The 72089-nt window shown below is 50.1% G+C and overlaps 1 protein-coding gene across 1 annotated transcript; it reads right to left on the bottom strand.

Annotated features, from left to right (window-relative positions):
* Positions 1 to 24442: 24442 nt before the first annotated feature.
* Positions 24443 to 68560, bottom strand: igdcc3 (immunoglobulin superfamily, DCC subclass, member 3). The gene is made up of 14 exons (XM_086144495.1): positions 68494 to 68560; positions 64617 to 64922; positions 45083 to 45227; positions 44873 to 45003; positions 44550 to 44687; positions 42872 to 43030; positions 40959 to 41124; positions 34217 to 34464; positions 31729 to 31893; positions 31409 to 31597; positions 30825 to 30929; positions 30593 to 30728; positions 30269 to 30479; positions 24443 to 29646 (listed from the first exon to the last, which is right to left on the bottom strand). The coding sequence occupies exons 1-14, from the start codon at positions 68558 to 68560 to the stop codon at positions 29503 to 29505; spliced, it is 2310 nt and encodes a 769-aa protein (XP_086000621.1). The 3' UTR covers positions 24443 to 29502.
* Positions 68561 to 72089: the final 3529 nt, after the last annotated feature.

Genomic DNA, 72089 nt, shown 5'->3' with positions numbered 1-72089 from the left:
TTCTCACCACACTGACGCAGGCAGAGAGGAAACCTGTTTGAGCGGCAATGTGTTTCGTAACCACTTTGGGAATTGTTGCTGATGCGGGGGATCAGTGTGTCGTAGTATTGGCTTTTATTGTCTGTTTCTGCGCCTCTGTCCTTCGAGGGTCTTCCTGAATCACTCACTCCTGGCTCATGACTTAAAGTTTTCTCCGGTATTGTGCAACATTTCAAGCATCCCCTGTCCTCTGGTTTCACTTGACTCTAAATGTAACTGACACATGTTTAGTCAGAATACATTTTGTGTCGTCTTAGAGGGGCAGAGATACATAGTGACAAAGAACAAATGATTCTCTGTACCTTGAAAACTCCCCTAAAATCATGAACTGGGAAATAAAACTAGCCTTCAGTTTAACAAAAGCAAATGTAACGGAAAACCAAGGAAATCAGTAAGCATGACCCGAATAAGAAAAAAAAATCTGTAGGAAAGGAAGAAGAAAAATCAGTGATGTGAGAAAAAAAAACATGAGAACATTCAAGGATCATTTGATATCCGATGAAGCTCCTTGTGTTTCCTCCGCTGGCTACAGCTGAAATTGCGCACCGTCAGACCCTTTTTATGTTCTGAATGTGATTTGCAGGGAAATGAAAGCAATCAAACACTTGCACTGTTTTTTCATTCAAAAGTATTCTTCAGATTCATCCGGTAATCCCAGGCTGCACTGAACGTTCAAGTCGTCTATTTAACCAGCAGATGTCACTGTCTGATGGTCCGTCAGCTGAGGCGCTCATCCCAACACTAAAGAGGAAACTATTGCGAGGTGGACAGGACTTCACATGAGATCCATCCATCAAGCAACAATAGCTCATCAAAGAATTAATAAATGTTGAAAAAATGAAAATCCGTCCTCCTCCGCAGAGATCGAATGTGGAGCAAAGATGAAAGCGGGAGACGGAGAAAACAAGCTCTGCTGCTGAAAGGCCAGATTCTCATTAAACCATGATGGCTTTTAAAGGTTAGCGAGCCTGACTGTAAAGGTCAACATTGGCATAACATATGAGAGGAAATGTTTTTTAGGGGAATAAATGTCTTTGCTTCTTTAAACATTAAACTAAATGGTTCTCTCCCCTCACCTTTTGGGATGGATATGCCTGCTGTTAAATGTCTGCGCTGATTAGTCAGTGCAGCTCAGGGAAAGAAGAAACAGCAAGCTCCGTATGTGAAAACATGTCGGCTGATCCGTGCTTGTCTGTGATTGGAAAGTGTGTGTATTGTTTGGTACGTTGGTGTCTTTTCTGAGTAATGGCTATAATTAACCGGTCAGTGGAGCACAGCGGCTTTGCATACCATAAGTAACAGTCGTGCTTGAGAAAATCACTAGGTAATGGACGGCGCTCTTCCCAGGGGGAGCACTGCATGTCTTGTCAGGATATTCCTAATTACCTCATTAAGGTTTGTGCAACAGCTTTGTTTTCCCACATTATCCTCCCTTTTCTCTCAGCAGCTCCAACCCTTACGGCACAGTGTCATTTTGGATTCCATCTCAATGCCACCCTCTTCATGTAAACAGAAGTACTGCCGATCGAAGCTGTGCGTCTACATAGTTCCAGTTTGAAATACACAAAACGACCACCACGGGTCAACATAGGAAAATCAGTTGTGCCGAACTAAAGCTGGTTGTATCACCTTTCAGGGTCACCAGTGTAGCAGTTGAGGAAAGAACCCTAGACGAAGGCAAGTTAAAACCTCATTCCTCAATACCTTAACCAAACTCACAAAGAAACACCTTGAACCAGAAACCCTGCCCCCAGCTCTCAGGCACCACCCCTTGTGTGCACCAAAGGGCACAATTTAATCACTGTGTGCAAAAATTTATATATACGTATAATCCGGCTGCGCAGTATGGAGGGCAAACTGTCATGAAAACATTCATGCAAAACTGTAAATGTCTGTTTGTTTATTTTGGTTTTTGGCCGGATAGCTGGGGATGGTGGTGTTGGTGATGTTTGTCAGTTTGATAGGAGATCCCATATGTTGCTTCCATCTTGTTACCAGTTGCGTGGTGAAGCGTGGCGCCTGCTGTCAGGGATAATGGATGAATGGGGACTGACTGCAGGGCAGGGCCGGTCTGCGTGAAGCCGGAGATGTTCGGGGGTCGGAGGGCGTGGATGGCTGTAGTTGTGGAGTGTGTAAAGAGGGGAGCAGCTGGCAGACACCAGCTCATGGTCTGCTGGTCAAAGCTATAATGATGAAGCCCTCTGTGTAGGGTTTGACACGTCCAACCTGACAAGATGTGTGTGGACTCCTGTCAAACATTTGGCAATAGACCCAGACGGTTCAAAGGCTCGACGCGTTTTCAGTCAGTAAACACATGAAACGTTCAAGTCGGGCCGGTTTTCATTTACAGCCTGAAATCTCAGCCTGATGGTTAAGCGTCTGCACAAGAGGCATCGCTCCCAGTGTAAAACCCACTTTTACTAAATAGTGGTTAATGGTGGGTTAGACCCTCACTTATTCATTCATTCACTGTCCAAATACTTACCAGTGCCCGGTCATGGTGTCTGATTGACCCTTTGATAAGTTTATTGTCTCGCACACAGATGGGAAATGTGCTTCACAGCACAATGCCATTGTGACCAAGCTGTCCACAAGGAAGTAGATAGTCTGACAGATGTGGGTAAATTAGTAAGGACATAAAACAATAAAAAAAGGAGCACAATATGATGGGCAGAGTGAGAATTGAACCCAGATAATGGAGGAACGGATGGAATCCCATGTTGGACATGCTGAGGACAACCTGACCACATGTCTGAGGCGGGAATGCTTGAACAGGATCGGCACTTGGTCATTTGGCATTCCATTGGTCCAACTAATAAGAGGATGTTAGATTTAAATGTAAGAGTCAAATGGGTGAACAAATCCCCTCAAATTGATCCCCTGAAACCCAAGAAGTTGGCACACTGAAGAGTTTGGGATCTCATAGGAGAAATGGGGTTGTTTCATTGGTCAACCATCAGGGATTCTCCCGTCTGAATTGCCTCATTCAGGCAGGAGAAGGGAGGCAGCAAAACACCAAATAATCTGGATTATTTGCATCATAATATCCTGGATAACAGCTATGGCATTATGGAGGAATATCAAGATATAGATGAACATACGGGAGTAGGGCGGGGCTGTAGTTGCGGATCAAACCGTCCACAGGTTGGACTGAGATTGTTGTTATTGTTGAGAAAAATCTGCAATTTGATTTGAACGTTCAGAAATTGCTGTCCAAACTTCTAAAATGTGTCAGGCAACATCCATCTGCAAGCCATGCTTGTCAGTCCTAGGTGTACTGATGAAGGCAGCAGATATTATCGATTGGGTTACTTCATGGGCCAGTGAAGGTTTGTCACTGGGCTCTCCAGTCCGCCATCATCTTCAAATGTTGATTTGAGAGCCGGCCCTCTGGTCTTTCCAGTTGCTCGTACGGATGTGCTAAACCCCCCCGCCATGGTTCAATCCTCCTTCAGGTCCGTTAGAAACACAGAGGAGATGAAGAAGAGGCCATCTGGACCAGGTCACACTGATGCAGAAACCACACGGGACCAGCAGGACCTCCTCCTCCGACCAGAATAACCGTCCGGGTGAGAAGAAACACAGGCGATGGGAATATTTCCTCTCAAGTTACGGTGAAGCGCTTTCTTTCAATTCACCCCTTCACCTCGCGGCATCTCGCTCTTTTTTCACTCCTCTTGAGATAGCTCTGCTTACATGAGTTGATAAATCCTTTTTGTTTTGGCTATTTATTCTTTGCTGTACAGGCTTTGCTTCATTCAAGAGGAAAACAGAGTATCTGCAAAAAAGGAACATTTTGGAATGAGCCTTTTGTTGCTGATTTGAAAGAGCAGCTTCCAGTTTGACAATTGGCAGCACACAGAAAGAGGACAAACAGTCGTCTGCATTCACTGCCTTGCTTTCCAGAAGAAGCACTGGTTGTAATACACACCTCTCTCTCTCTCTCACACACACACACACACACACACACAGACACACACAAAACACATCTTTGCTTCTGCTAAGTTTAAGTGTGCGTCTGGAGGGAACAACAAAGCTCCACCGAGGCAACACAAAACCGACGGTTGACCGTTTTTAAACCACCATTTCCATAACACTGGGACCGTTGCTGCTAAGTAAAACACACTTGTCCTTCCAATTGTGGAAATCTCCGCCTGCATTGAATGTCTTCTTGTTTTTTTCATCTGACACTCATGACATCAATGTCTTGGACCGCCATCCCTCCTGTTTCTCGCTGTTTCTCCTCATCGGTCCTGAGGATCCTTCTACATTGTTCTTCCTGCCTCCTGTAAGATGATGAACTCTGGATGGAGCGGTGACCCTCTTCAGACACTTTCTGTCCATTCTTTGAAGAGCAGAGAGCCAGAGCTGAAGCAGAGAGCAATTGCTGAAGAAGAATAAAGAAGACGAAGAAGAAGAAATGCCCAGGCAGATAGTACTATCATCAAACTGAGGCCTGTGGAGAAACTGCCCTCTGCTGGTTTTGATAATGGATGACCGAGTGGCTCCAGTGGCTCTGACAGGGAGGTGAAGAATGAGGACGTCTCTCGAGGTGTCCTGTTTGAGCAGACGTTGATCCACCTCTGGAAGAAGCCATTACCAAGTCCATTACCTATGAGATTACATTCAAAGTTCTCCATCTTTTCTTCCCGTCCATGGATAGTCCGGCCGCTAGAACTGAATGGGTAACTCGATAGCCTCGTGGCCGCAAATCTATCCAGACCATCGCGTGAACATCTGTCTCCGCCAACCACAGCTACCTTGATCTCTGACCTCCATTCCCTGCTCATTGTTTTTGCTTCAAAGCAGCTTGTTCACCACTTTGCAATGCCATTTTTCTTTGACCTCAGAGCCTTTTTTCCTTTTGAACATGCTTTTCCCTTCGTGGCGCTCAGAGACCGACAGGAACCGTCCGTGCGTGTGGATCCTGAAGAAGGTGCGTGAAGCACTGCTCACTGCGAAGCGTGCGTCACACACGTCTATGACACAGTACAGTGTGAAGCAACAAGGACCAAAGATCGACTCGATCTTTTTACGGAAATACTATCTGCCTTGGGGACTAGGGCCTGCGGCGACTCCGCCGCCAACCTCAGCCCTAATTGAGCTCGCTTTTTGGGAAGCAGCCCATTTATTTCATATTAACCATTTCTGTGGCTGTACGTTAACTGACCTCTATTTTTCCATTTTATATTCGTCTGAATTTTAAGCCTTGCATGAATTAACATTTCATAGCTTGTTATTTCTCATCTTGTTCCTGAGAAGGTCACCACCTGTCACAGTCAATGGAAACAATCCTTTCCCTTGGTTGTCCTGCACTATTACAAGGAGTAAAGCCATCACGGTGTATCTTTGGTTTCATCTCTGTGGAACATCATGTATCCATGTTATTGACCTCCAGACACTCAGTGCACTTCCTTCCTTCACATTTATTGAAGACTCTACAAAAACAGCCCAGTGGGCCTTAAACAGGAACCCGATAGACAAAACCAAACTGACCGTAGGTCCCAAACACCGGGGATGGACGCAGGAGTGAAAGGAGTCATGTCGCCAACTTGTGGCTGGTCAAAGCGGTTCTTCTAAAGGGAGCAAAACAGGTGAAATGAATGCGCAAAATACCCCATCGGTGTGAGCAGTATAACAGCGAGTCCTATTGAGCCGGAGACCGGAAGCTGGGCTGTGGCCAGCCTGCCGGAGCCTGACGAGGCCGTGACCATTCAGAACCGGAGAAAGAGCACCAAACCTCGGTCCCTTTCACTCTGCAGCCAAAACCATCTGACGGCTGATGAGCAGCAATTTGTTTCTTTACCGCTTAATTCAGTCGCACTTTTCTTTCAATATCTTTTCATCAATTTCACATCATTTCTCCTCCCATTAGTTTGTTTTAAGAAAAGATAAACTTTACTGATCCCCTTAGGGGAAGTTCTTTTGTCAGAGCAGCGTAACAGTTAAAAGTGTCAATAAATATGAATATTAATATGAATATGATTACGAATAGACAACTAGAAGACAATTAGAAAACAGCAAAAGAGAAAATTGAAAAAAAAGTCCACAAATAAGTAGATGTCAGAGAGAACGACAATGGCAACAAAACATCAAGGATAAACAAGAGCAGCAACAACATCAAGGATAAACAACAACAGCAAGAACATCAGGGATAAGCAACAACATCAACAACATCGAGGATAAGGGTTTCAGGCCATCTGCGCATCCATCAGCAGAACACCGCTGACAAATCACCTCTCTGGGAGAACACGGAGCGCCTCTACCTTCTGGCTGTTTGGAAGGACAGACCCATCCGTTGATGGAGGTTCATGCGTCTTATAGACCAGAGCTACGATCCCTTTCAGCCATCTGCCTTGTAGAATGAGAGAATGTAATTAATGTCTGCACTTCATTTCCTCCCATTTCATTCTTCCAAATTGATTTTAACAAGGTTCTGAAACCCAGCTGCTGAACTGCCAAAAATCCCTCGACTCAATTCCCGTCACTCTCGGGTCGGCTCAATTGATCCCCTGACAAAGTTATATTCCCTGGACTGTACCAATCAATTAATCATGATGGATTTCAAATTGTCAGAAGCTACAGTTTGTAAGATCCTCCTATATTACCCCAGAGACCAATAAGAATGACCTTCACTGGCTTTGAAAACCAAGCTGTGAAAAAAAGAATTATTTTCTATGAAGTCCTTGCAGGGTGACAGCATACAGTAACACAATATCCGTAATAAAGCTCAGAGATTCCTAAAGATACAATTAGAAAAGGACTGACGCCGGCAGTGTTTATTGATACGCTTTCATGTCACGGGAGAAATGAGCGAACGTTGGGTTGTGACGCTGACAGTTTTATAGGTCCCATGTGGACCATCTAGGGTACAGAGACGGGAAAATATCCACAACGCCTCATTTCAAGTGCAGGCTATCTTTGAGTTTCATATTCTAAGAGGTGAAATGAGTTCTGCATTTGGAATCCTCCGTCTGAGGGGACGGGTTCCTCACCAGATCAATCTCGTGCTGCTCAGGTCTGAGGAGGGGCTCCGCCTCTTCTTTGATTGGTGTCTGAGTGGTTCAGATGAAGGGCAGAAGGTGAATTGATCCACATGGTGTCCTGTTCATAAGCAGCAGGCTGGTGGTGTTTTTGGAGGGTGTGTGTGTGTGTGTGTGTGGGGGGGGGGGGGGGGGGGGGGGATGAAGGGGGATGGAAAACTGAGGGTGAATCTATTCCTCTGACCAACTGTGACCTTCAGAAGACGTGAGAGGGAGAAGCATAAGAGCAAATGTTCATAAAGAAAGCCGACGGTTTCTGATTTATCTCATTCTTATGAACGAGCCGTTGCTGGTTTTTCATCGAGGTTTAATCATGGTCACAAGATGTCTGCGTGTGTGTTTTAATGTCTGCCTGTCGTGCCAAAACCTGCAACTTGAAAACTCTAACCCCAACCCTAACTTTTCAAGAAGCTGTGATTTGAGTGAGTTTTCGAAGCATTTCAAAATACTGACACCCTTCTGCAGACAAAGTTGTTGCTCTACTTAACATCATGGTTTAGAAAACTGGAGATGCCTTCAAACCGTAGGCAACCATAGAGGAAACTGTAAGTGTGTGATCCAGAGCCAGATCAGGATGACCTCAGCTAGTGCTGGTGTGATGGCTTAACAGCCATCATCGCTTACCAAACTGCATGCGGCGCCTCAGCAATGGAAATGCAAATCAGGAAAACATTGCCGGGGTGGCAAACATCAGCATGTTTCCCATATTCAAGGACGGGAGCAGCATATTATTGTCAGTTCTCGTCTGCGCTTGTTGCACCGCCCTGGTTTTCACCAAATTCACATCTTCTGAATTTCAGTGTTTGAATTGAATTCACGGGCTGTGAAGCGAGACGTCTAAATGTGTGGATATAATATACGTAAGGATGTAAAAATGAAGAAGCTGTAAAACGCAGAACAAACATTCAGGCTACAAAGAAGGAGACAGGGAGTGGTTAATAGCTGGGTTCTCCAGAAACAATCCTTTCTTTTTATGTTTTCTCATTTTCAATGTGTGATTGCAAAACACTTTGAAGGATAAATAAAGAAACAATGAGTGCCGGTTAGTTTTCTTTTTCCTCTCAAATTATTTTTATCCATTTATCCGACACAAAAGGAACTCGAAGCAGGCTTTTCTTGCAGAAGAACGTGCAATTAATATGTGCACAGAATGAACCAGCAAAACCAGATGAAAAGGCTTTGACTTTCTATTTCCATTTCCATATGAATAGTGCTGCAAATGTTACGGCAAATGAATTATTCAGGCTATTTATTTGTGCATGTAAATGATGGGAGATTGATAGGACAAGGGAGTCAAAGTGGACTTCCAGTGTGACTGTAACTGATGTGAGGGGAAGGATCGTTGCTGTTTTCGTGCAAAAGTCATATTCTTATGCTCATTACTACTCAGCCCCCCCCCCCACACACACACACACACACACACACACATCATGAGCCCTCACACACCCATGCATACACACATGAACAACCAACTGACATTCAGTGAAAGAACATTCAAAGACATATTCCCCACGATGTCAAACAGGTGAAATATTGAAAGCCGCGTCCAGCTTCTCTTTCCTGGACACAAACACTACAAACCCTAGGAGATACCCCTGGGGTAAATGGACAGACCTAGAACCACTGCAGTGTCTGGAGGTATTTGAATGGCTGGCACGATGTGCAAATTGTCGTGAAAATCCGCTCCTGAGAACCAAGTCCTGACGTGCCGCTTCATTTCCTTGAAGCCCAGAATTCTGATGCACTTTGTGCACTCTGGAGTGTTTTTCTGTTTCCAGCGCCCTGGCAGGAGCAGACCCTGATACGTATTTGTAGCTCAAACTCAGCAAACATAACAGCCATGTCAGATAGTCAGATAAGTCAGGTAAGTGAACACAGCCTTAGCAGAAACAAGCGTCTGCAGTATTTCGCCCGCAAAGTGCTCCCTGCTCTGCAAACAGACCCCCTTCAGCAGCCTCTCAGTGACGAGACCCACTGGAGTCACAAAAACACTGATCTCTGTGAGTCCGACACTCCATTTTCTTCAGAGGTCTTCAGGTGCCAGCCACGTGTGCGGCCCTGGAATGGATATCACTACTGTTTCGCAAAAATGTTAAATTTTCAGAGTAAGTATTGTCAGAAAGTCTTTCAGCTCAATCAGAGGAGCCGCCCAGAGATTGAAATTGATGACAAGAAGTGGAAAACATCTCCTCTCCTGGAGAAAGCAAATAAATGACCCTACTTGCGAATGTTCAGATGGAAACTACAGTTCTTTTGTGAGGACTCAAACAGACCATGGAGAGGACGTGACATCACTGTTTGATTTACGGATTTTAGGAATTTTAGGAATCAATTTATTTATCGATTTTAGGAATTTCACTGTAAGGGGAAACTTGTTTCTACACTGTACATATGACAATAAACGCTTTGAATCTTGATGTCACCTTCATACAAAGTGACAAAGGACAATCAACCAAGGTCACGTTGAACCCTTGAAGTAAACAAACACATGTTCAACAAAACCTATAACATTATTTCAGGTTTCAGACACTCACCACTGACAGATGAGGTTAGACAGGAATCCCCATGGACCATGATGTTTGCAGATGACATTGTGATCTGTAGTGAGAGCAGACAACAGGTAGAGGAAAATCTAGAGAGGTGGAGGTATGCTCTGGAAAGGAGAGGAATGAAAGTTAGTCGCAGCAAGACAGAATATATGTGTGTGAACGAGAGGAACTCGGGTGGAACGGTGAGGCTACAGGGAGTGGAGATCAAGAAGCTGGAGGATTTCAGGTACTTGGGGTCAACAGTCCAGAGCAACGGAGAGTGTGGAAAAGAGGTGAAGAGACGGGTCCAAGCAGGTTGGAATGGGTGGAGAAAAGTGTCAGGGTACTATGTGATAGAAGACTATCAGCCAGAATGAAAGGAAAGGTGTACAAGACAGTGGTGAGACCAGCGATGATGTATGGACTAGAAACTGTTACAATGACCAAAAGACAGCAGGCAGAACTAGAGGTTGCAGAGATGATGATGTTGAGGTTCTCTTTGGGAGTGACCAGGATGGATAGGATCAGGAATGAGTCTATCAGAGGGACGGCACATGTTCGATGTTTTAGAGAGAAGGTCAGAGAAGCCAGACTGAGATGGTTCAGTCATGTACAGAGAAGAGATAGTGAATATATTGGTAGACGGATGCTGGAATTGGAGCTGCCAGGCAAGAGGTCTCGAGGAAGACCAAAGAGAAGATTTATGGACGTAGTGAGAGAGGATATGAAGGTAGCTGGTGTGAGAGAGGACGATACAGAGAATAGGGTTAGATGGAGAAAGTTGACTCACTGTGGCAACCCCTAACGAGAAAAGCCGAAAGAAGAAGAAGAAGAAGACACTCACCACTGTAGTGACGGTTGTCATGAACCATATTCACTCGTCAAGGAATGAGACAGATGTACGACCGCCGCGCCGTCCAAACAACAAACTCTGCCATTTGGCAAAAGAGTATCAGCTTCAATGTTCCTCCGCAGGAGGAGAGGAGGAGGCGCGTGGTTCCACCTGCCTGAATCTGGAGACTCGACCAGTGGATTGAAACACAATCCATCTATCAATGCGGTTCCCTTTCAAGGTGCATGTCATGAGAACGTAGTGAAATAATCAAACATTCAACCACATTTCTTAGGAGGAATCAATCTCCTTGACCAGAGAACCATGGAAACAGTGCTCCGGCTCTTTTCCTCGTCCACATTCTGGCTCCGACTTAATCAGACTTGTTCATTCTGCCTTGCCTTCACGCTTTCTTATAACAAAGTGATTCAAAGTTCAGGAGTTATGAACTTATTCAAGTAGAACGTCTCATGTACTTTCAGGCCTGAATTAGCAGCTGATTTGTAGCAATGTTTGGATCCAGCAATGTCAGCGGGGTGATTTCTTCAGTGTTTCGGGTGAATATTCCAAAGAACATGAAGCATGCGTGTGTCGAAGGAACACTAGTCACCGATGCTGACAATTTTAGAACATCGTTTTTCTGGGAACGCTCCACTTTCAATCAAGAGGAACTCCCTTTATGGAGAGTTAAGGGGGGCCGGTGTGGCGCAGGAGGTCGAGCAATTGTCTCTCGAACCGAACATTTCTGGTTGGATTCCTGGCTCCTCCTAGTGTGTCCAAGTGTTGTTGAGCAAAACACCGAACCAATCACTGCTCCCCTGGCGCTCGTGGACGGCACGGTACGGCTCCTGGTTCAGGCATGACAGGTGTCATATGTAGCTCAGTGGTGGAGCGCATGCTTGAGGTCCTGGGTTCAATACCTAGTATCTCTACTGTTAGTCGCTTTGAATAAAAGCGTCTGCCAAATGACTGTCATGGTTCATTACAGTGAACAAAGTTTAAGTAAAAGGAGCTTGGAGGGTGCATCTGAATTTGAAGTCATGTGGATTGAAATCTGAAAAATGTTTTAAGGAACTTCCCTCCTCCTCGAGGTCTCAGAATACTCACTGCACAGAAAGAAAGAAGGAAAGGAAAGAAAGAAAGAAAGACGTTTGCCTCTAAGTCTGCACAGCTCCACAGCCAGGGCGGTCAGATTGTACAGCAGATTGTTCAAAACCACATTACCGACCAAATCTCTCGGGTGATCTCCGGCAGAAGTTCCGTTCATCATGTGGGACTGAAGGCCACCCACGGGTTCCAGGTGGGGTTCGGTCGGATGCCGAGCGGCGGGGGCGGGGCGAGGGGGGCACTGGCCGGCTCCTCGGGGACATGTTGACAAATCCTCGGATATTGATCGGATGCAGTTGTTGCTGGACACGTGTGTCCACACTGATCCCTTCAAAGCTGGGAGGAGATGCTGCAAAGAGCGAGCCGAAGATGGAGGCTCGGGGGATTAAACGGTGTGACATAGACAGATGCTCTTCGCAGGGAAAGCGCGTGTCTCCCTGACAGCCTTATTGCTCTTCGGTTTACTGTACGCAGCAATATGCAGCACCCGATGACTGATTGCTGCAGGGGCTTTTATGGTGGTTTGTGTGTTTGTGTGTGTGTGTGTGTGTGTGTTCCTCCTATAGCCTGTGAGATACAGGTTTGTTTGTATTGGCATAGTAAAGAAACTGCACTCACGTCAGCAGTGCCTGCTTAGACAGTCAATCACTGCCAGGCAACCTGGACTTTCCCTACTTCAGGAGTTCAATATTACACACCCACACACACACCCATACACACACACACACACACACACACACACACACACACACACATACATTTATAGACCTCCAGAATTACATTTGTTGGCTGGGTGGAGTAATAGGGTTGAGTCTTGCAGTGAGTGCATCTGACCGTCAGGGGGCAGTGATTTTCTTTCCTGAGCCATTGTATGTGTGGGTGTGTGAGTTTGTGAGTGTGTGAGTGTGTGAGTGTGTGGGTGTGTGGGTGAGTGTGTTTGCCTGTTTCGTCATCCATACATTAGGGTGCATGTAGACCAATAGCACTGTGCCCATAGGTTGAGACAACAAAGGAGAGCCAATGGCAGGAAGTCCCAGAAATGGCTGCAATGACAGAATAAAGAGCAATGATTTACCAGGAGATTTAGACAAAAACAACGTTGTGAACCATCACTGATAGTTTTGGACAGGCTCAGTTATAGGATATGAGGTACTAATACCAGCAACACTGTTGAGGCACCACCTCAGTGTTAGGAGTTGAAGAATCCTTTGAGATCCTGGGGTGTATTTTCTGATCCTTCATTGATCATGTGATTAGCAGCCCGGCAGGGTCCACCCAGCTCCTGTCCAGGGGAGAAATGGCTATTGAGTGTGCTGTCAATGGTAAAAATAGACATTGACCGGAAGAACGGGCTGTGGGTGATCGGAGAAGTGACCTTCAGCTCACCTCCACGCCGGCTCCCCTGCCGTCCACTCATGACTTCAGCCTGAGCTCAATCTACGGCTGGAAGTGGGTCGTGTGTTTCAGGAAGGAGGGTCCAGACATCAGGACGGTCCTGAGTGCCACTTGGGGGAATGAAATCTTTCCGCGTGATCCGATCTGGGGTGGATGACCGTAAGATTTAAGTGGAGCCTCAGTCCTCGTTTCGATGGTGCTGCCGTCGGTCAAATCACCTCAACGGCTTCACGCTGAAATGCTTGGATCTGATATTTCCAGGTAAAGAGGTCAGAAAAAAAACAGGAGAAAAAAATAACAAAGGTACTGTTCGTGAAGAAATGTCTTGAAGCTATGCGAACAGGAGGTTCTCTTTTCATTAATTTCCAGATGTTCTGCTGTGTGTTGGACCTCAGGATGCTTGATACCCAACGGCGTCAAAGACTCCTGTTGTCTAATCCTCCATGGGTCTGATCTAGGACCCGTTGTCATGACGTCCAATGCAGAAGAAGAGGCACCTGATCTGCGGTTTAACTGCAAGTTTGCATTGACTCTACATCTTTGTGCTTATGAGGTACCGACTCACGCCTTCGCTGACCTACCTCCATCTCCTCCATGTACGAACACCTGGTCCACAATCTGTCTCCACTGCAGCAGCAAAGTAAGAATTTGCATTTCATCTCCTTCCTGACAACCATATGATTGTCCCCACCTCACTGCCATGTTTTTTTTTACAAATGAGTATTTTACAAATTATTAAATACAAATGGTTTCAATAAGCTTCATGGGTCTTTCAGGACCGAGCTGCTAAACTCCAGAATTAGTTGGGAATTTCTGCTAACTGTTTACAGGAAATGTGACTCAGAATTTTGAGAGGTAGTTTCCAAGATGGTGGATCAGAGATGTTTGTTCTCCAGGTTCTGTGTGTGTGTGTGTGTGTGTGTGTGTGTGTGTGTGTGTGTGTGTGTGTGTGTGTGTGCTGCTCCATGTGCGGATCGGTAGATGAACTCACAGTTTCTGTCCCTCGGGTGGGGCTTTTAATTCAAGACCTTTTTTTTACCTGTGAAATGAATCAAAAGTGAATCATGGGGGAGAAATATGTCGTCTTCAGCAGCTCCACGTGAAACAAAACACGTGTCCTTGAACCTGCAGCCACTGATTCCTTGCCCGCTGATAAAGAAGGTGAAGATTGCTGACCCAGAGAAGCAGAGCATTAACCGTTGGTATGCACTCAGAATCAGAATGTCTGGGGTTAGGGTTAGGGTTAGGGTTAGGGTAAATGTACAATGTACACAGCAATTTGACAATTTGGTCTGAAAGCGCCTTATAGCACGACACTTAAGATCAGAGTTCTCAGCTCTTTATAGGTTTTTCATTTCATGAAATAAATGACCATAAAAGTAACTTTAACTTAGCAACAAAAATCACAGTTTGGGCTTGGGAGATATATACAATTTAACCCTCATATTATGTTAAAGGTCAATTTGACCCTTTGGTTCAATGGGTAAAATGGGTCAAATTGACCCTTAACATAATATGAGGGTTAAGTGAGATACATACACAGTGAGAAAGGTCAGGTTTCTTTGTGAATGGTGGAGGACAACGAAGATATGCTGAGGAAAAAAAATGTTCAAATGTCTGGTGGTTCTGGTCCTGATGGATCTGAACCTCGGCCTGACGGGATGGTTGTGAGCGGTTGTGTGTGGATGCATGACCCCTGTGGGAAGAGATGTTCTGGCTAACTAGTTAAATTTTCACAAACCCATTTTTATTAGCAGAGGGAATAAAAAACATTTCTTGAAACTGCAAACATTATCTCTCCGTGCCTTCCTTTCTTGCTGCCATGCAGACAGCTGGATAAACAATGAGCCCTATCTGCCCCTCCTCCCACGACCCCTCGAGCTGACCTCGCCACCAAAGACCCCTTATTCTGGTCTCCGACTCTTAGTTGGCCCCCAGTTCAGACGGTCCCCCTCGCAAGCCGAGTTACTGGTCCCGATGCCCACCCAGCTCTTGGCTCCCTCAGAGGGAGCAGCCTGGGAAGGGAGGAATAAAACTCTGAGACCCTCATGCACACACCTGGGTCCTGCACCTGGACCCAGCGACTGGACCTTGGACCTCACGGAGAGCTGCTGCAGACCAGCCTCTTCTCCCTATTGTTCCAGCTGTAGGGACCAAGTTTGGGGTTTATCCTGCTCCCTGCAGGAGCCTGAGGAGAAACACACACACACACACACGTTTCCATGCATCAGCGGGCATAAGACTAAAGTTATTAGAGTCACTGCAACCCCCTGCTTCACCTTTACCCTCCTCTTTTTTAACATAGTAACATGCAGGCACTGCTTTTCCAGAAATGTACTGACTGCACTTTCAGAAACAAGCATACCTACACCCCCCCACACCAGCCAAATCAGGTTTGTAAACTTGGATACTACAAAACAAGCTTCCACTGACAACAACAACAACAACAACAACAAGAGCAGGGTATTTTTGTGTGTCTGTTTGACTACTCTTTTTTTAGAGAAACCAATGAATGGACTTGGACCCTGGATGAAAGTTCAGCGGCACTGAAGGAGCTCATCTCTGGTAAAAACTCCAAGAGGAGCATGAAGCAGCTTGAAGGGACTCCGGCCTGCGAAGGAGTCGTGTGTAGAATTTCAACCTTTTTGAAAACATCCCAACCTGATGTATGATTTTGGAATTGAAATCAACATCCACTAAATTGCTTGCATTTGCAATGATGTCAGGGATAAAAATTCCAGTCAGAGACAGCAGCCATCAGATTTCTGTTTCCATGATGACAAACAGCAGATGTACATTTCTCTCACTCCTTGCTGATAGAGTAAGAATTAAGAAACGTGCCCTCTTTTGGGATTTAAATTCAAGGTCTTTTCTTGTGACTCTGGGCCTGGATTCCTGGGTTTGGAGCCTCTGGAACAAGACAAGAAGGACCTGACTTTTCTGAAGTGCGTGGATAAAAGGCATAACCAGTTATGTGGAATCAGTTTGATAAGATAAGTTTTATACAAACTAAAACATGAGCGTCGCTACACCTGCAGCAGAAACCCAAAAGAAAACAGGAATACTGAAGCGTGATTCTGATTTCACTCGTCAGGACACGATCGTCACACGCCTGAGCTGAGCCGAACAGATGGATACCTGAACCTCTTACCCGGAGCCTCGGGCCGCAGACGTTCCCTGTAAGATTCACCTTCAGGGTGTCTGCCGTGGCCCCGCCATCTCAGCACTGGGGGGCGTTTCCTGTCCCACCAGACAAGGCTCCGCCCAGGGGTCTAATTAATGTGACACACTGCGCTTCCATATGTCCCCGTGTGATTACAGAGACACAGCCAACACAGATCAGCAGACAGGAAGCCAGGGGGGTGGGGGGTCATGCTCCCTTCACTGATGAGAAAGAGTGCATTTCCACATGGGCCGATTCTTCTGCCTGATTGTCTTAGGGGCAGTTAAGCAGGAAGCCGAGCTCGCGGGATCAAACTCTGAGAAAATCAATGGCTGAAATGTTTGCAGAGATCGGAGTCTGGCCTGGGATTCACCGAGTTGACCTCTCTCCTCACCTGTGGTCCGTTGATGTTCCTGCAGAACTGAGGTTCCAGCAGAGAGCCACTGAAGCGCTAAGTCATTGTGTTTGTCGGGCCCGATGTAAATTAACATTTATACCAGGCAATGGCCATCACCATGGCAGCAGCGGCAAGGCGGGGGGGATAAATCCACCCTGAGCAGAATCTTCTGCGGAGTTTGCTAATTGTCGGCCATTTTAGAAGAAGTACAGCTCGTCGGTCCGCCGTCGGCAGGTCTGCACAAGGCGACAGTTGTCAGGGAACTCCGGGTCACCAAAGTGTGGTAGTTTCCAGAACTGTCGTGTTGAATCCAAACTCAGGATTTCCTTTTTGCAAGTGTGTGATGCGTGCCCCGATGAGCGGCCCTGCACCGGACGGAAAAATGTCTTAGTTCTTTGGAGGCCGGATAGGACGTTCCCAAAGGTTGTCGGTTCTACACCTGCAGCGTTCCAACGCCTCCCCCTTCTTTCCTCGCTGCCTTTGTCCCTCCCTTCCTTCTTTGTCCTGCTCCTCACATCACTGCCGGCGTGCACACAGGGGACGTGATATCTCTGCTTCCCCTCCCCCACGCTCTCCCGTCCTTCCCCCTTCTCTCCTTCTCGATGGCACTTGTTCGCGCTGTGCGTGTTAACCAGTGAATAGTCATGATATGTGTGTGTAAGATAATCGAAAAGAAATATGCGGGAAGGGGAGGCTGTGTCGCAGATGATGACTGGATATCTCTGCTTCGCCTCAACCCGGCTTCCGTTGAGAGGGTCGACCAATTTATCTCTAAAATCCATATGAAGGTGTTATGAGGGCATCTCCACGACTGCACGGTGGTTCTCCTGCAGAACGACTCCCCCGACACGCAACGCAATCACATCAGCCCTCCTTTTCTCAGAAACAGTCACTCCATTAATGCTTTCAGTGCCACGTCTCCGGTGGCCTCGGCATGTTAATGCTCACATTCTCCATCAGTCATCCTCCGCTGTACGCCACTCCATCAGAGACGGAGCCACGGGCAGCAGCTCGGGGAGGAAGGAGGGGAAGGGGGAGGCTGAGAAATGTACTCGCTTTCAAGTGAACGAGCTGAGAGTGAAGACAAGGGGAGAGAAAAGCAGAAAGACCTGGCCGGTTATGAGTCCTAGAGGTTGGACAACAACCTCCTCAAATGCTAGTTCGAAAACAAAGCGGCGGAAATGCTGACGGAGGGAACATTCACTTGATACTCAACGAACCAGAAAAAGTTAAACTAACGGGTTCAGTTGCTATGGCGACCTGACGATTATTAGCGATTCAAATGGAGAGCCGACTGGGTGGCCGCAGTCGGGACTCGGATTCGGGCTTCTACTGGTCAAACGGCTCAAGACCAAGGCGGTTTGGACAAAGAAAATCAGAGCCTTTGGCAGGGCAACAGGTTCTCCTTCCCGACCTGAGCGGGACGGCAGGCTCCGCGCCTTCGCCGACCGTCTTACAGACTCTGGACGGGTGGCATTTTAAACTACACTTTGAGGCTGGATGTGGTGGAGGCCCCATTACTCACCGGGAGATGTATCAGTGACGACAATCATTACAGACCTCAGGTCTCTCCTGACTTGGGAAAATTTTACAATACAAAGAAAACAGCATTTTTATTCAACTGGGGAAAAAAAAGAACTTTCATCAGCAAATGAAAAATCCAGAGCGCATGAAAACACACACACACACACACACACACACACACACACAGCAAACAGAAGCTGACAGTGGTTGTGATTACTTGCAGCATAGCAGGAGGGACGTCACCTGGGAAGTCTATTATAGAAAGACAATCTCAAACCTGTGAAGAATGAGGAGAACATCAGAGGCAGGCGCAAACTTTGACCCCCCGCTCCCTTTAAGCCACCAAGAGGCGGCGTGTGGTGTGAGAAGACAGGAGACCAGGAGACAGCTGCATCCCCCCTCTGCTTCGCCGGCCCAGCGCTGAGGGGTCGGGGCCCAGGGGCCCCTGAGAAGGTGGTCCACCCGGGGATTGGGTTTCACTGGGTTACATCGCCAGACTACTCTGTGGCGTGTGTGTGTGTGTCTGTGAGTGTGTGCGTGCACGTGTGTGTGTGTGTGTGTGCCTTTGTGTGGGTTTTTGGTGTGCATGTGTGTGTATGGGTGTGTGTATGTGATGAAACACAAAAAGAAGAGCTGCAGTCTCCAGTCAAACCATCTCTCCACAGAGAGAGAACATTGTGCTGAAGGCCTCACTCAGAGAAGCCGTCTCTGCCGTGAACATCTTGACACACCAGGAAAACCTCAAATCTACAGCAGCTTCAAACACAAGAACAAACCACCTCAGGAAGGTCATCAGGTTCCAAACCTCTGGTCGGTCAGAAGACCTGCAAACCCAGCAGGACTCGGAGGAAAGGTATCTCCTGCAGGAAGACCTGGCTGCACCAGGTGATGGTCCAGCTTGGATGGTCCAGCTTGGATGGTCCAGCGCGTAAATCGTCAGGTCGAGAGGTGAGCAGAGTTCCTCCGATCACAACGAGAAGGAGAACCATCATCCTGAAGGGAACACGGAGGAGCACCGGTGAAGTGTGTCCTCCTCGGGGATGCAGAGACCCTTCAAGCCCAACCCTCGTCCAGGCCCTTCAGTGAGCACGTTTCTTGTCACTCATGGTTTCATGCATTTTTAATGATTCAAATGGAATCTTCTTTTCATTATCTTATCATTTGCATGAACCATTAAACAACACTGTAAATATCTTCCATTTAACCTGAGCCTTGAAGACCCAAATCACTTATCGTCAAAGATGTGTAAAATATGAATGAGCTGTAAATAGTTTGCGTTAATGTTAATGACCTGTTACACTCTTGATCATCTTGCTGCCGACACACAAACACACACACACACACACACACACACACACACACACACACACACACACACACACACACACACACACACACACACACACTTTCAGCTGTTTGGTTTCATGGAACTTTCTAGGATCTTGCTGAGCGTCAGAAGATGTTTGCTCCATTGCCTCCTCTCTGCGGATTGGTTGAGCAGATCTGAATCCATTCAGGTGTTAAATGTGACAGAAGATGTGAGAAAACAGGTGTCGTTTTCAGGGTGCGGTCGGGAGGAGGAGGATTCGAGTGTGTACTTGTCGGTGGAACATCGATTTTAAGCGAGATTGAGGATAAGCCGTCTCCTGAGGACACATGTGTGACAATCAAAGGCCTCTGTGGAGATCGATGGATGATGAAGTTCTTACTCGTGGAGATTCACTTCACTAGAAGATATTGTATTTATGACAATCCGTAAAGGCCGAAAGTCAAGCCAGGCTTGAAATGTATAACCAGGATTGTGCTTTTAACTCTTCTCCAGAACTGTAAGAAAACAGCCTCCAGGCGGAACTGGTCGGTCTCCTGCATGGAGCAGTGTCTCCCTGAGCCGGTCCCGAGCCTGGATAAATGCAGAGGGTCGCGTCAGGAAGAGCATCTGGAATAAAACTATTGCCAAACCCAAACATGCGATTCAACCATAATAACCAGATCATACCGGCTTGATCGAGGCCCGGGTTAACAACGACCGCCATTGGTGCAGATGACCTACAGGGAACGGGTTCAGTTGCTATGGCGACCTGACGATTATTAGCGATTCAAATGGAGAGCCGACTGGGTGGCCGCAGTCGGGACTCGGATTCGGGCTTCTACTGGTCAAACGGCTCAAGACCAAGGCGGTTTGGACAAAGAAAATCAGAGCCTTTGGCAGGGCAACAGGTTCTCCTTCCCGACCTGAGCGGGACGGCAGGCTCCGCGCCTTCGCCGACCGTCTTACAGATTCTAGACGGGTGGCATTTGAAACTACAGTTTGAGGCTGGACGTGGTGAAGGCCCCTTTGCTCACCCAGAGATGTATCAGTGACGACAATCATTACAGAGCTCAGGTCTCTCCTGACTTGGGAAAATTTTATGGAAACTGGGCTGCCGTAGGTCAAAGAAGGAGAGGAAGAAGGCGCATTCAGAAGCAGAGAGAGCAGAGGAAAGGAAAGAGTCTGGGACTGAGAGGAAGGACTTTGAATATTGGGACTATGACAGGAGAAGGTAGAGAGTTGGTTGACGTGATGCAGAGAAGGAAGGTGGATATACTGTGTGTCCAGGAGACCAGGTGGAAAGGTAGTAAGGCTAGAAGCTTAGGAGCACCTTTAAGTTGTACTTTTATGGTACTGACAAGAAGAGAAATGGAGTAGGAGTTATCTTGAAGGAGGAGTTTGTTAGGAAAGTTCTGGAGGGGAAAAGAATGTCAGATAGACTTATGAGTCTGAAATTGGAAATTGAAGGTGTGATGCTCAGTGTTGTTAGTTGCTGTGAACCACAGGTGGGCAGTGAATTTGAAGAGAAGGAGAAGTTCTGGAATGAGTTGGATGAAGTGATGCAGAATATTCCCAGAAATGAGAGAGTGGTGATTGGTGCAGACTTCAATGGACATGTTGGTGAAGGCAACAAAGGGGATGAAGAAATGATGGGTCGATCTGGTCACAGGATAGGAACCCAGAGGGACAGATGGTGGTAGATTTTGCGAAAAGGATGGAAATGGCTGCAGTGAAAACTTTGTTCCAGAAAAAACAGGAACATAGGGTAACTTATAAGAGCGGAGGTAGGAGCACGCAGGTAGACTACATCTTGTATAGACGAGGTAACCTGAAAGAGATCAGTGACTGCAAAGTAGTTGTAGGTGAGAGTGTAGCCAGACAGCATAGGATGCTGGTTTGTAGGATGACTCTTGTGACAAGGAAGATGAAGAGGACAAAGGCAGAACAGAGGACAAAGTGGTGGAAGCTGAAAAGGGAGGAGTGTTGCATGGTTTTCAGGGAGGAGATGAGAAAGGGTCTGGGTGGTCAGGGTGAGCTTCCAGATGATTGGACAACAACAGCTAGTGTTATCAGGGAGACAGGTAGAAGAGTACTTGGCGTGTCATCTGGAAGGATAGTAGATAAGGAGACTTGGTGGTGGAATGAGGAAGTGCAGGAGTATATACAGAGAAAGAGGTTAGCAAAGAAGAAGTGGGATACTGAGAGGACTGAAGAGAACAGACAGGAGTAAAAGAAAATACATCGTAAGGTAAAGATTGAGGTAGCAAAGGCAAAACAAAGGACGTACGATGATCAGTATGTTTGTTTGGACAGTAAGGAGGGAGAGAATGCTCTATACAGGCTGGCAAAACAGAGAGATAAACATGGAAAGGATGTACAACAGGTGCAGGACAGAGCGAAATGTATTGACAGATGCTAGAAGAGTGATGGGAAGACTACTTTGAAGAGAATAGAAGAATACAGTCATTTGGCACACGCTTTTATCCTAAGCAACTTAAAGTGGAGATGCCAGGGATTGAACACAGGACCTTGACATGCAAAGCCTGCGCTCCACCACTGAGTCACACATTCACAGAGCTGACAAATCAAGAGCTGATCAATGTGGAAAATGAAGAGGCAAGGGCAGAAGCGGTGACTATTGTAGACAACAAATGAAATGAGGAAGGCATTAGAGAGGATGAAGAATGGAAAGGCAGTGGGTTCTGATGATATACCTGTGGAGTTGTGGAAGTGTCAAGGAGAGGCTGCGGTAGAGTTTCAGACTGTATTATTGAACAGGATCGAAGAGAGTGAGAAGTCGCCTGAAGAATGGAGACGTAATGGAATGTTTCTTGTTTGTTTTTTTTTTAGAATAAGGGGGATGTGCAGAGTTGCGGCAACTATAGAGGGATGAAGTTGATGAGCCAGACAATGAAGTTATGGGAAAGAGTAGTGGGAACTAGACTGAGAGCAGAAGTCAGCATTTGTGAACAGCAGTATGGCTTCATGCCTAGGAAGAGTACTACGGATGCAGTATTTGCAGTACAAAGAAGGCCAGAAGGAGCTGCATTTTGTAGACCTAGAAAAAGCAAATGACAGAGTGCTAAGAGAGGCACTCTGGTATTGTATAAGGAAGACTGGATTGGCAGAGAAGTATGTTAAACCGGTGCAGGACATGTATGCTAGCTGTAAGACAGTGGTGCGGTGTGCTGTAGGGGTACAGAGAAGTTCAAGGTGGAGGTAGGACTCCATCAGGGATCAGCTCTGAGCCCCTTCTTGTTCGCAATGCTGATGGACAGGCTGACAGATGACGTTAGACAGGAATCTCCATGGATCATGATGTTTGCAGATGACATTGTGATCTTTAATGAGACCAGAAAACAAGTAGGGGAATATCTAGAGAGGTGGAGGTATGCTCTAGGAAGGAGAGGAATGAAAGTTAGTCGCAGCAAGACAGAATATATAAGTGTGAATGAGAGGAACTCGGGTGGAGCGGTGAGGCTACAGGGAGTGGAGATCAAGAAGCTGGAGGATTTCAGGTACTTGGGATTAACAGTCCAGAGCAACAGAGAGTGCGGAAAAGAGGTCAAGAGATGGGTCCAAGCAGGTTGGAATGGGTGGAGAAAAGTGTCAGGGGTACTATGTGATAGAAGACTTTCAGCCAGAATGAAAGGAAAGCTGTACAAGACAGTGGTGAGACCAGCAATGATGTATGGACTAGAAACTGTTACAATGACCAAAAGACAGAAGGCAGAGCTAGAGGCCGCAGAGATGAAGATGTTGAGGTTCTCTTTGGGTTAGGGTTAGAATGGAGAGGATCAGGAATGAGTCTATCAGAGGAACAGCACATGTTAGATGTTTTGGAGAGAAGGTCAGAGAAGCCAGACTGAGATGGTTGGGTCATGGACAGAGGAGGGATTAGTGAATATATTGGTAGACGGATGCTGGAATTGGAGCTGCCAGGCAAGAGGTCTGGAGGAAGACCAAAGAGAAGGTTTATGGACGTAGTGAGAGAGGATATGAAGGTAGTTGGGGTGAGAGAGGAGGACACAGAGAATAGGGTTAGATGGAGAAAGTTGATTTGCTGTGGCGACCCCTGAAGGGAAAAGCCGAAAGGAGAAGAAGAAGAAGAAGAAGAGAAAACAGCCTCCGATTCTTATCGGAGCCTCACTTTGTCTTGAAGCTCAATCCCACATAGGGATTCACGGCGACCGGAGGCCTGGCATTGACCTTCATCGACCAGCAGCTCAATAGTCTTTGTGGCCCGGCAATGCGCTGATATGCCGAGCAAGAGAACGACGGGGAGGCGGGAGGAAGCGGTGACGCCACCATCACATTGATCTGCTGCATTTCAGCCCGAACAAGGAGGCAAACACACATCGCAGCTGTAAATTACTGTTCATTCTCCCACGGGCCGGCTCTGTCCGAGCACACACACACACACACGCACACACACACACACACAGCCAGTTCATTATCGCTGGTCTGGGATTTCTTCCTTCAGAGACACAGTGAACTCTAAAAACAATAGACACAACTAGAAGGATACGTGTTGCCATTGACACACACACACACAAACACACACATCTGCTGTGTGTGTGTGTGTGTGTGTGTGTGTGTGTGTGTGTGTGTACACCCACCTATCCATGTCTGATCTTGCTCCGTATTGGAATGAAGCTGCCACTAATGGAAGTGAAGCTGGAAGAGGACTGAGGCACCGAAGGAGGCCGGTCAAAGCAGACCAAGGAAACCAGGCGGGCCGGAGAGGAGGGGCTGCCGGCCGCTCGCTTCGATCTCTCGGTTCCGTCAGAACACTCAATCGACCCGGATGGAGATTCTTCTGTGACTTTGAACGATGACTGGCCGTGAACGGGTATGTGGAAATGTGTGTTTTCTGGTTTGGAAGAAGAGCGGGAGCCGTCCTGACCTCCGTTCACCCGTTCCTCCGTTCATCTGCCTCGTGCTGCCGTCTGAGTATGAAGTCCTCTGAAAGGAAAAAACAGGAAACCCGTCTGGAGTTTCCGACGGATGAAATGAGCCCCCTCTGAGGCCGGGGGCCCAGCCTTCTCGCCGCAGGTCTCCGAGGGTCAGAATGAACAGGGTGAAGCTTCTGAAGTCAGGTTTATTTTCCCAAACTGCGTTTGAACATCATCTAATACAAATGAAAAGAACTTGAGTTTTTTTTTACAGCAAACCTCTTTCACCTCGGTCCTGCTTGGAGGCGGTTTAACAGCTCCTTAATCCAGATCTAATGTTGCTCATTTATACCGTCACTTTAAAACACACATGCTTTCAATCAAGCAGAGTTGAAAACGACACGTTGAGCTCCTCCGTCTCTACAAAGTGATGCATTAAACATCGCTAATAGCATTCCTTGGTTTACAGAGGACAGTCACACCCGCTGCTGAAGGAACCGACTGCTCGTCGTTTGCTCCGATGCACCAGAAGAAGCCGGGACACAAACCGACACTCCGGGCAAGTGTCCGAGGGTTGTTCTGACACCGGGGCTGGACCTCCAGACTCATGAGGACTTGAAGAAGGAACTCTGTGGCCTTTGGGTCTGGATGGAAGTCCACACAGAGCCCCACCAGGGCTAAATAAGAGCAGGCGGCCCCCTGGAAGCAGGAGCTGCCAGGAGCTGCCAGGGCTTTGCTCCGAGAACAGGAACGAAGACAACGTGTCACTTTAAAGGTACGGGAGCTCGCACTGAGCTATGCTGAGGAAACGGGGGGTTGAGATGCGCCGACCTACTTCCTTTAACACACACCACCTAAACAGCTGGACTGACAAAGGCAGACGGGACCATCAATAGCACCATATTGAGATCACAACATTATTTTGCCATGGAGTGGCTGGAGATCACAGTGTTACCACCACAAGTCCAATAATGATCTACTAACACCTTCAATTCTGCTAAAATAACACATTAGCTTCTCATTATCATGCAGATCTACAGTCCGCTGGCCTCAAATACACCGATTCAATCTGCTTTCTTTACAGGAGTATATAAAATATAATAGTGATCTGAAACATTGAAGAACAATTACATGAAATCACCATTTGACAGGAGGAGAAGATATTTGGAAATCTTTAAACTCAGCATTATTGGAGTTTCAGGCAGGAATTATGGAGATAATGCATCAGACATTTAGTCGATCGGAAAATCGTATCGATCGGCGCCACCATGATCGATTACGCGCGATGGAAAGCTCTCTAAGCAGAGGACTTCTTTAGAGAAATTCATGTCCGGTCAAGTCCAGCTTGTCAGGTCTCCCTGCTTGACTGGAACCGGCCCTGGTCTTCTGCATAAGACGAGGACGTTGTATCGTCTTTATCTCGCGGACGTTTCTTGGCGACTGTTAAATAAACCCTGTTTGCTTCGCGACACCTGAGCGTTTTGGAGGTATGACTGAGATGAAGACCACAAGTCCTTTAGAGGGCCAGGTGTTCCACTTGGACCTGTGCGCTGTAAGAATCACTGCGGCCCCACAGATCATAGTGGGGCCACGCTTGGCAGACTGGGCGTTTCCGATTGATGGGCGATCAGAACCATTCAGGACTTAATCTCTGCCGAGCGGTCATCAATGAATTCACGATTGAAGGTAAACATAGACTGACCGCACAACACGACATGGAACCAAACAGTATTATTTGTTATCCTGAGGAACCACGAATGCCATTGAAGGTTCACCATCCAGCACGCGTTTCAGGAAATGACCAGAGCAAAAAGAATTTCAAAACATCAACAGCAAGACAGGGCAGAATATAAAGATGAGAATCATCTCGAGTACAGACAGTTTCATAATAGGGTAAGAGAGTCCCTGAGAAAATACTCTCTGTGTCCAAAGTCCAGGATCCTTCTACAAAGAAAAACTGAGGCTGAAGACATGTCGAGTTATAACGCACTTCCGAGAGCTGCGGAGACGAAGCCACTCGTTCCTCCGACCGCTGCGAAAGCCTCGTCTGCTGACGGAGCTTCTGATCAACAGCACTGGAGCAACCTGACTGGTCAACGTCTTCTCACGTAAACATGATCGGCTCTGCGCCACCTTCCAGCTGAAGAAGATCTGTCACTTCCCCAGCTGGGGGGGCAATTTCCTGCAAGAGATTATCCCTAAATTACATGACGGGACAGAGGGAGGAGGGGAGGATGGAGGATGGAGGAGGGGAGGAGGGCTCGTCTTCCATGTGAACTCACTCAAACAGAAGTAGAAGGCTCTCTGACGCCGAAGCCTCCAGGATGAAATAAATAAGAGTAGACGTTCGGGTCGGACATTAGTTCTGCTCCTTGACACGGAGCACACGTGGACGCACAAGGAACCTGCACACTCACAAAGCATGACTATAAAGAAACTACAAAATGAGGTTTGGATAAACTGTCGGTGAGGGGGGGACTGTACGATCACCACAGTAACAGATTACTTTTGGCCGCTTGCAGGCAGCAGACACTGGAGTGGCAGCAGTGGAGGTCTAGCACAGATCAGGAGAAACCCTTCCGGGTGAGCTGGTGTGCCTGCATCCATCAGGAGGGCGATTCCTGATGAACCCAGTCTTCTATTTCCATTTCTGAAGAGAAACATCTAAGTCAGCAGTTCACTGTGCCACTCCGTTCAGTTAAATTCCACCGATAACCTCTCTTTGACATGACATCCTCCAACCTTCTCCGTCAGGGTTGTTCTCTGCAGCAGAAAGCTGACAGAGAATCGGGAGCAAAGCTGTGAGGCTTCGGGTTCTCTGTCGCTTCCCCTCCACAAACCCCTGACTTTAGGTTAGATAATGTAACTCAGAGTTACACCTGAACATGTTCCCCACAAAGTGGCAAACAGGTTTCAAAGGCAGGCTGAGGATCTGGAGGAGGTGCTTGGTTCACCGAGAAGATCGCACAAAGAAATACGGAACGTCAGTCTAATAAACGTGAACTCAAAAGTTCCTGGTCTGAGACCAAAACATGGCAACAAACGTTCCATTCTGACCCCCCGACTCAGTTCAATGCTCTAACCCATATTGCGCGAGGTCCTGCAAAGTTCTCCGGTTTGTTTGCATATCATAGACACCCTCTCCGTCTCTGTCTTTCTCTGGTGTTCAGCAAACGCTGAGGATTTGAGAGTTCTAGATCTAGATTTGTGTGCATATTTGTCTGATCACAACTCCTGAGACGTGTTTTACTTGAGAATGAGATGAATGGAAGGCCTTTATCATCTTGAGGTAGTTGACCGCGACGGATCGGGAAAGTCTCGTGCGGAAAGCGACTCTACGGCAAGCCAACCGACAACCCGCTCTGTCTTCGGCAGCCGGCATCCAGCCTCGTATAGAGCCTGGTCCTACCGAAGCTCTCTGACTGGTTAGCGTGGACAAGAGGGAGACGAACTTAGCAGCGACTGAAGGGCGCTACAATGGAGGTCATCTCTCCCGCTGTGAGCATCTAGTGGTTTGTTTACGGGTTAGTGCTATGCTAACCCCTTAGCATAGCACAAACGATGGCTCTGCAGACTTACCCCGTTAGCATAGCGCTGATAGTGGTTCTGTGTGAATTCGCTGAAACGGTTTTCGCGGTTTACGGTCAAGGTTACCGCTAACTTAAAAGGAAAGTCTGCAAATTTCTTAAATATATTGTGAAGTCATTGAACTGCACTCTGGTCGGGTAACAACTACCAGGCGGGTTTTACGAAAGCCAAAGGAGCTGCGTGAACGAGGAGGCGGCCGTGCGGTGTATCGGATGGCCGGGAAAATGTAGATGGGCCTTTTATGTATGTCAGAGCTTTCCAAATCAAGTTCGAGCTCCCATCGATCACACCGGTATCAGCTAGTGGGACAGAGAAGGTGAACATGCATAAGATTTGGGAGACGCTAGCAGCTGGGTGTGTTTTGGCAAAGACAAGTCCGCCTGTTTCTTGTGTTCCTGCCGAGCAAAGGTAGAAATGTCAAACTACATTGACAATACTGCAGTGACGTTTCCACGGCAGCTTAATTCCACTTGTGCTTTGTTTCTTTTCATCGGTCACATTTTTATAAAGACAGCTGTTCAAAAACGGAGGAAAAAACAAACGGCTAAAAGCGTTCACACCTGCACGCTCGCGTGCGCTTCAGATCAATAAACTGCTGACGTGCTTACATCGTGTCATTTTTCTTTTGTCCGACTGAACATTGGCTATAATGTTGCATTTAGGGGAGGTTAGAAGAGAAACACTGCGGTGTTCCTCTCATGGGCTTTTGCCAAAGAACTCTGAAAACAGTATCATTATCTTCTCGATCAAAGCGAAGCTGGACATGGAGCCTCCAGCTGAACAGCACAGGTGTTATCCAGACAGGGTATACGCAGTCACGTAGGAGCTACCGACTAATCCTTTATCTACAACACCTTCGTGGAGCGAGGACAGCCAGGATGTCGCCGCGGGGAAGAAGGTTTCCATTATGCAGTAAACGGACAAACAACAGCAACAACAACAACAACAACAACAACTGCAACAACAGCGACAACATTAATGTTATCTTGAGGTAGAACATTAACTTCAGCATTTGGAAGTGCTTTACGTTGGATACTCGTTTTCCATTTTCCTCCCTTGAGCGGGAGAGAAGATTTTTTGACATCTGAGGTAGTGCGGTACCTGATCCGAGTAAATCTGACCAATCAGTAGCTGTGAACTCGCGGGAAGGTTGAGTCCCGACAAGCTTCCCGCAACACATTCATTCCGGCTGAGGTAGGTTTTTGTTGAATCATAAAGTTCACACAGCCAAGTCCGTCACCTGTTTGAAGGCCAACAACTCATGAAAATGCTGATATCACTGAAACGAGGTCCTGAGAGACAAGATATCGAATCTCTGGGAGAAGGCTGCGGTTCTCTGTGAGCGAGAAGGTGAAATCATTGGCAGGCGTGAGCAGGCGGCGGCCGAGATGTCGACCGAGGAGAATCCTCTGCCTGCTGCCGACGCCGGACTGAAAGTATAGAACACCTAACTGGTCCGTTGGGTTCAGAGCCGCCGTCCACGTGAGGTCCGCTTCTCCAAGTCGGGACTGAAACAATCCGAGATACAGTCCAAGACCCCCAGAACATTCTCAAGTTACCTATAAAAAAATCTTTGCACAAAAAGGAAAACTACTTCGAAAGGAAACACTTGTCAACCTGAGTGAAAGGAGAGTCTAAAAGGACATTGCGGGCAGCGTTGTGGGACTTGGCCTTCATATCCATCAGCCTTGGTCCTGTTGACCCGTTGGGCCTGCTGGCGACTCCTGGAACCGCACCTCCACATCCCGCTCTTCAGAGAACTCGTCCAGCGGGATCATGGAGAGCTGGGTGTCATTTGCAGAGAAGGGGACGAGAGGCGGTCCCGACTGAAAGCGCACAAAGACAAAAACCAAACGAATACTCTCAATACTTTGTCAGAATGGTTAAACTTCATAAGGAGATTCCGTTGGAGCGGTGATCGATGAACACCTTCTTGGCAACACCTTCATCCGGAGATGTTTTAAGCTCAACTGAACTGGCTTTGAGATATAATATAGGCAATGGATATAAAATATTGTCCAGCTTTGAAGAAGAACCGAGTAGAAAGCTTCTTCACTGCGCTTACTTTGACGAACAACAAAAGACAATGGTTGACCTCATTCATAGGACGTTTTGTATCGTGTACTTCTGGCTCCCAAAGCTACAACAGGAAATGAACCAAATAGCTGGAGGACGTTTGGAATCTACCCCCTGCTTTTCACCGCTTTTTGCCTTTGAGGCAAACGGCCTTAAGGTGTGTGGACCTTCAGCTCTTTGGACAGAAATCCAATGACCGGAGACAAAAAGTCCTTGGCGACAGAGACTATTATCTGTGTTCAGGATTGTTAGTGAGTGCAGTGTTGGTAGTGAAGGAGGTGAAGATGCGGACATTTTTCCTTTGGCGCACGAGGAGAGCTTAGGACAAGCAGTAAATAATGGAGGGATGTATGTGTAGAGAGCTTCCCTCACCACGCCTGGGTCTTGTGGGCCTGTTGGAGTAAAGAGCCTCTGGAGCTCATTTCTGTCCACCGCTGTCTTCCCCAGCGTGCTGCCGTTGACCTCCGCCGGCCTCCTGGCAGCACCGTTCAGTCTAGACGCCCCCTGGGAGGAGGAGGTGGACTCCAGCACCACGCTGTGGCCTGCCTGGGGGCTGGCCTGGCCCGTCTTACACATCATTAGCCTGGAGAAGGAAGACAGGAGCACACACACATTCAACGTTCATCGAGCGCACGCCTGACAGACATTGATCCTCAACGGCAGAATTGGCTGACACACACACACACAAACACACACCTGCCGCGGTAGCTGAAGACCAGGAAGAGGACGCAGAAGATGATGCAGGTGACCCCGATGTGGATGCCGATGACGATGCCTGTGGTGGATGTTTTGCTATGTTCGTCTTTCACGCAGTCGCATGAGCCGTCCAGCCCTGGGGGAGCAGGACACACTCAGTCTCTGATCAGCAGAAACATCTGACTCATTCGGACCTCCGGCTGCACCGCAGGAGGGTCGCCCTGGAATTTACCTGATCTCTCCTCCGCCTCCTGCAGTGAGACAAACCTAACCGTGGCGTTGCCATCTCCATGTTGGTTGTAGGCAAACAGCTTGATTTCATAGACCAGCGAGGGATCTGGACAGGAGATGGAGATTCAGAGCAGAGAGGAGGACCACCATGAAAGCAGAGCTCTGAGAAAAAACTGCCATTCATCAGGAGAGCTGCTGGATTTCAAACCATCGGGCAGCTCTCTGTTATACTGTTGAATCAAACAGTGACTACCATTCTTCAGACGGTGGACTAGATTGACAGACTGGATTCAAATGGCACAAATTCTACTATTTCATAGTGTCCTCCTATTTCATTGGAACTGGATGTTAATTCAGAATCGGGACAGCCTTTATTGTCATTACAGGACGTCATTGTAAGGACAGGGGTAAATCCCTGCTGTAAATGTTGTTTTTCTGACAGTCTCCTGTACTGTCCCCACTGTTGGATCCGTGCGGTTGAATCCTGTTCAGTACGTTTCCTTCTCATCAGATGACATATGGAGTTGAGAACCAAAGGAAGGCAGCTGTTCCTGTGACGCTCCGGCGGCCTACGACGGTCCTCACCCAGCTGCGTGATGTTGTACTGGGTGGCGTTGCGAGGGAAGGCGATGGGCCCGGTGAAGAGCGGCGAGTGGGCTCTCCTGTAGTACAGTCTGAAGCCTTGGTGCGGACCCATCTTGGAGGAGGCCTCCCACATTGCTTGTACAACACTGCCGTTCACGACCTTGGCGTGCAGTAATGGAGGAGCCGGCACTGCGACGAACCATCGGAAAAGCAGTTCGGACACCATGAGACAAACACGTCAACCCTCTCAACGAATAGCGAACCACCTGGTGGAAACGGGCGAGACACCCGGTTCTGCTGGTTCTGCTCTCGAGACTCACCCTCCCCTTTGGTGCTCTCTGTAACACTGTGCGAAGGTTTGCTGGCGCCATGGGATGTGTAGGCCTTGACATAGAAGGTGTAGCTGGTGGAGGGCTCCAGATCTCGGATGATCTGCTGCAGCGTCGCTTTACTCACGGCCTCCTCGTATTCCATCTCCACGGGGTCTGGGTTGCAAGAACACGAGATGACCAAGACTAAAGGAATGAGGAAGGGTAACGGATAGACCGTGAATTCAGGCCACCAAGAGTACTTGGGGAAACGACAAATGCTGTGACAATCCATCCATCATCTCATACTCGCCGCCCACATATTACAGTCATTTAGCAGACGCTTTTATCCAAAGCGACTTACAAAAATTGCAATTCAATAACCCAGAATCCAAAGTACCAGTAGTCGTTATTCAGAAGTCACCACTCTGCCAAATGACCATGTCAAAACCATATACATACATACATTCATTTCTTCGTTTTTTTTGGGGGGGTGAAGTGCGATTAGTGGGGTAGTGCTTGGTGAAGAGGTACGTTTTCAGCTCACAGCGGAAGATGAGCAGCGACCCCGCTGTTCTGACCTTTTCCGGGAGTTTGTTCCACCACCGAGGAGCCGAGACCGTGAAGAGCCGAGACCGGTTCGATCGGCAGCCGGGGGCTCTGAGTGACGGGGTGGACGGTCGCCGAGAGGCGGCAGATCGGAGGGGACGGGTAGGGACGTGTGGCTGGACCATATCCTGGAGATATGACATGCTATGCCATTCACCGGCTCGTAGACGAGCACCAGGGTCTTGAACTTGATGCGGGCGGCTACCGGGAGCCAGTGAAGGGAGGTAAGAAGGGGAGTCGTGTGGGAGAATTTTGGGACGGTTGAACACCAGGTGGGCCGCTGCTTTCTGAAGGAGCTCCAGCGGCCTGATGGTCACCGCTGGGGCACCGGCAAGGAGGGAGTTTGCTGGCGACACAGTAGTATTTCTAGGGGAGATGTTATGCTAGATAGCGGCGGGCCTGCTTTTCCCCATGAGCCTCGTGTCTACGGTCGTGTGAAGCTGCTCAGCAGGTGAGCAGCTGAAGGTGTGAAAGGGGGATTTGACGAGCAGCATTTATAACATTTTATTGCTCTTAATCTGGAGACACCCGACCATGAAAGCATTCTCCTCCGGGCCTGGAGCCACCAGGCCCTGCAGCCGGGACAAGTAATTACAGCTCATCTTATTGGCCACTGCCCGGGGCTCTTAATTATACATCCCATAAAACAACTGAGGAGAGGAGATGCAATAGGAGGCTGGGGATGGATCACACACACACACACACACACACACACACACACACACACACACACACACACACACACACACACGAAATAAAATAGAGGGTTTTGCTTTTTTAAGGACAGAATCCTTGTTCAGGCCCACAGCAGAGTGGAATCGAGTACGCTAACAAAAATTAAAATGTATCAATAAAAATGAAATGACATTTGCCATCTCACACACACAAACACTGTTAGGTGCTGGGACACTGCAGAAGCATTGAGAGGCACTTGGTCCCCGTGCCCTTTTGGCCGCGACCACACGGCTCAGATCCTGTCACGTGATAGGAAAGAGTATAAACCTGCTCTTTCTTTTATTCATTCACCGGCTGACCCTGTCTGTGCCCACACCTCATCTCCTGATAAAGATTACATGTTCTTCATTACATTCATCTTTTCCTGTTCCACACTCTTACACCGTGTATACACACACACACACACACACACACACACACACACACACACACCGTGTACACAGTGAATTTATACACTGTACATGCAGTACATACTCACGCAGTACACACTCTACGTATACACTGAACATACTGCATATATACTGACTGTACATGCGGTATAGACACCACATATACTGTAAGACTCACACCTTTGATTCTTCACCTTCTTCACCTTGGGGCTGCTTCCGTCAGGGGTCGACACAATCACTCACCTCCTCCATCCAACCCTCTCCACTGCCTCCTCTTCTCCCACACCAACTAATTTCCTGCTTACAGACAACATTCACTATAGACCTCCTTGCACTACCTTACCAATGAGGGCTGTTGCTTCACTGCACATCGTGCTCGTGGAAGAGGTTTGACGTGCAGTTGCCCGGTCGGTCCAAGTTGGACCCGAGAGGTCCTCGAATGAGCAAACAGACTAGGCCAGGAGAGCCGGTACTGATTCTGATTGCGGTGCCGCTTCAAATATCAGGTAACACTTCCCATCCCAGACAGGTCGCCTTTCAGTTCAAGGACCTCATCTCAGGGTGTCCTACACCTCTGACTGCAAGGAGCCTACACACACTTGGAGCACCGCGTATTTGTACCAGCAGCCTCCCTGCTGTGAGAAGACGGTGTCGGCCACCGGCGAAGGAGCTGCTCGGAAAAAAACGATCTTATCGATCTGCTTTGCAGATTTGCTTCTTTACCCACATAAGAAGCGCGAACTCTTGTGTCACCGCTGCTTCCTCACCTGAGGTCCTGCGGATGTGAAGTACGTAACCTATGATGTCCTGAGTGTTCTGATCGGGCTCCGTCCAGCACACCTGGATGGTGGTAGGCGAGAGGGCGTCCGCCCGCACGTTGGCGGGCACGCCCGGAAGCCCATCGGCCCAGAGCACGGTCAGACGAGCGCTGGCCTGAGTGGAGCCGGCGCTGTTCTCGGCGATGCACTGGTAGATGGCCTCGTCATCCTGGGTGACGCTGTATATCGTCAGCGTGCTGTGAGAGGAACAGAAGAGGAGCAACGAGGAAAGGTAAGTGAGGGAGGAGAAGCAGAATAAAGGGGAACGCACAGCTTCACTGGAACACCGACATCAGCCGGCTGTCGGAGTTGTAGCCTGAATTTGTCGAGTCTGAATTCAACACCGGGTGAAGTACGCAAAGATCTGAAGAAGTGTGCATGTTATTGTTGCATATCAGTGTTCATTTCCATTCACATTATGCTGAATATGCAACGATTTGATGCTTCACCTCAAACCACAGACGAGTGACACCCTGGACACCTGATTTCATTGAGAATCCTGCTCCCATCTGATGGTGGAATGTCCTATCTTCAGGACAATGTTTGTGCTCAGAGGCAGAAAAAAGCTGAAGCTCATATAAGGCAGCCTCACGATCACGAGGTCTTCATCTACCAGCTCCTCTCTGTTGCAGAGGAGGTTTCTTACCAGCTGGAAGGCCTCAAGGGCTTTGAAAGTTAGAGCACAAGCGCTGTTGCAAGGAAATCAAAGTCTGACTCAAGAAATCTAATGCAGGCAGCAGTGTCAGGGGGCTAAAAATCTGAGGTTTAAAAATGGTTTGTTATACTCAACAAAGGCATGAGCTAAATCATCCAAAGCTGTGAAAGTGGGATGTGCTACACAGGAGAACCCAAGGGCCGCCTGCAGACAGAAGAAGACGAGACAAAACCTCCTATAAATAAAGTTCTTGTACCATGGAATGAATGGCTGAGACACACACACACAAACACACACACACACACACACACAGCAGCGGATCCACACTCAGATCACCATCGGACTGGAGCTTCGATTCCAGTGTTTCAAAACATAGTTTGCCTTCATCGGTAAACCTGTGTGTCCGTTTGTGCACGGATGTGTGTTTTCACAACTACATACGAGGCATACACGCACACACACGCTCCCACACACACACAGCGTCTTCCTCTCCAGCCTGCCTCCGCCGCTCAGCGCTCTCTGTCACCATCTTTGCACCAGCGTCTGGCTCTCACTCCCACCCGGTGAGCCGGGCCTTTGTGTGCATGATGAGTAGGTGTTATGAGAGAAGTATGCTCTTCTGTTGCAGTTTGTCTTCAGGCCAAAGAAAAAAGGACAACTCTTTCCCCAATGCAGAAGGACACTGCGGGAGCAGAACTAGAACAATTGAACGGTAAGTATGTTTGAATTACGGAGGGTTTGTCGTGGCATTTTTGTGTTTTTCTATTTTAATTTGAATAAACACGGCTTCTAGTTTTCACGCTGCGATTTAAAAGGAGACGAATCTCTGCATGTCCTGCAGCATCCGGCACTCTGTCGGCACCTCGCCGGCGGGCTGGCGTCATTCTTCCATGGACGAGTATCAGATCCGCCAGGAAAAAAAGCACGCAGTATTTGGAAACCTCAACCCGCGTGCAGTCTTCCAGGGTGAGCGGCGGCGCGTCAGCTGCCACCTTCTGGATCCAGCGAATGGGACAGAAAGGAAATGACGGCCCAGAGCCGGAAGCAACCTCAGTGAGCTTTGTGAAGGACCATCGCTGGGACGGGACCTTCTGCATCAGCGGACGGGAGCACAAGTGAATCGTCCTGCCTTTAAAAACATGGCGTTTGAGTACTGTGACTTTAAATGTCGAATACGTGTCCACGGAGGTTGCGAGGGGAGGAGCCGGGTGAATTCAATCTGGATAATTATCAGGTCCAAGCTGCCCTTTGGCCCCGAGGTGTCGGCCTTCTGCCCTCAGATGGGCATGAGGACTGGGCCAAGATTTGGAGAAGAAAAGGAGGAGGAGATGCATCAGGAGATACATGAAGAGGACCAGGTCTTCTCAGCCAGACCGCTGCTGTCTGGTGGTTAGCAGGAAGCCTCCTCGTCTCCTCAACCACCCTGGTGTGTTATCCTTCCAGTCAGCTGTGTTCATGCACCTGTTTCAAGGTGTGACAGCAACGCCAGCTGAAGATCTTGACCACTTTTAGACCCACGTCAGTGGTGGATTTTCAAGAGAGAATTTTCAGCCTATGTCCATTTATGGAATCGGTCGGACCTTCAAGAAGCTCTTCGTTGGCTCTTTAGACTCAGCTTATGCACAGAACATGATGATATACATGCACCTTTGTGTTCAGAAGATCCAACTTTAAAATGTTATATCCACCTGCTTTTTCCTCAAATGAACAGTTGGGAAGGTCATGTCAAATTCGCTGTGGTCTCCATGCAGCAGGAGGCCTTCTCAGGGCCTCCAGACACACTCGGAGAGACCAAACCAGATGGAGGCTGGTGGCAACAGAGGATGTTTGGGATCTCCAAGGCCTGTGACCTGACTTGGAGCTGCCTGCTTGTCTGACAGGAGAGCCAAAGCTGGCCGTCCCATCCTGACAGCCTGACACCATCATTTAGCCATCAGTTCAAGGTCATTTCACAGATTAATGGCAACGCCTGCCCCCCCGCTCGCCTGTTGTTCCGCCGCTGAGGGTGTGTTTACTCGCCGTTGTCTGCGAGCGCCACCCCATCAAAAGCCAGCGTGGCCTTTCTCAAAGCGACGGAGGGAAGAGGGAAGAAAATACGGGGACAAAGAGAGGCGGGGGGAGGAACTGGGGGAGGGGGCAACAAGCTGTCTGCGGCCTGAGAGGAGGGAAGGCCCAGGGATATGACTGATTACAGGAGAGGTCAGAGTTCAAGGCCAAAGCCCAACCCCCCCCCCTGAAATGAGGGGGGGCCACAGAAAGGGGCCGCACACAAGAAAGGAACAAACTGGTGAAAAGAAGAGAAGAAAACAGACCTGATGACAGGATTTGTGCTGGAAAACTCTGGTTTCATCCGCAGAGCAAACGTCACCCTCGTCAACCCGCTAAGAAGAGGAATATTCATGGAACTCAATGTACCTTTATTCCTCCCGCAGGCAGCGGGCAAATTTCAAGTCATTCATCAGAATGATAATGTTACTGGGGCGATACGGCGGCACAGTGGTTAGCGCTTCGGCCTCGCCTCGCGACGGAGCCTGGCTGGTTTCCTGCAGGGGTCCTTCAGAGTGGAGTTTGCGTGTTCTCTCCATGTATACGGGGGTTCTCGGGGTTCTCTGGGTTCCTCCCACGGTCGAAAAACAGAGCAAGTTCATTAGACATTACCCCGACCTGTGAACAAGAGAGCGAACGGGTGTCTGTCCCTGTGCACGTCGAGCACGCCGGGGTGAACGGCAGCTCGGATCGGCTCCAGCATCCGACCCCGAGCAGGAGACAAGGGGCATGGATGGATGGATGGATGGATGGATGGATGGATGGATGGATGGATGGATGGATAGAATAATGTCTCGACTACTACTGCTCCATATAATAGTGATAATAATATTAATAATCATGTAACTAATACTATTACAATTAACAATAATAATTATTATTGTTGTAATTATCATTATTAGGTTTCTAGTAAATTTACTCCTACTACTACTCATAATAATAATGTTGTTCCTTATGTAATAATAATGCTTCTGATGATAACAACAGTTAGTATAATTTGAGATTGTCCTTATCACAATAACAACAAAGCTACTGCTATGAAAACAAAGGATGACCAAGGTATGGTGCCTCTGAGCACGGAGGAGTGTGTTCCCGCTGCAGCCACGGCCGCTCGCGGCCTCGGCCTGTCGGAGCTTTTAGGATGGAGCTGGTCTTTATGTAATTGGCGGGAGCTCTATGAGAGCCTTCAAACGGACATGATACATGTTTGACTGAAGCCCGGTCAATGAATAGCTCCACAATAATCCCTGCAGAGAGGGTGTGTGTGTGTGTGTGTGTGTGTGTGTGAGAACATGCACACGTGTGAATTAAAATCTTGCGAGATTAACGATTGAGAGCAAACGGCCGGTGCCCCCCCGCGAGGCCAGGTCAGTTTGCTGCGGCAGCCGCTGGGCTCGTCCCAGACCTCCTCTTGTGTGTAAAGTCTTGTGAATTTCTGTGTTTGATTATGCGAGTGCACAGAATGAGTGATGGCACGGCGGGGCTGTTTGTGCACATACGGGCTACTTGCCTTTTGATTAATGTGTGTGTGTGTGTGTGTGTGTGTGTGTGTCTGAATGAAATGTGCGATCGATTGCCTTTCCTTCCCTTGTCCGACTTGCTTTTGAAGGTCAGCGCCGTGACAGATGAGGGTCTGGAGAGAGAGACCTCTGCATGTGCACGTTCTCTCACAAACACCGCACACATTAATTACAGTCTCTGGGCTCCATATGTTGCGCTCACCATTTTGCGGCGCCCGCTGTCAGCGGCGGCGTTCTCCTCATCCACAGGACCAGAAGCATTGTGCCGCCCCGAGCGGCCGAATACCATTTGCATGTCATTACCGCTCCTTCGGCTTGTTTCGGGAGCTAAAAGCATATTTTCCCATGGTGTCTGGATGTCTGCCGCCCTGCGATGGAAGCGGTCCGCAGCAGTGGCGGCAGCGGCGGCGGCGGCTGCGAGCCCGGGCGAAGCACCGCCCTGCCGTAGATGTGCACAATCACCTCCTCGTGGGGGTTGTCAGCTCCTTGGACCACAAGAACTTGGGTTTAAAAGAAAACACGCCGTCTCTGGACGATGAGGCTGAAAGTTCTTGGTTTGATAAAAACAGGACTTGTGCTTTGGGAGGGACTAATGGTTCCAGTGCATCCATGAAGGCGCCTCAGAAAGGTCAGCTAATAAATACTGTCCTGATCGTGGAAAGAAAATGGATTCGGTTGTTGTCTCCAATTAGATCCATCAATTAAAAGGTGAGCGTTAATGGCCGGGTTCTGAGGGTGAATTTTATCCAAGAAACACGTTTAGTGGGGAAAATGAGTTATTGTGCGGGTCTTCTCCAGCGGTGTTTCCATGAACATCTTAGATGTTCATTCAGGAAGTGGTCCTCGGACAATCAGCAGCTCTGCTCTGGAAACGCCAGACTGCGTTTCGTGGTCAACTAACTGGCTTTATGAGCTAATTAGCTAATGGCAGCATCTGAGCAGGGAACGGCCTCTTCAGCCAATCACAGAGCAGAGTCTGCCATGCATGAGATCCATATGATTGCAGGTCATACACTAATGGTGGCCAACACACACACACACACACACACACACACACACACACACACACACACACACACACACACACACACACACACACACACACACACGCACACACACACGCACACACTTCCTTATTTGTTCCTCCTGTCCTCCTGCGGACTCATCTTTTTTTCACCACCCTTTTTCTCTACAAGCAAACAAACTCGGCTCTGGTTCTTTCCTGCTGTCGTCCATCTCCGGCGCTGGACCACAGAGCGTGAGCGATGGAGAAGACCATTGATCTTCCTTGATTGAACATGTCCATTGCACGCTCTGCCTCATGAATAATAAACAACAATCCTCCGCTAGCAGGTGGAGCAACAACCATTGTTTGCCACAAGTTCACACAAAAGCACAGAAAAGAGAAAAGAAGCCGTGAGGTCCTGAAGAGACTCGCTTCTGCACTCAGCGAGATCCACTTGGTTCCAACTTACAGCTTCTCCATCAACTGATATCAACAATTATCTGGGCGGTGTGGTCGGAGAAGGTGAGAAGAGTAAATCCTCTCCGAGCATCACACAGTCTTTCCAGTTAGAGGGGCTCAGGTGGAGGAGGACTCTTCTTCTCACACTCCTCAGGACCAACATGGGAAAATCTACATCTCTTCAGTCGAGACTTCTGGTGTTCTTCTGCCACTCCTGTGGGCTGCTCCCTCCAGGGGCCACAGCCAATCTCCTGCCTCCATCTCGCCCTTTCCTCTCACTTAAACTGCCTTCCTGTCCTCTTCTCTTCCTCCATAAAGCTCCTCTCTGGTCTTCCTCCAGACTTCCTGAACGGAATCTCCAACCTCAGCATCCTTCTACCCAGATCTCCACCATCCTTCCTCTGTCCAAACCATCTCAGTGTGACTTTATCTCAAAAACATGTGCTCTCCCTCTGATGGACTCCTTCCTGATCCTCTCCATCCTCCTCACTCCCAAAGAGAACCTCCATATCTTCATCTCTGCTGCCTCCTGCCTTTGCTCTTGTCTTCTCCTCAATGTCTCCAAAGCAGACACCACGGCTGCTCTCACCTCCATCTTCTCCACCTTTCCTTTCCCTCTGACTGATGCTTCTTTATCCGCCCATTCCGACCCACTCGCCCCTGTTTCCCCACCTCTTCTCCACCCTCTCCACTGCTCTGAACTGTCGACCCTCAGAACTTCAACTCCCCCGCCTTCCTGTTCTAGAAAGACCCAAATCCAGAGGTTTGCTTCTCGCCAGTGTGAACCGAGGCTAAGCAGGATTTACAAGCAACGACGGGGGAGAGACCTGGAACATCTGGATGCCAATGGACCAGACAGAGACGGCAAACCTGAGAGTGACTCTTCACATAGCATCCGTTGCTCAGATGTTCTTATCCGGATGACAAATGACAGCCAAGAATAGCAGCTCAGAGCTCATCACGGCGAAGGACCGACTCAGACAGATCTGCCGTTCTTCTCCCCACCTGTTGTTGTTCCGGAGCTTGACGGGACCTCCGGGTTCCAGGATCTGACCGTTCTTCAGCCAGGTGAGCTGGGGCTCGGGCTCGCCCCGGGCCTGGCAGGTGAAGATGGCGGTGGTGCCGACGGGCCGGGCGATGGACTGCGGAGGCTGAATGAACTCTGCAGGAGCTGAAACGGAGATGAACCGGGGGTCAGATGTGGGCTCTTCAAAACAACTGGGGGTGCTTTAGAGAGGAGCCTGGTGGACAAGTGTCGTTTTCAGCAGGTCAGCAGGAACACGACCACAATCCCCCTCAATCAAAGTCCCGCTGCAAAGCTCCAGATCTTAGGCAGGACCCTCACGAGAAGAGTCAGATGATTTTGGTGCAGCGAGGAGAACATCTTCATCTTCATCTTCACATCGAAACACTGACCTTCAACTGCAGGTCAGTGTTTCATCGGGTCTACGGTGCGACCGGTCCCTTCTCGGCTGACGGCAGCAGAGTCCTGCCGGTCAGGTTTGAGATCATTGGTCAGATGTTACGGGTCCATCATTTGGAGATTCCTACGGGTTTGGGCAGCAGAAGGTCAGGTCTGCCTGGATAAGCAGGAGAAATATTTTATGATCTCCTCCTGGAGGCAGGAGTGAAGGCTTCCATTCCAGCCGGAGACCTTTGGACCATGATGATTTTATTTTTACTTATATTTTTTCTTTTCTTTTCCTTTTAGCAAAACCTCCACAAGCAGGTATGAATCAAAGCACCATGGTCCTCTTCCGTTAGCTCTCGCCGCAGCTGCTTGAACTTTGACCGCAGCGTGCAAGGTGAAGCTCAGATTGAGCTGGGAAGCCCATTATATGGCGTCTGAAAGGGTTTAGGTTGGATGCTCAGCAGCGTCCATCCATCTTGCTCTGGTTCTGTCTCTCTCAGCTCTCAAATCCCTGACTCGTTCTTCTGCCCCCTGAAGGAACCCAAATGAACATCGTGGATTTGTGGTAGGGTCTCCTCACGCCAACTGCCATCTCATTTGGGCCATCGCGTCATTTACTAAAGCAAAGGCCGGGACACCAGAAGACGAGCAGGACGAAGGTCCCAGAGAAGAAGGGAGACATTCTTCCCACACAGAGGTTCTCCTGCAAACCGCCGGGTTTGTCTCCACAGAAAGATAAGATGAAATATTGATCTGGATCAATGCGGCTGAGGCCTTGAGCAGAGCGTGTCGCCTGTGATCGATAACTCAAAGGCAGGTTGACGGCGGATGCGGGGCTCCACGCCGAGGCGAGGTGCAGGACCCGGCTCCTCCAGCAGGTCTGGTCCGGGAGTCTGATACACAAAGGAATAACTCTCGGTCCTTCTTTGGCGTTTGCTCCGCCTGGTGTTTCCTTTCAACAAACTCCGTTCTCATGGAAACGCTTCCCCGGTGGCTGCGGCAGCAGATCCAAGCTGACGGTGGACCAGCCTGGGCAGCAGATAGGGGAGACACACGGACAGCCACCTCCAGCTCACACCCTGTCTTCAGGAAACTGTTCAGAATTTCCCTGAAAATCTGCGGGGAGTTATTAGAAGGCGTGAGGGTGCAGGTCGTTGTGTAGAACTCTTGAAAAAGACTGAGGTGGCCTTAAAAAGTAGCGAAACCTCAGTATTTAAGAGCTGAAGAAGCTCTCCGGGTTATCGGACCAGAGGCTCTCCAGAAGAACCATCTTTAATTCTCAGAAGAAAGGACAGAGGCTGTCTGATTATTTTGATATTTACTTCCTCCACAACCATGATGTGCCTGGATGACGTGAGGATCGAACGCAGGTTTCCTGTGACCCGCACATTAGTCGTAGATGAGTTGTAGATGAAACTGGGATTCATCTGATCCATCCTGGGGTTCTACTTCCTAGAACTCTCTGCAGCAACCAAATCTCGGGACCTTTCCTTTGCCAAACACCTACCCTGGACCACCAGACGTCCCTGAGCCGTCCTGCGAACGCGCGTCCCTGGTTTGTTGGCGGCGCACACGTAGACCCCTGAGTGCTGCACGCCGACATCTGAAATCATCAGGTTCCCTGAGCCCAGCACCTGGATTCCCTCCACGCCGATGGGACGTCCATCTGCGGCGGAGTGGAGGACAGAGAAGACAGGCCAGAAGATGAGGACGGCAACGTGAGGTGTGACGAGGGAGGAAGGCGTGTCATTCTCTTCCGCTCGCCTTTGGAATGGAACGGTCACAAAATTCACACACACATGCAAACACACGCACACATGCATGCACACACACCATGACGCACAAACACATGCACGCTTGTGATCTCCTCTCGCAGAGCCGTCCAGATCTTCCACCTCACTCCTAATGAACCTCCTCGCCCGCTGAGCACAGTTCCAGCCTGACTCCAATATCAGCTCATCTCCAACTTAATGCGCTGAAGGCCGAGCGGGCGTCGATGAGGAGGTCGTGACGGACACGAGCAGGACCAGATACAAAGACCGTGCCGTCGGACTATTTTCGGATCTACCTTCATACTTTTGACCAGCCTAAGATGCAACATCGGTTTCTCAGCATCTTTGAAGCTGAGGAGCATGAACGCCCACAGAAATGCAAAGAGCTAGAAAGCATTTTCTGTATTTCTGACCGAAAACGTCAGTGAAGCTGAACCTTTCGAGATGAACCCTCCAGACCTGAAGACCTAAGCGCAGTTCGGCATTTCTCAGAGGATCTGCAGAGTCGTGGCTTCTTTTGGACGACATGCGATCCTGTGGCGATGAATTATGATCGCGGGACATTCTCATCGATCAGGGACGATTATTGGCAGATAATAAATCCCCAAACTCGCTGACGGAGGGATTCTTTCTGCATCCGTCATCTCCAAGGCTCTTACTGCTGCGTCTGCACCTTCACATCTCCACCGCGGAAACTTTCTGGTTTGAGACGTTACGGTCTGCTGAGCTTCTGCCTCCACCGGAGCGGGCGGCCGCTCTTGTCGCTTGCAGAGATATTTCTTCCTCTCCCTCTCTCTCTCTCCAGGCACTAATTACCTCGGGGTCGTAGCAGCAAGAACTGCGTTGCTTCTCACTGAATGACAGCAAACACACCCTCACCTGAAGAAGTGACGGATGAGAGACCCTTGGATTAGTCATGCGGCCGAACCCGGACCATCCAAACCGATCCAAGGCAATCCAGGACCATCCTGCACGATCCGTAATGGAATCTAATACTTTCTTGTAGCATTTCATTCTATCAACAGGTGTCAGATAAACCCCTAAATATAATTATGTTACGTGTGTGTGTGGGGCGGGGGGGGGGGGGGGGGGGGGTTACACTCTTAGTAACACGTAGTATTCTCTCTGCAGCCTGTCTGTGGTGGTTCTCAGTCATCCAGGTCATGGTGAACTCTTGTCCAAATCTTCTTGTTGTAAGATTCTCTCCTGAAGCTGAATTGCAGCGTCTCTGGAGGTTGATCACTATGTTCAGTCTGATCTGCACATCAAACTTGGATGTTGATAATGTGACACACACACACACACACACACACAAACACACACACACACACACACACACACACACACACACACACACAAACACACACACAGAACTTACAGACAGAATACCAGGGCAAATGCGGGTCCTCTCACCTAATCTGCTCCAAGACACGATGGGCCGCGGGTATCCGGTGGCGACACACTCCAAGATGGCGGTTTGGTGAACAGTGAGGGTGAGGTTTTCGGGACCCACCAGGATCACGGGCTCTTTGTAGACGGATGACTGAGAGCCTGGCGGGGAGAAGACGGATGGGAGTGAACGTGCTGTGATACGGGATGTTTTGGGTCTTCTGCAGCTCAAACAGTTACAGTCTATAAATCTGCCCTGAAAAAAGATGGCGACAGGGAACAGGACGGCGGGTGAATCCCGAGACGGACAGAGCGTGTTCTGTTTCTAGATGGTGTGCGGGAGGAACCTGAGACAGAGAGGACGGCCCCCGCGCTGCGCTTCACTCCGGCACTGTTGTGGGCCACGCAGCAGAACTTCCCGCTGTCCTCCTCTCGCACTCCGGTGATCTGCAGGACGCCGGTGGGCAGCAGCGTAAACCTGCGGAGCGGCAGGAGATCAGCCCAGGAGGAGCGAGTGCCGGGACGGGCTTCTTTAACCGTGAAGTGGGAAAACGCACCTGGTGTCTCCGGTGTCCACGAGTCGGCCGTCTTTCTCCCAGCTTATCACGGGCTCTGGCAGGCCGTGGATCTGGCACTGGAACCGGGCCAGTCCGGACTCCTCCACGTGCACCGACTCAGGCTGGACATGGAAGTCCGCCATCGCTGGGGGGTAAACAGGGATAAATGGAACGGTCGGTCTTTATCCAAAGCAACTGACGGTGGAGATGCCAGGGATTGAACCCAGGACCTCATACATGCGAGACATGCACTCTAACACTGAGCTGCACGTTCACAAAAAAATTGATAAGACTAAGACAGAAGACATCTGGATGCCGTCGATAGGAGAACTGACGAGCTCCTCTTCCTCACACCGAGACCTTCATGATACCTAGAGTAGGAACGTCTCGGCTCCTCTCCGGCCCTCAGTGCCATCAGCCAGACCGGGATTTACTCCATGAATACAGGGTATGGAGATGAAGATGGTGGTCAGGGTTCCCAGAGAAGAACGAGAGCTTTTGAACAAGCGTGTCGGATGGGAACTGTCCTTCTGGCTGGGTCACCCGGCTGGTTGGAAGCCGCCCCGGTCCTGGTCTGCAGTGAAGACACGACACATGGCCTGTACTCAAAGGTTCTTCTCCGTACGTGGTTCCGAAGACCAAGCTGACAAGATGCGTTTCCTGACAAGCCCTCGCACTACCTTTGTCGGCTGCACCTCCGGCCCGGTCTCCAGGCAGAAAGAGGTGGATTCCGAGGTGGTATCAGCAAAACACTCGATTAGACCGAGTCCTCCGAGTCCTGCATCTCCAACCAGCGTGCTCATATAAATGCCAAGAATAAATGCCGACCTGGGACGGGGGAGGACTGGAGTGTGTGACGACAAGGACCCTTATGATCTCATCACCTCTTGATCTTCACAACCAGAAGCCTGCATTCGTTCATTAGTCTACAGACAAGAAGATCTCAGCAGCACCTTGGAGGGCTAAGTGGTGCCTTCCAGGTGGCCAGCGGTGTACTCTCCTTCCACTGCACATCGCTGTGACCAAACTGACATTGTCTTCACTCGGGATCATCTGACACCATCCTAACTGTAACTCCACGGTGGTCCAGCCACTGAGCACCTTCAGCTAGTAAACATACCTCCTAATCGAGAGACGGGGTTGGGAAGAGAGTTGGATCACACATCTTCCAGAGGACCTGCACCTGAGCTCTGCGCGTGAACGGATGAAGACGAGAGGATCGTTCCACATTCTGTTTGAGAAGATCCTCTCCTCCTCAGGTCCGGCTGAGCCCGACAACTGGCTCTGGCCAAAGGTCTTCCTCTTATTACTTGAGCGTCCCAGCCTACTGGGGTATTCCTGCTTAGCAGTGTATCTCAAGGCCTTCTTCCAGCTGGGACTCACAGCCTTGTAGCTACGAGGTCTTCAAGGCCCTCAGCGCTGATGGTTGAACACCAGAGCCTCCTGAGCAGCAGAAGGGCTTTCATACATTCTCCTGACGTGAGTCTATTTTGGTTTTACGGGAGGGGTCACCCAAAGGGCCTCCGACTGGGATGACCTGTCAGATTAGAATGGATTACCAATCAGATTAGCAGCACTGATCTCCTCAACCGTCAAATGTTATGATTAAAATCCAATCAAGGGACTTTCACAGCAACTGAAGGTGATCAAAATCGGTGTACATGAAAATGAAATCCGTCCGAGCTCGGGAGGACAGTCGAGATTGGAAACGGGATTCTGGCTGAAATTGCATTAACGGTCAAAATGCTGAATGAAATAATGAACTCGATCATGGACAGCAACAAATATTCCAAAGAAGAGTAGGTTTCTGTTCATCTCCCGCCTGCAGAGCCTCAACAACTGAAGCGGTATTTCAGCGTATCTCAGTGGGATCACAGCTGAAGGTGGTGTTTTCTCCTGTCAGCGCCACCAATCACCCCCTACCCTGCCCCCACGTGTCCCCACAAGCCTGTGACATCCTTGAGCACATGTTGGTGAAGCAACAGTGGCGACGGCCGTGCCCGCCCCATCCTACCCCCCCCCCCCCCCCCCCCCGCTGCGCCCACCCCCACCCCCATCTTGGAAAACCAGTAAAACAGAGATGAGGGCTATAAATAATGGAAAGGGTACTCGGTGCTATTCCGGCGCAGAGGGCTCGCACTTCAACTGCCTTTAAAAAGGTGTCCCTGAAATAGCGGGTCTGCGGCAGGACCGTGGAGATGGCATTTTAATGCAGATGTGATATCTTATTGGCTCCCCGCGCCGCCCCCACCCTGCATCCAAGCCCGGGCGCTCCTGTGATCGATCTACCACCTCGAGGTGCGTGATGCTTATCACCCAGGAAGGAAGCACCGCGCACACACCAGCTCCACTCCGTCTTCCTTCAACACACACTGGCCTCCCCCTCTGATGCTCTGCTACATCAACCTGCGTCAGGACCTGTAGGCGAGGAGATGCGGCGGAGCCACACAGCTGCCAACATGGCTCGGGTGGAGGACTCTGGGCCAAGGAGGCAGCCTTAGCTGGTGGAAGATCTCCTGCGGTGGCTTCACGGCGGTGACCTTAGTAGCACGTTGCCTTTAAACTCGGCCGAACACGGGTGGCTTCCCCTCCTCCGGGTTCTCCTGCATGCTGTCAAACATGCCGTTTGGTGCACGGCGGGCACCTTAGGTTTGAGGAGGTGAATATTCGCTGCATGCCGGGGCGAGATGATACCTGGCACAGAGTCTGAGGGAGCTGGGGGGCCGTGAGTGAGCAGTAACAATCCCTGTAATCACCTCCAACCGCCACTTCTAAACTGAGTGTTGGCCACTCCCAGATAAAATAGGTTCTCCAGTATAAATAAATTGATGGCTGCTGGCCGTGCCGTTACGTGTGCCGTTTCACTGGAGGTCAGCGATAAACATCTCTGACATTCAGAGGCTGAGCCTCACTGAAAAGGTCTTCACCTGTTCAACCTGCTGCCATGACACACAGTGTGCTATCTCTAGTTCATGTTCCGGCGTCCTCGTCAGACCTTCCACTACGTCGGTCGCCCAGTGTCCATGAGTTCATGACCCTTAGAAGGCGACGCCTCGATCTGAAGATGAAGAGTGTGGCGCCGTGCAGAGATGGCTCACCAGACGCCGCTCCGATAGGAACGCCTTCTCTTTGCATCCCAGCATACGGTTGCCTGGAGACAAAGAGGCAGGACGAGCGTCGCAGCAACTGTCCAACTGAACCAGAGCGTCATCGTGGAGACCTCCAGCATCAGTGATAGCGGTGACTGAAGGCCGGCAGAGAAAGAACAAGGAAACGTCCCTGGAAACGCCCTGAGATGAAGATTCTGAACCACACCTTCTACCTGCTGGTTGAAACAATTACGACCCCCAGGTTTAGTTTTGCTGTTCCAATGTTTCATGAAACCCTGAATGCAATGAGTTAATCAAAGGGCCGGCATGGCTCGGGGCTCAGAGCACTGGTCCTCGGATCTAAACGTCCCTGGTTGGATTACCGGCTCCACCAGCCTGTCCCGGTGTTGTTGACCGGGACGCCGAACCCCCGGCTCCCCCCCCCGGAGCCGCTCGGCAGCCGCCTTCTGTTCGGGCTCATCCATTGACAGCTCCGTGCAGCGGTAGAACTCTGCCGATGTTGTGCTCTGTGTAGAACTGAATGTGAAAGAAAAGGTCTTTCCTTCTCAAAAAAACATTTAGGACTAAGGACTCTAAAATTTCAGTCAGTAACTAACCACGTGGTGCAGGTTTCATTGACTCATGTCATTGACCCCCGCCTCTGCACCCGTTCTGTGGTTTCCTACCAGAAAGAATAACGTCCAGGAAACGACCAGCCGTTGCAAAGAGGAGCAGCAGAGTGAAGGGGAAGAGTTAAGAGCGAAGCCGCTCGTCCTGCATCAGAGGACAGGGGCTGTTTGGCTGCACAAAGAGCAGCTGATAGCAAAGGTACATCGATGGCTGCCCGGTGCCCCCCCCCCAAGCTCCCAGCCCCCACCAGCTCCGACCTCTAACCTCTCAATCCAATCCACAAAAGATGTGGGCCTCTCCTGGTGCCCGCCACTGTTTCTGTGCATCCATACACCGGCCCCCTCCCCATAGACCAAAGCCCATCATCCTGCACGCCGCCAGAGCTCCTCCCACTCCATCCCGAACCCCAGCCGGCCCCCCAAATCTCCACGCTAAGCCTTCTTCCAAGACCTAATTAAAGAGACACCCATTAAAACACAACAGATGCTGAAAATTAAGGGATTATTTAAATGATCTCGGTCACGGCTCGGCTAAGATTAGAGTCCGGCAGGACAGAAAAGAAAGGAGTGGGTGGTGGACACCACCCCACCCACAGACAAACCAGGGCCTGAAAAAGCAGCTTTGATGGTGTTTGTCTTTGCAGCGTCCGCTTTGTGGAAACTGTCTCCTTTAAGACAAGGAGCGTCCCTCCCGGCAGAGCCTGGCAGACAGTAAACGGGGCAAAAACTTCTGAGTCCTACAAAACCAGGCCGGAGAAAAACTACCTCCTCGTTCAGGCGCCTAAAAGACCGCCTGGATCAGAGCTCCACTGCTACACCTGTGCTTCTTCTGAAGTGCTGAAATTCTGCAACCCCCCCCACCAGACCCCAGGGGCCGAGCCACCCTGACAAACACTAAGGGGGCCGAGGGTAGGGAGGGCTCTCCGACTCTTTAGGTCTTCCTCTCTCGGGGTAGCTGACAGGGTTCAGGACAAACTCTTAACAGACCGTAAAGTTGCGGCGGTTTCCACGGGTGGTTCTTGAATGTGAAACACGAGACCAGAGTTCCCTCAGACTGAGAAAACACAGACAGTCTGCAGACATGGAGTCTCCCGTTATTAGGGACGTTGCGGAACGGCGTTCGTTTCGGGCCGGCTTTCCTTCCCCAAAGAACCTCCGTCTGAAGAGAAGAAACTAGCACAGCGGGAGAGTCGACACCATCTGCCCGGGTTCGGACCTGCGTGCCTGGGTTTTCTCTCCTCCGACACGGCCGGGTTCTCCCTGCCGCCCTGAGAAAGTCGATGCCCGAAGCAGGCGGTCACTTTGGCCATCTTCACTCGGAGCCGCTCTGAGTGCTTTTTAATTCCAAAGTCATCCCTCATGGAGAAACAAACTCCAACGCCGGTCACCTGGCTGCAGCGGTGAAGAGCCCGGCCTCGCGCCGCTTGCCGGCGGCCACACGTCTAATTAATATCACAAATACCTCGGCGTGCGGGCGATGTTTTGGAATTCAAATGAGACGGCGACGCGGCCGCTGCTCATATCCACATGAATTATGGGCCATCTTTTATTCCGCTGCGTGCACAAAAGGTAAAGCCCTCGCGTGCTTTGTCCCTGTCTCGTCGTTTCTGGGCGATGGAGGACATGAAATATTTGAAAACATTCAGACATCTGGGGCACAATAACGTGGATATTTAAATGGAAATGGCGTTGCATTCTTCCCCGTCATGTCTCCGCCTCTTGTTTTGTGCATCCAGGAATGAGCGCGGCCCGCAGACAGCGGAGGCTCTGAGTAACAACCTGGACAGAAATTCAGCATCATAATTCTCCTCGGTCCAACACCCATTACTTCCCCCTCATTAGAGGACAACTGCTGGGCTGGAGGCCTGTCTGAGGAGGCCAGGATGGATCTCTCCGAAGCCGGCTCTCCTTTGTGCTGCTCTCTCTTGGTTATTTTGAGGGAACAAGATAAGTTGGTTCAGTGTCGGACCTGCTGATGAAGATGGGTTTGGTTTTTTTTTTGTTCTTCAAGTGCAACATAGACGCTGACGGTGCGTCTGAGCTGATCTGGTTCTGAGCCGGGGGGCCGATGGCCCCACATCTGGCACTCCCATGGGACAAAGAGACAAAGATGCCGGGTGTGACGCCCCCAACCTCCACGGTGTCCCACAGATCCCTGAAAGTAGGCTTCTCAAATGGCTGGAACCAAGACGTAAATCTCACACACAGAGGGGGAGGTCCACCCAGGTCCCCACTGGCATTTCTCAGCCTCTTTCCCGGTTACCTCCGGCAGACTTCGGTTTTCAGTCCAGAAACAAGAAAAAGGTTTTCTAAGGTGACCGAAATATTCCATGTACATCGATGAGCAAACGAAAGACGAGAGCTCCGTCTGAAGACGCCCCCCCACCCTGGAGGTGCTGAAGAGGGGAACGTGCAGGATGTCTTTTTTTTCTTTTATCAAGAATGAATGGTTCACCTGCTCCAGCCAAGACCATTTGTGTCTATTTACCCATTTCGTATTTAAAATATCTGCATAAAGCCCACGCTATTTTTCCCGTTTGCACCCGAGGGACTGGCTACTTCTTGGAGAAGTCATCGGCCTGCGGTAGCTGTTGCTTCAGAAGCTTTTGAAGAACTCTGCTCTTCTCCGACAGAGGCAGATCCCACATTTTAGCAAAGTGACGGGACCTGCTGCCAATGAAAAACCCGGGGTTTTCGCCGTCTCACAACCAATCGGCTGTCAAACCAGGAGAATCGGAGTTCTGCTCTGCTTTCCCGCCCCGTGGACTTGGTCCTCCACATTACCACCAGATGACCGGTGTGATCTGAGCGTCAGCTAATTAAGATCACATTTCACGCAGGCTTTGGGGCTTCGCCGTCTGGAAGATCCCAAGAAGCTACCGTGCTGCCGACCGGGGGGGCAGCGCTGCTTCCGCCGAGGTCGGAGAGCTGGGCAGAGGGAACAACGGCGAGAAGATGGGTGGGGAAGGATGTGGAGCGCGGGATCCAACGAGGGCTGTAGGACTGGAGTTCACCATGGACACGCCATCAGTGTCTTGATCCCCGTCAGAAGGACACAAAATCGCAGGCACTGAGGAACCGTGTCAACACGGAGGCACTGCCAAACTAAAGTCCACCTCAAAGAGGACAGAGACAAGGGGACCTCCTCCTATCGTACAGGAAATGATCAATCAATAAATCAATCTGGTCCTGAATGGAGAGCCAGGAAAGCAGCAGGCTTGCTGTCGGAAAGCTTCAAAGAGACGCCTCCACGGTGGAGCTCAGTGTTTTAGATGGAAGCGGATCCATCTGCCCAGGAGATCCTGAGAGGACGGGTCCTTACAGGGACGGCATTCACAACCAGGCTGCACCGCCACAGCTCACATTCTGAGCACACCAGGGGGCAACGGGGGGCTACGGGGGGCTACGGGGGGGCAACAGGAGCGTGTGGATCAAACAGGTCATCAGGAAGAAGTTCTCTGGTTGGTGTGAGCAGGTGGTTCCTCCCCCAGAAGCCATCCTGGGTCCTCCTTGGGAAGGACAATTTGACATGAGGACTGACTTCTTCACACCTGAGATCTTTGGAAGACGACACACCTGCATGCACGACTGACACACACAAAAATGAGTTTCCCTCTTCCTCGCATACGAGCACATACACGCGCGCACACACACACAATCAGTCACACCCCTCCCTGCTCCATCAGCCCAACTGACAGCAGTAATGAGTTTCTTCTCGTGGGAGCCAACTGGCACACACTCAAGGGGATTTTTCAGCCTGAATTGCAGCCATTAATCACAATCCGGGCAACACAGTGCCATCAAACGTGTGTGTGTGTGTGTGTGTGTGTGTGTGTGTGTGTGTGTGTGTGTGTGTGTGTGTGTGTGTGTGTGTGTGTCAGGCAGAGACAGAGAATTGGACTAGGACGCAGCAAAGGAGGAGGGACCTACAGATTATGTCAGCGTGGGCTGGCCAGAGAAGCGCTGGAGAACCTGGCCAGACAAAGGCGCCTCGTCGCTGCACTGAACTGCTTCATCAACAGAAGCTCTTCATTTGCTTTCGCACCTTATCGGAGACAGATCTGGTCCACGCCGAGCAGAGCTGAGGAGGAGGGCGGGAAGTAAAAGCCCGATGCTCGATTCTGTAAATATGACGTTCTACCATCAATCCCGGTTAATAAGATGGACGGGCTGCAGCTCTTCCTGAGCCTTCGGACGGGAACACATTCAACGCACAAAGACGCACACCTCCAGCGGTCTGACGGGAGGGCGTTCATGAGGAGTACAGGGTCTCCGCCACCCTTGGTCCTGACGTGGGCATCATCTCAACACCTCCTGCAGACAGCTGGAAACTACAAGTCTGACTCCAATTATTGTCTTCCCCCACCCCCGCCCCCTCCATTCAGGGCGCCAGCTGACCGCCGTCCCCGGGGACGACCCGCCCCTCGCCGAGCCCGGGAACCCGGCACCCCCTCCGCTCGCGATTGGTTAATCCCGATGAATTCATGCTAATATGCAGCCAGCGGCCCCCCTTCCCCCCCCGGCCTCTTTGTGAGAGGATGTGTCGCTCTCCGCCACGCCTCCTGCGCAGAGCCTGGGTCACGGCGGTGCACGAGGAAAAACAAGCACAGAGGTAGAGGAGGCAGGGAGGCGAGCTCAGACCCTGTCATAACCACTTAGTGTTACAAGACAGGGGCTGATAAATGAAAGTCCTTTGTCTCTGCCTGCGGTGAATGTGCAGACAAAGGCCGAGGAGAACCAGGAGGACCGGGAGGCCGCTGCCACGGCGGAGTATCGCCTCCATCAGATAATGAAATACCAGATGCAGGACTGGAGCACACAAAGACCGGTCTCGGATTTACATACACTGAGAGACGAACGCCGGCAGCCGGAGGTTGGCCTTCCACGATATTTGCCTCTGTGATGTTTGACCCATCAAAGCCCAGCCCTTTTCCAGCCTCATGTGTTCACCTCTCAGATCACCACAGATTTAAACCTCACGGTTTCACCTTCTGACCAAAGGAGAATCGAGCCAGAGCTCCTCAGAGTCCAAACAAAGCCGCGGAGAAACAATCGCCCAGGACCAGGAATGCACGCATGATGGCGTCGGGATACGTGTCCACCACGTGTCTGAGATCCTCAGAAAATCCATCCGAACGTTAGACCAGGTGACACAACGGCCTCTCTTTGTCTTCTCATGGCCCACTCAAACTGAGCTCTGAGTTGATCAACCACACACACACACACACACAAACACACACACACACACACACATACTCCCCCGTGGTTCAGAGTGGTCCTCCTTGGATGCAAACGTCTCTGGTTGGCTTCCCAGGTGTTGTTGAGCAGCCGCATTCTGCTCAGGCTCATCCATGACAGCTTCAATGCGGTGGTAGAACTTTGATGATGTTGTGTTCTGTGTAGAACTGAATGTGACCATTAAGTTCTTCTTCTCAGTCTTGTAGAACCTTGACATCTCCAGCTAGAGGAGGAAGAACCATGTTCTGGATGGAAGAACCTTCAGAGACCCACTATGAGGAGACACCTAAATACCTTGAAGCTCTGGACCAGACTGATCTCACACTGGAATAACCCTGCCCAAGTCTTCTGACATGGATCCATCTTCAGGGTGAAGATGCAGATTCCTCTCCCAGAGATCATTCAAAGCGTCCTTCCTGAGCGTGAGGAAGACCAACCAGCATTTAGGAGAGTTATCTTCACCTGGCTCAGCAGCCAAAGACACCAGATCACAGCAGCCATGAATCAACCAGGAATCCATGCAGACAAAGCAAAACCAAGAGAACCTGTTCAACAACAATGGAGGTTTGAAACCAACTAGAACTTCAGGCCACCGACCAGAAACATGGTCATCTCGAGTTCTTCCTAAGTACTGACTCTGCGTGGACATGGTGCGTTGCCTGTAGTTGTCTTCATGGGAGGAAGACCTCCATCCACTGTCAGATTGAAAAACGTATCTCAGCTCGTCCATCTGGCCAACAGCCGGCAAAGCCTCTAAAACCATCCGCCTCTCACAACGGCCACCATAGCAAGAGGACCCGGCCTGACTCCACCTCCAGGGAAGAACCGGAGATGGTTTCCAACAAACATGGACTGGAGATTAAACTCCCCATGGCTACCAGATATTCATTTTTAATGAAGTTCTACGAGAAGGGTCAGAGCAGGATGTTCTTCCGTGGAGACTGAGGCCGTTAGATGGACAATCCCCCCCCGCTGCACCACCAGCCGTGGCTGATGTGCAGCTCCTTCAGCCGACGGTTCATCAGAACCCGTCGCTTCAGACGCTCCTTTGTGCCCACAAACATCAGATTGGAGAACATACAACTCTGACCAGCCAGAGGAGCATCCTCATTACCTCTTCATTACCTCGACCATTCCACAACTCACCCATTCACCACCTCACCCATTCTTCACCTGGTCCATTTACAACCTCACTCATTCACCACCTGGTCCATTCACCACCTCACCCATTCACATGTCAGGCCCTAACTCTGCTGTCTTTCTTATCCCTGTTGGTCCCAGCCTGCACACATCCTGCCTATTTCGATTTGTTAATTTTATTCTTGTCGTTCCTATTTCACTCTCTTTATATCGTTGTTTAGTTCTGATGGGGAATTTTTCCCCCTTACTGTTTCTATTTTGATGTCCATTCTTATGCTTGATGTTGTTGCTGTTCTCCCTGCTGTCTATTTATTCGAGGATGTCTTTGCTTACTTCTGTCTTCTAACTGTCTCTCCATTTATATCTTTATTCATATTTATTTTTGATCAATAAAGTTTATCTTAATTCAGGAGGTATTACAGTATTTCTTGGACTTTTCTGGAGGTTGGTGTTGTTAGTGCCACTAACTTGCAGACCGTGGATGTTCTTGTTCTTTGGGATCTTATAAGTCCCTGACCAGGAGCTGCACTGATGTGCAGGTGCACTCTTCTGCACCTGCACATCAGTGCACGTACTTCAGGACAAGCACAGGTACTGTGTATGTGTGTGTGTGTGTGTGTTCGTGTGTGTGAGGGGCCACTTCCATGTGCAGGGTCAGGGGAGCGTTCCTCAGCTCGTTCCATGCAAAGGCATGTTCCTTCATGCTAGGCCAGCTCGCCACTGTTGCTTAGCATCCGGCGGCCGATCGAAAGGCTGCCCTTGAGACAAAGCAGCCGGGGTCAGCTGGTCGCGGCAAAGCGTCGCAATGGAATGTTCCTTCCTGGTCCGAGGTCCAGCCTTCGGAGCCGAGGGGCCCAGAGGTTGTCGGAGACCATCCACACGTGACCCACTTGTATCTCCCGCTGGCCGCTTTGCTGCCCGTTTCAAGCTAAACGCCGGGATAAGACATTCCTGCCGTCCTGTCACAGCTAAGCCTGGCATGTGTGGAAAACAATGAGCTTCCGGGTGGAGATCCATGTCAGATCATGTCCCTCAACACCTCCAAAGCAATCAAACCTCTGCAGAAGCCATTTGTCTTTAGTTTGTCGTCCACGTTTTACCTGGCGGGAACGGTTGTAGATGTTTTGTCGACATGTAAGATAGCTTAATGGTTGACACTAGTATGCTGCCGTTGCTTATTATGGGATATGTCCCTGGCAAGTAGAGATGCAGTCAATCAAAAGGCGACTTTGCTGCACTGCGTGCGGTGAAAAGGGACCCGTCCTCTAAAGCGATACGTTCTCTCTCTCAAACGTCACAACCAGGATGTCGTGTGGAACCCGAATCCTGCATCGTGTGCCAGCAGACGGCCTTTCTAATTGGTTTCTATGGAACCTGCTTCACGCCGGGCTCACAAACGGGCCCGACAGCTGTTTCACTCTGGGCCTGGTGTCCCCGTCTGACAGCTGTATCGGAGGAAAAACACGCCGCTTTCAATTAAATATTTAGCAAACGTCTACGATGACTGAGGGGCGACCCGTCCGGCTGCAGGTTATTTTGAAGGCTCTTCCATCAGCAGCAAACATCAGCTGATGAACAGCTCCCCTGTGAATGAATGAATAATCAACTAAATGCTCACATGAATAATTAATAACAATTATTAACACAAAGAGCCCAGTTCTTGGAACACGTGTGGAACCACTGCACACACGTGCTAATTAGCAGCATTAGCTGTCATGCCAACCTGGGAATGAGGTGTCAAAGGAAGCGACGCCACCATCCTGTAAATAAAAGGCTCGGTGTTCCATAAAAGCCGTCTGCAGAAAAACGCATGTGGATGAGAGGCAAAACGAAGGTGTGTGTTGTTCGGGGAAACGTGGCGTTTGCAAGGACAGAAAGGACTCACAGTGAAATTAAACCTTTTTCAGTGCGTGAAAGCAGTGGCCGTTGGAATGGGGCGGCCAACAGGTTCCGGGTCTGAGGGTTCTGATTCTGTGGGGTCTGGATCCGTTGAGTCTGGGTCTGTGGTTTCTGGGTCTGCGGGTTCTGGGTCTACAGCGTCTGGGTCTTTGGGGTCTGAGGGTTCTGATTCTGTGGGGTCTGTATCCGTTGAGTCTGGGTCTGCGGGTTCTGGGTCTACAGTGTCTGGATCTTTGGGGTCTGCAGGTTCTGGGTCTTTGGGGTTTGCGGAGCCAGGCTGCAGTCACTAAATGCTGCTACCACACGTTTTACTTTGGGATGTGAAACAAGTGGAGGCAGCCCTTTGGCCTCAGGACTGATGCCTCCATCTTATCTTCAGAGCAGAGTCAAAGAATCCCAGCAGTAACAGTCGAGAGAGCGTTGATGCTGCCATGAACTCTCCCTCCGCCGGGGAGCTTTAACAGAAGCCGAGCTCCAGGAGGACAAACAGTCCCTGCTGGGCTCGGGCCGTGAGACGTTGCTCCTGAAGCGATGGCAGGTCTGGACCACCTTCTTCCACCTCCAAAGCCAAGGTCGCTGTTGTCGCCCCGGGGCCAGCGGACGGGGGGAGGGGTCCCCGCCGCACCAGGAGCAGGAGGCAGTGTGCCGGAGGAGGGGGAGCTGGGGGTGGGGAAGGGGGAGTGGCCTTCTACCCTGGTGCACACAAAAAGGTCACCGCTTCCCAGATAACCCCCTCCGTCGCCCGGCTCCATGACCTCTGACTCCTCCATTTCTAAGTCATTGCCAAAACAGAGGGAGAAGAAGCGGGGGGCTGACGGGGGCGACGCCGGGGGGGAGACACCTCCGCCCGACAAAAGGGGGCCTCCGCCTCCACCAGCTGAGCTGTCAGGAGAAAAGACCTCCGGAGCCACTGCAGGCCGGACGCCTCCACGTCCTCCACCCGTTCCCATATGGCCGTTCCCATCCGCCCGTTCCCGTCCGCCCGTTCTCGTCCGCCCGTTCTCATCCGCCCGTTCTCGAGGCCATATATTTCATAGCCATGAACAGACACTGCTGTTTGGCCGCTTCCCATCAGCCTCAGACGTGTCCTCGTCCCAACTTTAACGGGAGTTGTTCCTGGGAAACGGCTCTGACCCTGGAGAGGCTTTCACGGCCCCTTCTGCCTATGAAGGCTCTGCTAAACGGCGGCGGCCACGGCATCCCAGCCACACCTGAGATGAAGAGGAGATCTCGTACGTCCCTCTAGGCCAGGACCCTGAACCTGGACCGCAAGGCCCCGAGGGCTTTGGAACCACACCCTGGATTACCTTTCTGAAAAGGATTCCTCTGAAGGTCTAGATTTGAACCGCAGACCACGACAAAGACCAACCCAGCCCATCTGAGTCCAGGCGCCGCGCTGCAGCTCGTAAAGACTCCTGCAGCCAGCGGCTGTGACCCGTCCGACCCCCGAGGCCTGGCCCTGCCCTCCCCGCTGCCCCTCACCTCTGAGACTCAAGACCTCCTCCCCGGAGCCCTCGGAGAAAGCCCGAGGAATCCGAGGCCCCCTTTTCATCGGTTTGTCTGAGGATAGTGAGGGTGGTCTGGAGACATTAGGAGACCAACAGAGACTTCATTAACACACACACACACACACACACACACACACACACACACACACACACACACGCTGCAGACAATGAAGTCCTAGCATTGAACTTGAATTTCAACGAGGACCAGAGCTGGTCCCAAACGATCCAGGCCTTGCTTCACGTTCTAAAATGATCAACATTAAAAAAAGATTCTACTTTTACTTATTCAAGCGAAACCTAACGGCTTCAAATCCCTTCACGCCTGAGACAGAAGGGGTTTCTGTGGACTCTTCAGCCCACGGCCGTTCATGTGGTCACTCCACCTGAAGGACAAAGTCATGCCTCCTCAGAGGTGAGAGGCTGGAGACTGCAGCCCAAGCCCAATAAGGTTTCCAGACCTTTCCACGTCCATGTCGTGATATTTGGCTGCTCTTCTTCTGGAGTGGCGTCCGGAACCATGTCCGGTGCCGTCTGACGGCTGGAGGGAGCAACCAAAGCTAAAGAAGACCCTCAAATGAAGAAGAGAAATATAGTCCAGTGGCTTCGATGGGATTCTACCACAGGAACGTGGAAGTGGACGAAGGGGAAGCCCGGCAGATCCACGGAAAGAAGCCAGTTCGGCCCTCGGGCTTTTGAGGCAGAGGAGACTCGGTGCGTACAGACGACATCCGAGCGCCATCCGGCGTCTACTTGAGAAAACCACCCTCCGTCGGCCGTGCCGGCTGCTGGTTCCTGACATGGAGCTCCAGGACCTGCTGTCTTTGGACCCTTTGGAGAAGCGAGTCGGGCTGAACCTGTTTTCTCTCAAAAAGCAATGGGAATGAAACGAGGAGATAAACGCCGTCCAAGCTGGGATGGGCAACAGGTTTGGACCAGGTCTTCGTCCATCGCTCCGAGACATCAGGGAATCAACATCCCTCTGGGATTCCCCGTTGGCTCCGGGTCAATCACAGGGTGTCGTCGCTCAGGAGGTCAGAGCGGTCGTCTTTGGATCAAAGCATTTCTGGTTGGATTCCTGAGCTCCTCCCAGCCTGTCCAAGTGCTGTTGAGGGAATCTGCTCACAACTTGTGCTCTAATCAAGTTGTGGAGAGCCTTTGGGGAAAAACCGGAGGAGCGAGGGATCCAAATGTTCCACATAAGTTGGAGGGAGCAGCATCAGGAAGAAAGAAAAGGTGCATCTTCTGGACACACTGGTCCCGCAGAGCCTGGCCTTCACACTGATAATGACGTCTACCAGAGAAGGTTAGGTTAGAGGGTTGGAGCAGGATGATCTGAGATGCAGCGTTACAACGAAAATTGTCAAGGCATCTTCGGGGCTGAGGCTCAGTGATGTTCACTGGGCTTCGGGTGCCAGGACGGACCTTCTAGGCCTGCAGGTTCACTGTGGAGCGCAGCTACACTGGAGGTCAGTACAGGATTCACCCTAATCAGCCTGGCCTCCTCAGAGAAGGGTTTTTTCAGCCTTTCTGAAGCTGTGTGGACTGATGCTCCAGGTCTTCCACCTGGAGGGAGCTTCTCATTCTCACCTCTGCACCTCGTGAGACGTGGTAAAACAAAAACTTCTCCTTTGTGAAATGGGTCGCACCTGAAACGGATCCTGGAAGGTTCACGGCACGTCTCCGGCACGGCGAGGGGTCTTCGAGAATCTGAAACCTCCAAACCGGCTGATATTTTACCAGGCTGCGGCCAGCGCCCCCACTCTGCTGGACGGCACCTTTCTGAGCGTTTCTGCAGGAAGCAACCTTGATTTGGACGGGATTAGAGGAACACTCCTATTCGTCATGTTTAAATGTCAAAACAAGCTTATGTGGCATTAGCTTGGCTAATCTGTGTGACAGAGATGAAATGCTTCATGGTGAGCAGGCAGAGAAGAGCAGGGGCGGGGGGGCAGGGCGGGGGGGCAGGGGGCGGGGCTTGGCTCAAAGAACAAAGGGAGCTACAAGGAGAGTCGGGATGGCGCTTCAGCATTCGCCCAGGCAGGAGGCCATGAAGGAGGGGGGGCCGGAAGGTCGGAGGGTAATGGAGAGCCACCGTTGACCCTCCGAATGCACGCACACACACACACACACACACACACACACACACACGCGCGCGCGCACACACACACGCACACTCACACGCACACAGTCTCACATAAAAAACACATGAGCCTCCCATAAATCCCGGCTCGGTCCGAGGTGCCGCTGCCGCTCCGTGTGCTGGAACGTCCCGCTTGTGTTGGACCTCACGGCCCTGAGGAACCTTCAGAGGGTCGGTGTAAACCGAGAAGATCTTCTCACGGCCGGGTTCTACGTCATTAGTCCCGTTCTGAGGTGGGCGAGGCCACAAATGAATATTACACGGGGCGCAAAGGCATCACCCGTTTGCCGTTCTGTGGACTTTCCTCTACCCGCTGTGTTTGCGGGCGTCGTACTGACAACCCTCGGGTGGAGCGCAGTCCCACTGCGACGATGCCAATTTGGGATTTGGGGGAAAAAAACAAATCATTTCCTGACAAAGCTTCAACTCTTTGCAATTATTTCCAGACAAACTGACAAAAGGAAGTCATTTCAATTGATCCTAAAAGCTATTTCTGTAACAGGAGGGCTTTGTGAGGTTGCCTGGTGACGCTGGTGTGCGGCGGGGGAGGGGCGCCGGCGCCGCCACTGTCCACTGTACCCCGCCTGTCATTCATCCAATTGATGAAAAGCTTCCTGAACCCAAGCTAATGAGGAGGTCCCAGAAAGTGAGTGCGGGGGGGTGGGGGGCAGATTGTGAAAATGACCATCAAAGAGATAACATTTAGCCGGGACAAAAAAGCCAGTTTCCTGGGCCGGCCGCTGATTTAGAGGGTCGACGGGGAGTCCGTGCTCCACCAGCCCCCGACAGGGAGCTCACACAGACGCTTGTCAAGCAAATAAAAAGTCAAATTTATGGTGGGAGGTGTAGTGGAGAGAAGGACAGACGGTTTGTCCGGCGGGGGGGCTGTAAAGAGGCTCCGGCAATCACAGCCTCTGCGTCACATCGGTCCACGCCGGAGCTCTGCTCCAAGACCTCGGGAGAGGTCACACAGAGAGCATCGAAGCTCTTTGCTCTCCTGGCTTTAAAGGAGCACGTTCTGACCTGAACGCAACCATCAGACATCCACATGGAGGACCACGGCTGGACCAAAGGCCGCGGGCCTTTGAAACCGTGCTCTGCTCTGCGCTCCGGAACGCCCCAGTTACTTTTTCTCAAGACGTGACGCAGTCATCCAAGGACCGGACCGAATCTGGTGGAAGTCAGCTGGTTCGCGTCGACTCGGAGCTGAGATCACCAGATGAAATCTCAGCTGGGACCGACGCAGCAGAAGAGAGGCCTCGGAGATCTGCAAGGACCTCTAGATGAACGTGAGACTACAGAAGGTTTCCTCATGACCTGCTGGCCAGCCCTGAAGCAATAAGGGTAGAGGAACATGTAGGAAGATTGCTAACCCGAGCAGACGCGGCAGAGGACAACGTCCACCGGTCTCATGTCCCCTCATCATCACCTATCCACGTTCCATCGCGGCTTGCAGCCTCCAAAGGGAGGATCGGGAAGCAGCGCATCTGACAGGCCGACAGGTACCGTTTGGACACTTTCTTCTTGTCTTTGAAGAACTGGAGCTACACCATCTGACCAGCAATGTGCCAGATGAAGAAGTGAAGGGGGACATTTGAGTCCACTGACTGGACAGGATCGAGTCCTTTCTGCTAGTGCAGAGGTGTCAAACACACGGCCCGCAAGGAGGTTCGATCAGGCCCGCAGGATAATTTGAAAGTGAAAAAATGCATTAAAGACAAGGATTTAATTCTTTTAATTAAATGCAATTCAAGAATTTTCCGCATCACTGAGACGGACCAATCAGCAGACGTATCAATACGCCATCTGCTGCTTGTTATGACGTTGTTTCTACCCTGTTCTCTACCTCCTTGCTACTCCCTCATTAGCCAAAATGTCGTTATCAAAAAAGAGAAAAGTAGATAAAGAGTGTAGAATTTTCAAAGAAAAATGGACTACGTCCTATCTATTTACGGAGGCGCACGGGAAACCTTTGTGCTCGGTGTGTTTGCAACAAGTTTCTGTATTTAATGAATATAATATACGGCGCCGCTACAAGACTCATCGCAACGGAAAATATGACAGCTTGCAAAGAGACTGAGAAGAGATAAGATCAACCAATCACTGGCAGGTCTGAGGTAACAGCGTCCACTTTTACCCATAACAGAGAAATCAGCGACGCAGCGGTAAAAGACAGCGAGCTAATTGCTAGTGAAAATGTGCAATTTAATGTTAGCCAGCAGCTTCACTACAAATGAGTATGATGGAATTCTACTGTTCATGCAACTCCATACATTTTCAGTATGTATTGTATGTGTTTGCATGTTTACATGTATGAAGTTTACACATTTACAGGACAGGTGAATACTTTCTTCCTTACACATTTAATAGCACTCTCTTTAGTTTGTAAGGTGTAGGCAGGGATTCAATTTAGATTTTATATGTGCATGCGTAAATGGTTTAAAAATCCCTTTATAAGTCTCATTTAATCTTAAAGTGCATGGCTATATTTTTCAATACCAATTACCTGTTAAAGTTTTGTGCCTTTGTACGATCAGTGGAATCAGTTGCAATGCAAACATGTGAATGATAAAAGTAAATTACTTGTTTGTCTAAGGAAATATGAGGTGTTTCATGAAATGTTTTGTAAAAGCATTTTTCATTAAATTCCAAGATTTTCCTAATGTCCATGTACTTCTTTACACCAAAATAGAGGAAAGACATGATATTTTGGTTATTTATTGCTATCGTTTGCTATCGTTTTAAAGGTCCGACCCACTCGACATCGACCCTGGCCGTATGTGGCCGCCATGAGAAATGAGTTCGACACCCCTGTGCTCGTGTAATTCTCATTATTATTACATTTTACCTGCAGCACAGGTGAGAACCGCCACTGGAGTGGCATGTGTTTACTTTGGAGCTGCGTCGAGTTTTTCTTCCTTCGGCGAGTGAAAGGTTCAAGTTAACCTTCCAACCCTCAGAGTGGAAGAGCAGCATCGAGCACGACAGCACAGCGACCCGGCGTCAGTGTCCGGCTTCGGCACAGTCGGAGCTGAGCCTTCAAGAAGCCCTGAACGTCACTCATTATCTCACGAGTCAGCTTGAAGAGCTTAGCCACACTTATTCAATGGAGTAACCGCAGGCAGATAATTATCTCGGAAAAGAGGCAGGCAAAGCAAAGCTCACAGATACTCAGGGAACAGCCTCGGTCGACATCGACATGCAGAAACTACCTCCTTGGTTTCATGGCGGAGCGGCTGCCGGGATGTCCGAGCTGCTGCTCCGATCTGAGCTCTGGTGAGAAGGAGCCTCTAAAAAGTCCCTCAAATGCAGACTCATATCACAGTATCCAATGTCTCCACAGACTGGGAAAGCCCGAAGACTGGGCCTGGGCGGAGGTCAGATCTAGGCAATTCTTCATTACATTGATATTCATCAGGGAACCAATAAAAACAAATCAGGGTTTATTCTTCAGACGAGGGATCTCCTAATTCTGCCAAACTACCATCTCCAGCAAACAGAAGGACCTCGGATGATCCAGTCTCGAGAAAATGCAGAGGGCTCGCGGTTGTTAAATGTCTCAATCTGAACGATCTCAATGCCTAAAGACCGAATTAGAGTAACTTGTGCCATCAAAGGAGATACCAGTTGGTCCAACATGCCTGAGCAGGACAACCAGAACACACAAACACCAAAACACCATGTATGAGTTCTACAAATGTCATTTGTAATGTACGTAGCTCTGCAGAAAGTGAAAACAGACACGCACTTCTTCCAGCCCACAATGAAGCTGTGCGACGACATGAACATGTGAGGTGGAAAAGATATTTCCCGGGCTAGGACTGTTTCCTGGCAGGATTTCAGGGTCTCCAGCAAGGAGCTCGGTCAGGGGAGGAGGATCGGGCTACTTACTGGCTGCCTGAATGCGGGCCTTCCGGCTGACCACCAGCCCAAAGGAGTTGTGCGCCACGCACTCGTAATCCGCCTCGTCGGACGAGTTGTCGGATTTGGTCTTCAGGAAGTGATGGATTAGCAGAGAGCCATTGCTGAAGGTGGTGTGATGGAGGTCCTGAGTTAGAAGCAAGCCGTTGCGCCTCCACTGTGTGGTGATGGGGGGGAATCCATCCACCTGGCAGTGAAGCATCAGAGGCTGCTCCTGCACCGCTACGATGTCACTGGGCTCCAGGGTGAAGGTGAGCTCGGCCTCAATCGTCACACCTGAGGAGGAACCGGCAAAGATGACCTTTGATGAAGAAGAGCTCAGAACCTTCCTCAGTTCCCACACTCACATTCAAGGAGGCAGAACCGCGGGAGACTTCATAGTTGATTTCAAACATCCACAATATGAACGGAACAATCTCTTGGCATCTTCAGGAGGAAGAAGATGCACTTCAAACATCAAACATTTTGCCCCAAAGACAATCGTCACTGTAGTACAGGTACTACACTTAAGGCTTACAAGTACTACCCTAGCTTTGTAGGACTACCTGTGAAGTTCTGTAATACTATCCTAGAAGCTGAGTTGAACTACGACTTGAAGTTTGGACCAGTAGCAGTTAAGATCATACTTTAATGATCCCCATCAGGGAAATTCTTTTGTCACAGCAGAGCAACAATAACAAAAAATATGAATATAAATATAAATAAAAGACAAAAGGATGAAGACGAGGATAAAATGGATTAAAGAATGAGGACATGATGTGTGTGAATAAGTGAGGGGCTGAGATGGTGAGGGGTGAGATGGTGAGATGATGAGGGGTTGAGATGGTGAGGTTCTTCTGTTCTTCACGTGGAACTCGTAATCAGTGACGATGTCAGCAAACACGGCTTTTCATGATGGCTGGTATCTCCTGAATATCCTGAAACAGATTCATCTGACCAAAGGGCCACAGCTCCACACATCTTCACAACTGAGCTGCTCCGGGGGGCCAACATGTAGCTGGTCTAGGGTGCTTCAGGAGACCCTCAGATGAAAGTTTGTCCACTCCAAGTGAGTCATCAAACAACTGTGGTTGACCCCTGCCGCTCCTTGGGTCTACATCAGACCTGGGTATGAAAGCAGAAGCTCGCTGCAGCGACCTAAATAGTCTTTGTCACATGGACCTCCACACTGAGGTCATCAAGAAGGCTTCTGGTGTAAGCAGGTCCTCATCTGGGGAATGACAAGCCTTGACAGTAGATCCTCCAGGCCACAGACCGGAGGACCTCCAGCATCTACAGATCCAATGCACTCACAGCATGCTTGTACCACACACACACACACACACACACACACACACACACACCTACACAAACAGTATCTAATGTGTTTTTCTAGTTGACCAGCAGTGGAATCATTTTAATCTTCTCCGCATCCATTGCTTCTTCTGACTCCTGAGGAGAAAAGCCAGTCTGCTTGTGGGAACATCTACTCTCCTCTGTGGTAGATGTGATGTTCCATATTAGTGGTCTCAGGACATGGGGGGGGCAATAAATAAAGGATGTAAACAGGCTAACCTGCCTTGGTCCTATAAAAGAGGAGCTATCGTGTTTCAGCTGAAGGTCTAAGCACTACCAGCCTCTGCCCCGGGCCTGGAATCTGCCGGGGGGGCCAAGGGTCAACGCGGAGAACCTCCGGCTTCTCCTCTCAAATTCCTGCCGGAGAACACTTCCCCCGTGGGCTCGAGGGCCTGGGCCACCGACACGACGCTCCGTGAAGACCTCGCGTTTAACATCTAGCGTGAGGAAACATCTCCCCTTCCCGGGGACTCCCTCTCTGCTTGCGGCCCCTTTTCGGCTCAGCCGGCCCGCCGAGCAAAGCGGCCATGAGACCAGAGCGACATCGCCGCTGCCACTTGTGGAAAACAAGGGGGGAGGCGGCCCAGAAACATTTAACCCTTTGCTGCCGTGAGGCCGGCGCCTGCTCCTCCAAGTGATTCCTGGAGCCCGCAGAGCTCCGGCCAGGAGATCCGAGGGAAGCGTGGACCTCCAGAGCTCATCCAGCCGACAATTAACACATCCAGACACCTTCAGAACCTCAGGATGGATGAAGGCTGAAGGTGCTTCAACATCAATTCTAATACTAAATACACAATAAGCTATATACTGTATATACATATAATATATATATATGTGTGTGTGTGAGTGTGTATGTATGTATATATGTATATATATACATATAAATATACATATTTTTTAAATACACAAATGTATAAATTTATACATATACATATATATATGTGTGTGTGTGTCTACATGAGTGAGTGTGTGTATATATATAGATATATATATACAAAATAATACTAGACATATATATGTGTGTGTGTATATATATATATATATATATATACCCAACACATTCAAATACACAAAAGAACCTGAAGAACGGAAAGCGGCTGTCCTGTGGGACGAAGACCGAGCTCCAGGTTTCCGGGCAGAAGCAAGATGAAGACGGAGGTGCAGAGAATGGTCAGGCTTCTTCTCCACAGGTCGGTGCGGCCCGTTGGCAGGAAGGGTTGCTGCTGTCACAGCAGAGTGACAACATCTCAGCAGCTTCCAGGAGACCTCCACCTTCACCCCAGCTCAAGCGGAACAAACGGGTTCGGACAACTGCTCCTCCTGCGGTTTGACTGTGGGTCGGGTGGAATATCCGAGCAGATGATTGTAGGCTGCTCCTCCATCTAGGATCTCCAGTCTCTGTCCCAGGATCACCAGAAGCACATCCAACTGTCGACGCCTCTCGTGAACGTCCTCCGATCTCCGTCTCCACGGCCCGACCCGACCGACGGGAAGATTGTAAGCTCTGCTCATCGGACTCGGGGTCTCCGCGGCCATTTGAACGACAGAGGTCTTCTCAGGAGATCTTCTGAACGGGCCTTTGCCTCAGAGCTTCGGCTCCTCACTCCAGAGGCCGAGCGTTGTTTTGTTTGCTCTTCTCTGCCGATCTCCTCTAAAAGATCATAAGAAGTGCCTCCATCTTGACCGGACCTCCTCCCAGGGCCGGCAGGCACCTGAAACTGCTTCGTACCATTGTTCCGTCTCCAGGAGACGTCCTTCACGCTGAACAAAGGTGGAGGAGGAAACCCGTGGAGGACGGGTTGGTCCTGATGTTCTCCCCCCAGGGGACCCCCCGCGGTCGTCTCATCCGCTCGGAACGACGACCGCTCCGCGTCCCTCGCCGCAACGTCGTCCCCGTTCTCCAGCCGGCTCCAAACCCAAACTCCACCGCGCCTCCGGGCTCGGAGGTCTGCCGACTCACATTGACCGGCGACATCCCCGGAGAAGATCTACTGGCAGAGCGTTGAGCCGCAGGTATGGGATTGTGAGGGATGAGAGAAGAACCCTGTCTCCTCCAGGAGCTTTCATCTGATGGACCTGCAGGAACCTGGACCACCGTCCCGTCGGGCCACAGAAGTCTGGGGGACGTCCGGGTGAAGATCTCAAGGCTCAGGCGGTGGACTAAGGTCTGCTCCTCAGAAGATCCAGGTGATCACCGGCGACAGGCAGGACGGACACACACGCACACACACACACACGCACACACACACACACACACACACACACACACACACACACACACACACACACACACACACACACACACAATCCAGAATCCACGTGGCGTGGAGCTGCACCCCCAGGTCAGGTGCGCGAGAAGACGCGCGGCTTCCGGCTTCGCGGCGGGAGGAAAGTTTGCTGCACGAACACGAGTACGGCGTGCGCGTGTCCGCCGCGTCACCCGTCAGACCCGGGCTGCGGCGACGGGTTCACCGGTGCGCGTGCACGCCGCCGTTGAGACGGTGTCACTTACCGACGAAGGCGTGGAGCAGCATTCCCAGCAGACACGGAGCGGCGGGACGGCGGCCGGAGGAGGCCATCCCAACTTTACTGAGCCACGGCCGCGGCGGAGCAGGAGGAGACGACGGGAGGAGCAGAAGAAGAGGACGCGAGGAGGAGGAGGAGGAGAAGGAGGAGAAGAGCAGCAGCACCAGGAGGACGAGGAGGACGAGGAGGAGGAGGAGATCCGCTCACTTCATGTTCCTCCTCCTGCGCGACGCGCTCCGGCAGCCTTTCGCCATTTTAACCATCGATCAGGAATCTGTCAGCATCCCGCGCTGCCTCCGCGCCCACTCGAACGCGGACTCTCCCACTCCCACTCTCTCCCACTCTCTCACTCTCTCTCACTCTCCCTCTCTGCTTATATCTCGCTCTTCCTCTCTCTCACCTTCTCTCTCCCTCTCGCTCCCAATATCTCCTCTCTCTCTCTCTCTCTCTCTCTCTCTCTCTCTCTCTCTCTCTCGCCCCCCCCCTCACACGGTGGGAACAAAGGGTCTCCTGCAGAAGACAAACCCCTCACACCTTCTGCCGTGGACGGTGGACCTCAGTGGACCTCAGTGGACCTCAGTGGTCCTCAGAGGTCCTCGGAGGTCCTCGGAGGTCGTCGGAGGTCCTCCGAGGTCCTCAGCAGCGTTGTGGAGGCCGGGTCGGGCGGAGAATAAAGGGCTGTTGAACGGGACCGGGCCGTGACCCCACGGCGCCCGCAGGTGCCGCGCGTGGGTTCGTTTCCCCGCGGTTGTCGGTTCGACGACGCCGTGAAGCCACAAATAAACAAGTCACTCAACTTGGAACAAAGACGCGCGGACTGGCGGGGCTCTGGCGCCCCCTACCGGCGGGGAACTGCACCCACTGCTGAACACTCCTTCAGGGGAAGAACACGACGAGGAGGAGAGGATGGGGCGGGGGATGGAGGGGAGGAGGAGAGGATGGAGGGGGGATGGAGAAGGAGGGTGGAGAGGATGGAGGGGAGGAGGAGGAGAGATGGAGAGGGGAGCGAGTGAAGGAGAAAGGATGGAGGGGGGGTGCAGGAAGAGGAGAGGGGGAGGATGGGAGAGGATGGAGAGTGGAGGAGGAGGGGTGATAAGGAAGAGATGGCGGAGGAGCCAGCCGGTTTGTCACATTCCAATCATAGAAGAACCCGGGGCATCAGGACTCCACCAGGAGAAGCATCCTGACAAACAGAAGATGCCTCAGGCCTGGGTGACCTCTGACCCCCCCGGCCATGACCTGGAACCCCTCACCTAAACCCTCAGCAGACCCACATCTGCTCAGCAGGCACACCTAGGGATCTTCATCTCTGCTGGTTTGTGAAGGATGGATTAGACGGAGACTTTAGATAAAGATAAGATGAGATAGTAGATACAAAGAGAGAATATCATAGAAGCTAAGAGATAGAATAGGGAAAAGGGGGTGTGAGTGTTTATTTCTCCTGATCTCATGTCCACCCGTGGGTGCCACCGGTCACAAATCTGTAGTAGCAGAGAAGCAGTGACGTGCAGTCATTGGAGGCATCACGGAAAGAAAAAAAATGTAAAATGAAAAAATAAATTGAATGGTTCTATTTATTTAGTGATTTGTACTATAATGTTATTTTACACCTAACTTAAAAAAAAATCGAATTTAGCGTTTAAATAGGAAGAGGAGACATGCGTTGACACGGCAGCCAGCGGAGCCCACTATGGATTGCACCATATTCCTGTCTCTGTGGATGTCACTATTAAAATTTTCAAACACTTCAAGCACTCATATATAAACTGAATTTCCATACTTTAGCTGATGTGTGTCATTTTTTTCGTCAACAACCGTAACGTGTTTCTCGTGCCGAGCGATCGTAAAGCAGCAGCGAAGACACACTAAGTGAGGCACGCAGTGACGGTGCCTCATGGTAGGGGGCGGCGCTGATCCCAGGGAGCCTTTTTACTACTCGGCTAAAGCAAGGCAATAGCAAGCTGCTGTAAACAGTGAGCAAGTCAAGTGCAGCCATCCAGTCATTTTTTCCTCTTGCTTGGCTTTATTTTCAAAATGGAGGATTACATAGCTAAACTTAAAGAATTTTCTAAACTGGACTTCAAGTTGAAGCAGGAGATAATAAGTAAGGGAAGACCGACGCCGGCGCTAATGGATTTGCTTCAGACTAGGAGACGGAAGGCTTGGTCTTTTCAAACGGAGTGGTTCACACAAAAAGGCTGCTGTGTGGATGTCCAGTAAGAAAGAGCCTTTTCTGCTTTTCCTGCATTCTTTTCTCAACTTCTGACAATGTCTGGAGTCAAAAGGGATATTGTGACCTGAAGAATCTGCAAAGAAGCCTAATCAAACATGAGCGGTCGGCCGCTCACATTCAAAGTCAAATCGCACTAAAAACATTCGGGATGTCCAGGATAGATTTGGCTTTGAATGAACAGCAAAGACTCAACATCAGCATCCACAATGCTAAGCTAAAGGAAAACCGAGAGATTTTGAAAGATCTCATCAATGCCACCTGCTTCCTCGCCAAACAGCAGCTGGCATTTCGTGGAAATGATGAAAGTTCAGGCTCTGCTAATCGTGGCAACTAGGTTGATCTATTGTATGCTTTTGCTGAGAAAAATGACAAGCTAGCAAGACATTTGGAGACATCTACTGTATTTTCTGGCTTATCAAAGAGAATACAGAACGATTTGATCCAAGCAGTCGCTGATGTCATTAGAAATCACATTAAAAAGGAGATCGGTGCAGCCCCATTTGTTGCTGTAGAAGTCGATGAGACCACAGAAGTTACGACCCAAGCTCAGATTTCGGTCGTATCACGGTATGCGACTACATCTGAAGCAGGCTGTGAGGTGAAGGAGGCGTTTTTGGCCTTTGACGATGTGAGTGTGGACAGACGCGCTCCTGCCGTCGCTGAGTATGTCCTGCGAGTGTTGGAGAAGTACAACTGTACCGAAAAGCTTGTGGCTCAGATTTATGATGGGGCCGCTGTAATGGCCTCAGAGCTTAATGGCGTGCAGCTAAAATTAAAGAAAAAGCGCCCGAAGCCATGTTTATGCAGTGTTACGCACACAAGCTGAACTTGGTGCTCTTGCATTCAGCAAAGTGCATGCCCCAATGTCGCACGTTTTTTAAAACAGCTGAGGGACTAGCGTCATTTTTCAGCAAGTGTACAAAGCGCACTCACTTGCTGGATGATGTTGTCAAGCGTCGTTTACCCAGAGGAGCACCTACTAGATGCAGCTCTAACTCTAGGCTGCTGCAGACAATAAGCATGCACCAAAATGATCTGCTCACGTGATTTCATGTTATTATGGAAAATACGAACTGTTGGGATAATGACAGGCTGATGATGGCAGCAGGATACGATCGGTGGCTGTCAAAAGCATCAACATGCTTTCTCCTTATGGCGTATGAGGACAGTTTCAATAGAACTGACACACTTTATAGAGTGCTGCAAAACAAAGTGATGGACATCGAATGTTGTCTTGCACGCGTCCGGGACACATGAGACTTAGGTTTGACAATTTCTGTGACCGATGTGAACAGAAATGCAGTGTACTGGGGCTGACAGAGAGTGGAGACAGACAATCGATTAGATTT

Source organism: Fistularia commersonii, chromosome 3 (genome assembly GCF_037954325.1).
Source record: "Fistularia commersonii isolate RoL2024-O1a breed Wild chromosome 3, RoL_Fcom_v1.0, whole genome shotgun sequence".
Classification (NCBI taxonomy): domain Eukaryota; kingdom Metazoa; phylum Chordata; class Actinopteri; order Syngnathiformes; family Fistulariidae; genus Fistularia; species Fistularia commersonii.
Note: the sequence above shows the minus strand (reverse complement) of the source record. Positions and strands in the feature narration are given on the sequence as shown.

Bases quoted from the DNA above. Each gene is read 5' to 3' on its own strand.
- igdcc3 (XM_086144495.1), bottom strand. From the start codon at position 68,560: ATGGCCTCCTCCGGCCGCCGTCCCGCCGCTCCGTGTCTGCTGGGAATG. The intron at 30,930-31,408 runs GTGAGGACCGTC...TCTCCTGTCCAG, and splicing joins GTACAACATCACGCAGCTGG to ATCCCTCGCTGGTCTATGAA. The intron at 30,480-30,592 runs GTGTGTGTTTGT...TTCCTTCTCCAG, and splicing joins GTCTTCAGCTACCGCGGCAG to GCTAATGATGTGTAAGACGG.